The sequence below is a fragment of the Bufo gargarizans genome, chromosome 1 (genome assembly GCF_014858855.1).
Source record: "Bufo gargarizans isolate SCDJY-AF-19 chromosome 1, ASM1485885v1, whole genome shotgun sequence".
NCBI classification, from domain to species: domain Eukaryota; kingdom Metazoa; phylum Chordata; class Amphibia; order Anura; family Bufonidae; genus Bufo; species Bufo gargarizans.
Window position 1 is genome coordinate 33,773,518 of NC_058080.1, and position 72,089 is coordinate 33,845,606.

Here is a 72,089-nt window from a genome sequence, read left to right on the forward strand (position 1 = left end):
CACCCCAGAGATAGCTAAACAATTTCAAAGCTTTTATTATTCCCTATATAATATAAAAGAAGTTGAAAAAGAAACTAATACCCCCCCCCCCTTTTCCCCCACAGGAGAATCAGTAACATCTTTTCTTAACTCTCTCTCTTTACCAGCCTTATCTGACACTCAAGCTCAGAGCCTCCAAGCCCCTTTCACCATAGAAGAGCTCATGACTAGAGTTGAGCGGACACTTAGATGTTTCACAAAAAAGTTTGAGTTCGGGACCCGAACTTGACCCCGAACCCGAATCCTATTGAAGTCAATGGGGACCCGAACTTTTGGGGACTAAAATGGCTGTAAAAATGTCATGGAAAGGGCTAGAGGGCTGCAAATATCAGCAAAATGTGTTTACAAGCATGGCAAGTGCCCTGCAAACAAAAGTGGATAGGGAAATGACTTTAAATAACATAAAATACGTAAAAATAAAAAAATAATAATCTTGATCTAGGAAGACGAGGTCCGTATGGAGTAGGAGGTTGAGGAGGCGGTGGATGTGGCGGTGTAGGTGGAAGCGGCGGTGGAGGAGGTAGCCTACACTGGTTTTTGGTTTTATATTTATTTTCATTTTTTTTAATTTGTGTACACCCCATAACATTGGGAAATATAACCTGTGATAACCCTCTCCAGTCGTGCTAAACACACGTTCAGACAATACACCGGCTGCAGGGCAGGCCAGCACCTCCAAGGGTTAAAGGGCAAGCTCAGGCCATGTGCCCAATTTGGAGACCCAGAAGTTGAAGGGGGCAGACCCGTCATTCAGTACGTGTAGGCGTGTGCACACATACTGCTCCACCATGTCGCACGTCCCCGTGACGTCCACCATCCATTTGGATATCTTCTCTATCAACTTACAATGTTCTTTTCTGAGCCTACTATGTTGATAACGGTTATCGGCGAATCAGGGTTCCACGCCGGAGAGATAGCGTGAGAAAGAGAGACCAGATCCAAGGGAGTTTAATTGTTTCAAATTAAATATGATAGAGTGGAAATATGGGACAAAGTATTGAAGCGCAAATGTGGGACAACTTGTTAAAGTTTAAGCTTTGAATGAAAGGAGGTGACGCACATGAATTAACCTCTTCAGGACACATGACGTACCGGTACGTCATGATGTCCTGGTACTTAAGGACACATGACGTACCGGTGATCGAACCCGGTGCCTGCTCAAATCATTGAGCAGGTACCTAGGCTAATCGCAGACCTGCGGTTTTTGGCGTTTCCTGGTTATTCGGGTCACTGAGCACACAATAACCCGGAACAGGATGGTGATGGTGGTGTGATTTTACCCCACTAATCACCATCCTGCGATCCTGAGAGGTGATGGTGACATCACCTCTCAGGATCGCCTCTGATTGGTTGGTGGGCGGGCCGGCGGCAGATTTAAATGTTGCCAGCGCTCCTCTCCTCCTCCTTTTGTGTCCCGGAGCCGGAGAAGAGAGAAGCGCTGCCTGCACGTCATGGATTGTGCCAGCATCACCCCATCTGTGCCCCCCAGGATTCGATCTGTGCCTCAGCACCCCCCATCTGAACAGCAGGTACATAGGGAAAGTATAGGGAAAGTATAGGGAAAGGTTGGGCTAGGCAGGGAAAATAAAGGGAAAGTTAGTTTGAAAAACTTTGATTGCATCACCCTAAGTTAGGGTGTCTGGGGTCCACAGCACAGCTGTGTGACCCTAGACCCCCCCAGGGGTGCTGCCGCTTGCCCCCCCCTGGGGTGCAGGATTTTTATTTTTATTTTTTGTGTATGCGGACTGTGGCTGGCACTCTTAGCGTCCGGCCACTGTTAGCGCATCGCATACCCCACCGCTGATCAACTTCGGACGGTTGATCAGCGGTTTTGAATTTTCTTTTCACATTTTTTGCCTTTTTTTTTTGTTTGTTTTTTAGTTTTTTAGTTTTTTGTTTTAGGGTGAGTTCGCGAACACCCGTGCCCCCACACACACGCACACTAAATAAAGATTTACACACACGCACATACACACGCAGACACACACTCCACTATGGCCCGCCGGACGTTCTCAGCCGAGGAGGCATACGCCCAGCTTGCCTCCGACTCCAAGAGTCCCAGTGAGGACGAGGATGACCCCACTTTCCTGTTGTCATCTGCGTACTCATCATTTAGTGATGATGATGAGCCCCCAAGGCAGTGGAGACGCCGCCAGGCGGATCAAAGGGACCGCCATGTTAGGGACCCTGTGGCCCACCCTAGTACGAGCAGCTCTGGGGCTCGTACTAGTTTTCCGGCCCACCAGTTAAATCCACCGGAGCACCCTGCCGGTGAACTTGTCTGGTGTACCTCAGAGCGATATGAGCCTGTGATTCCTGATTTTGTAGGGCAATTAGGAATCCAGATTTCCACTGTGGGCTACACTGAATATGAATTTTTTTGTGATTTTTTTCAGTGACCCACTGGTAAATCTGATGGTGGAGCATACGAACCTGTACGCCCAACAGTTCGTTGCTCAACACCCGGGCTCCTTTTTGGCCAGGCCCGGTGGCTGGACGCCGGTCAGTGCAGCAGAGATGAGGACATTTTGGGGCCTCGTGCTGAATATGGGCCTGGTCAAGAAACCCAGTGTCAGGCTGTACTGGAGTGGGGACGTCCTCTACCAGACCCCACTTTACAGTACGGCCATGACACGCTCCCGGTTTGAGGCCATCCGGAAATGTCTGCATTATTCAGGTAATCCTCCTGATGAAGCATTAGCGAAACGTACGTCGAGGAGTACGCCAGATAGAGACAGCCCACATACACGCCACAGGATATCGGGTAAGAAAGAAACTCAGATCGGTCCGATATATTCACCACGGCATCATTATGATGTACTGAATTGCTTGCTAGAATATACGGATGCTATGTATACCCGATATATATCCATGCCAGATTTGTTTTATAGGTGAGGTAGCTGTGGTTTTATGTCTAGATATAGCTTTGATATTTATATGCTGATCTAGACCCCTTACTTACAACACCCACATTGGAATTGAGGTAATGTAGTGATTGAATATCTGTTGACAGAGGAATTATTGTGGACTGCCCCTTGAGGCAAGCTGTACGGTCTCTACATTTATGTATATGTTTGTATGTTTTTATGTCATAATAAAATTAAATTTTTTTGGGTAATATTTAGTACCGGTTCTCTTTTTGTTAATATTATTCAGATAATGCAGCATGTCCCCCCCCCGAGGTGATCCTGCCCATGACCGTCTGTATAAGATACGGCCGGTCATCGAACACTTCGGGGCCAAATTCATGGAGGCCTATGTACTTGGAAGGGAGGTCGCGGTTGATGAGTCTCTCATTGCGTTCAGGGGGAGACTCATTTTCCGCCAGTATGTTCCCTCCAAGCGGGCGAGGTATGGCGTGAACCTATACAAACTTTGGGAGAGTACCTCAGGGTACACTTACAAGTTTCGTATATATGAGGGGCGAGATTCTCGTATTCAACCCCCAGAATGTCCCCCCACTCTGGCTGTTACCGGGAAACTTGTGTGGGACCTTATGCACCCAGTGCTAGATAAGGGTTACCACCTTTACGTGGATAACTTTTATATTAGTATCCCCTTGTTCTAGTCCCTTGCCGCCAGATCCACGCCCGCTGTGGGACCGTGCGGAAAAATCATAGCGGCCTCCCTGCCCTCCCCCTCTGATCAAGTCCTCAAGCCATATAATGCCATGCGCAAAACACAGGCATGGTACAAAAAATTTGCATCAGGGGGGCTTCAAATGGGACATGGTGTAAATAATCCAGTCCAGCAAAATCTGCCTTCCAAAAACCATATGACGCACCTTTCCCTCTACGCCCAACTGTGTGGCCGTACAGTAGTGTACGATGACATATGGGGTGTTTCTGTAAACGGCAGAGTCAGGGCAATAAAGATACAGTCTTGTTTGGCTGTTAACCCTTGTTTTGTTAGTGGACAAAATGGGTTAAAATGGAACATTTGGCAAAAAAATGAAATTTTCAAACTTCATCCCCATTTGCCAATAACTCTTGTGCAACACCTAAAGGGTTAACGAAGTTTGTAAATTCAGTTTTGAATACCTTGAGGGGTGTAGTTTCTTAGATGGGGTCATTTTTGGGTGGTTTCTATTATGTAAGCCTCGCAAAGTGACTTCAGACCTGTACTGGTCTCTAAAAATTGGGTTTTAAAAATTCTGAAAAATTTCAAGATTTGCTTCTAAACTTCTAAGCCTTGTAACAACCCCAAAAAATAAAATATCATTCCCAAAATGATCCAAACATGAAGTAGACATATGGGGAATGTAAAGTCATCCCAATTTTGGGGGGTATTACTATGTATTACAGAAGTAGAGAAACTGAAACTTTGAAATTTGCTAATTTTTCCAAATTTATGGTAAATTTTGTATTTTTTATGCAATAAAATTTACTTTTTTGACCCAATTTTAGCAGTGTCATGAAGTACAATATCTGACGAAAAAACAATCTCAGAATGGCCTGGGTAAGTAAAAGCGTTTTAAAGTTATCAGCACTTAAAGTGACACTGGTCAGATTTGCCAAAAATGGCTTGGTCCTTAAGGTGAAATAAGGCTGTGTCCCTAAGGGGTTAAAGAAGAATTTCAGAAATGTTATTCCCTGTCACCTATGCAGAGCAGGGGTTTCTATCCGGCAAAATTTGAAAATGTCACCTGACAATGTTACAGACGATTTTTTATTTATTTATGTTACTGTCACCTATGCAGAGGTGCCCCCATGACGTCCACCATCCATCTTGATATCTTCTCTATCAACTTTCGATGTTCTTTTCTGAGACTACGATGTTGATCACGGTTATTGGCAAATCAGGGTTCCATGCCGGAGAGGGAGCGTGAGAAAGAGAGACCACATCCAAGAGAGGTCAATGGATGAAATTGTTTTTGGATCGAGCGGAAATATGGGAAAAGTTATTGAGGCGCAAATGTGGGACAAATTATTGAAGCACAAATGTGGTACAACTTGTTAAAGTTTAAGCATTGAATGAAAGGAGGTGGTGCGCATCAATTAAAGAGGAATTTCAGAAATGTTATTCCCTGTCACCTGTGCAGAGCAAAATTGTAAAATGTCAACCCAAGAATGTAACAGAAAAATTTGTGAAATGTATTAACCTGTCTACTTGGTAGAGCAGAGGACTATGACAGAAAACAATTGTTTAATGTCACCCGAAAATGTAAAAGAAAAATTAGTGAAATTTATTTAGCTGTCAACTATGTAGAGGAGGGGTATATTACACCCAAATATTGGTGAATTTCACCTGAAAATGTAACAGACACATTATTTTTTTTTTTTTTTTTTTTTTTTTTTTTTTTTACCTGTCTACTAGGTATAGCAGTGGTACATCACACCCAAAAATTGTTGAATTTGACCCGAAAATGTAACAGACATATTTGTGAATTTTTTTAACCTGTCTACTAGGTATAGCAGTGGTACATCACACCCAAAAATTGTTGAATTTGACCCGAAAATGTAACAGACATATTTGTGAATTTTTTTAACCTGTCTACTAGGTATAGCAGTGGTATATCACACCCAAAAATTGGTGAATCTTACCCGAAAATGTAACAGAGAAATTTATGAATTTATTTAACCTGTCTACTAGGTATAGCAGTGGTACATCACACCCAAAAATTGGTGAATCTTACCCGCAAATGTAACAGACAAAGTAGTGAAATTACATAAAATAAAATATGTACAAATCAAAAAAAAAAATGAATTTATGAGGTGGAGGTCCATATGGAGTAGGAGTTTGAGGAGGCGGTGGACGTAGCGGTGTAGGTGGAATAGGCGTTGGAGGAAGACGAGGTAGCCAACACTGGTTTTTGTTTTTAATAATAAAAAAAAAAATTAGGTTACACTCAAAAAGAGTTTGAAATATCCAAAATACAAGAATAAGCAATTGCGCTGTAGTATAACAATGGCTGGGTAAGGCTGGTATACAAGTCTATTCTGCACAAGGTACAGGCAAGTACTGAGGGATCCATGCCTGGCTCATTTTAATGAACGTGAGCTTTTCCACATTGGCTGTGGACAGGCGGCTGCGCTTGTCTGTGATGACGCCCCCTGTCATGCTAAACACACGTTCAGATAATACACTGGCTGCAGGGCAGGCCAGCACCTCCAAGGCGTAAAGGGCAAGCTCAGGCCATGTGCCCAATTTGGAGACCCAAATTGCAGGGGGGCAGTACGTGTATGCGTGTGCACACATACTGCTCCACCATGTTGGTGAAATGCTGCCTCCTGCTAAGACGTTCCATCAGCTGGTGGTGCTGGTTGTTGTGGCGTGCTGATAAAGCTTTTCCACATGTCGGCCATGCTAACCCTGCCTTCTGAGGTGCTGGCGGTGCTCAAGCTGCATTGGCGACCTCCTCCTCTGCTTTGTCCTTCCACTGTGCTCCCGCTGTCAGGTGGAAATGCCACCAGCAGCGCGTCTACCAGCGTGCACTTTAACTTACGCATCTTACGATCACGCTCCAGTGACGGAATTAAGGATGGTACGTTGTACGTCTTTGTAACGGGGATCCAACAGCGTGGCCACCCCTGAAACTCTACTATCGCCTGCTGCTGCTCGCACAGTCTGTCCAGTGGTGGAGTTACACCTTGTGGGTACTTCGCATATGAGGCGGTGAGTGGGAAGGCCGAAGTTAAGCTGCAGCGCAGACAGGCGAGCAGCAGCAGGGTGAGAACGCCAAAAGCGCGCACAGACGGCCAGCACTTTATGCAGCAGCTCTGACATATCTGGATAATTTTTAAGGAATCTCTGCACCACCAAATTCAGCACATGCGCCAGGCAAGGGATGTGCGTCAAACCGGCTAGTCCTGGAGCTGCTATGAGATTTCGCCCATTATCGCACACCACCAGGCCGGGCTTGAGGCTGACTGGCACCAACCACTCATCGGTCTGTTGTTCAAGGCCTGTCCACAGCTCCTGTGCGGTGTGGGGTTTGTCCCCCAAACAGATAAGTTTTAAAACTGCCTGCTGTCGTTTACCCCGGGCTGTGCTGAAGTTGGTGGTGAAGGTGTTACGCTGACCGGATGAGGAGCTGGTAGAGGATGAGGAAGCGTAGTAGGAGGAGAAAGCAACAGGAGGCAAACTGAAGTGCCCTGCAATCTTCGGTGGTGGAAGGACATGCGCCAAACTGCTATCCGCCTCAGGCCCAGCTGCCACTGCATTTACCCAGTGTGCTGTTATAGGGATATAACGTCACTGACCGTGCTTACTGGTCCACGTATCCGTAGTTAGGTGCACCTTGCCACAGATGGCGTTGCGCAGTGCACACCTGATTTTGTCTCCCACTTGGTTGTGCAGGGAAGGGATGGCTTGCCTGGAAAAGTAGTGGCAGCTGGGCACGACGTACTGTGGGACAGCCACCGCCATAAGGCCTTTAAAACTCTCCGTCTCCACCAGACGGAATGACAGCATTTCAAAGGCCAGTAAGTTAGAAATGCTGGCATTCAGGGCTAGGGATCGTGGGTGGGTAGGGTGGTACTTCCTCTTGCTCTCCAGTGTTTGGGAGATGGAGAGCTGAACGCTTCTGTGGGACATTGTGGGTTTTTGAGGTGTCTACTCCATTGCAGCTTGTGCTTTGCACTTAGATGCCTGGTCATGCAGGTTGTGCTCAGGTTGAGAATGTTTATGCCTCGCTTCAGGCTCTGATTGCACAGCGTGCAAACCACTCGTGTCTTGTCGTCAGCACATTGTCTGAAGAACTGCCATGCCAGGGAACTCCTTGGAGCTGGATTTGGTGTGCTTGGTCCCTTGCTGCGGTGGACAGTAGCAGACGTACTATCTAGGGGACGGCCGCTCCGCTTTTCCACCCTGCTCCCTCTTCTGCTGTGCTGGTGGCTCTGTGCGACCACCGCCTCTTCCTCCGAACTACATAGGTCACTCGCATGACCTTGATTCCATGTGGGGTCGAGGACCTCATCGTCCTCCACATCATCTTCCACCCAGTCTTCACCCCTGCCCTCCTTGTTGGTCTGCACACTTTCGAAAGCCCCAGCAGTTGTCATCTGTGTTTCGTCATCATCCGAGACGTGCTGTGATGGTCCTCCCATGTACTCATCTTGAAACATAAGTGGTTGGGCATCGGTGCACTCAATCTCTTCCACTTCTGGGGCAGGGATAGGTGGATGGCCCTGGGAGACCCTGCTAACAGAGTCATCAAAAAGCAGAAGAGACTGCTGCATGACTTGGGACTCAGACTGCTTGGCTGATTTGCAAGGGAGTGAGGTGAAAGACTGATGGACATCGGCTGCAGGTGCCAACTCTGATCTTTCAGCAGGAGACTGGGTGGGAGACAATGTGAAGGCACTGGGGGCACTGTCAGGAACCCAATCTACTATCGCTTGTACTTGTTCTGGCCTCACCATTCATAGAGCCGCATTAGGCCTGACCAAATAACACTGAAGGTTCTGTCGCCTACTCCACCTGAGGAAGGGGTTTCACTTGTGCGTGTAGCTGGCACAGATTGACCACGTCCTCTCCCTGCAATAGGAGCTTCACCAGTAGCACCACGACCTGGGCCACGTGCCTTATTTGACGCTCTCCTCATATTTCTCAAATTTAGGATTTTGCCCTACATGGGTGTTTAATTAACCACTTCAGCCCCGCTAGGTGAAACCCCCTTCATGACCAGAGCACTTTTTACACTTCGGCACTACACTCCTTTCACCGTTTATCGCTCGGTCATGCAACTTACCACCGAAATGAATTTTACCTCCTTTTCTTCTCACTAATGGAGCTTTCATTTGGTGGTATTTTATTGCTGCTGACATTTTTACTTTTTTTGTTATTAATCAAAATGTAACGATTTTTTTGCAAAAAAATGACATTTTTCACTTTCAGCTGTAAAATTTTGCAAAAAAAACGACATCCATATATAAATTTTTTGCCAAATTTATTGTTCTACATGTCTTTGATAAAAAAAAAAATGTTTGGGCAAAAAAAAAAATGGTTTGGGTAAAAGTTATAGCGTTTACAAACTATGGTACAAAAATGTGAATTTCCGCTTTTTGAAACAGCTCTGATTTTCTGAGCACCTGTCATGATTCCTGAGGTTCTACAATGCCCAGACAGTAGAAAACCCCCACAAATGACCCCATTTCGGAAAGTAGACACCCTAAGGTATTCGCTGATGGGCATAGTGAGTTCATAGAACTTTTTATTTTTTGTCACAAGTTAGCGGAAAATGATGATGATTTTATTTTTTTTATTTTTTCTTACAAAGTCTCATATTCCACTAACTTGCGACAAAAAATAAAAAATTCTAGGAACTCACCATGCCCCTCACAGAATACCTTGGGGTGTCTTCTTTCCAAAATGGGGTCACTTGTGGGGTAGTTATACTGCCCTGGCAATTTAGGGGCCCAAATGTGTGAGAAGAACTTTGCAATCAAAATGTGTAAAAAATGACCGGTGAAATCCAAAAGGTGCACTTTGGAATATGTGCCCCTTTGCCCACCTTGGCAGCAAAAAAGTGTCACACATACTTGCGACAAAAAATAAAAAAATTCTAGGAACTCGCCATGCCCCTCACGGAATACCTTGGGGTGTCTTCTTTCCAAAATGGGGTCACTTGTGGCGTAGTTATACTGCCCTGGCAATTTAGGGGCCCATATGTGTGAGAAGTACTTTGCAATCAAAATCTGTAAAAAAATGACCGGTGAAATCCGAAAGGTGCACTTTGGAATATGTGCCCCTTTGCCCACCTTGGCATCAAAAAAGTGTCACACATCTGGTATCGCCGTACTCAGGAGAAGTTGGGGAATGTGTTTTGGGGTGTCATTTTACATATACCCATGCTGGGTGAAAAAAATATCTTGGCAAAAGACAACTTTTCCAATTTTTTTATACAAAGTTGGCATTTGACCAAGATATTTTTCTCACCCAGCATGGGTATATGTAAAATGACACCCCAAAACACATTGCCCAACTTCTCCTGAGTACGGCGATACCAGATGTGTGACACTTTTTTGCAGCCAAGGTGGGCAAAGGGGCACATATTCCAAACTGCACCTTTCGGATTTCACATTTTGATTGCAAAGTTCTTCTCACACATTTGGGCCCCTAAATTGCCAGGGCAGTATAACTACGCCACAAGTGACCCCATTTTGGAAAGAAGACACCCTAAGGTATTCCGTGAGGGGCATGGCGAGTTCCTAGAATTTTTTATTTTTTGTCGCAAGTTAGTGGAATATGAGACTTTGTAAGGAAAAAAGAAAAAAAAAGAAAAATCATCATTTTCCGCTAACTTGTGACAAAAAATAAAAAATTCTATGAACTCGCCATGCCCCTCACGGAATACCTTGGGGTGTCTTCTTTCCAAAATGGGGTCACTTGTGGCGTAGTTATACTGCCCTGGCAATTTAGGGGCCCAAATGTGTAAGAAGTACCTTGCAATCAAAATGTGTAAAAAATGGCCTGCGAAATCCGAAAGGTGCACTTTGGAATGTGGGCCCCTTTGCCCACCTTGGCTGCAAAAAAGTGTCACACATGTGGTATCGCCGTACTCAGGAGAAGTTGGGCAATGTGTTTTGGGGGGTCATTTTACATATACCCATGCTGGGTGAGAGAAATATCTTGGCAAAAGACAACTTTTCCCATTTTTTTATACAAAGTTGGCATTTGACCAAGATATTTTTCTCACCCAGCATGGGTATATGTAAAATGACACCCCAAAACACATTCCCCAACTTCTCCTGAGTACAGCGATACCACATGTGTGACACTTTTTTGCAGCCTAGATGCGCAAAGGTGCCCAAATTCCTTTTAGGAGGGCATTTTTAGACATTTGGATCCCAGACTTCTTCTCACACTTTCGGGCCCCTAAAAAGCCAGGGCAGTATAAATACCCCACATGTGACCCCACTTTGGAAAGAAGACACCCCAAGGTATTCAATGAGGGGCCTGGCGAGTTCCTAGAAATTATTATTTTTTTGCATAAGTTAGCGGATATTGATTTTTTTTGTTTTTTTCTCACAAAGTCTCACTTTCCGCTAACTTAGGACAAAAATTTCAATCTTTCATGGACTCAATATGCCCCTCACGGAATACCTTGGGGTGTCTTCTTTCCGAAATGGGGTCACATGTGGGGTATTTATACTGCCCTGGCTTTTTAGGGGCCCTAAAGCGTGAGAAGAAGTCTGGAATATAAATGTCTAAAAATGTTTACGCATTTGGATTCCGTGAGGGGTTTGGTGAGTTCATGTGAGATTTTATTTTTTGACACAAGTTAGTAGAATATGAGACTTTGTAAGAAAAAACAAAAACAAACAAAAAATTTCCGCTAACTTGTGCCAAAAAAAATGTCTGAATGGAGCCTTACCAGGGGGGGGGGGGTGATCAATGACAGGGGGGTGATCAATGACAGGGGGGTGATCAATGACAGGGGGGTGATCACCCATATAGACTCCCTGATCACCCCCCTGTCACTGATCACCCCCCCTGTAAGGCTCCATTCAGACATCCGCATGATTTTTTACGGATCCATGGATACATGGATCGGATCCACAAAACGCATGTGGACGTCTGAATGGAGCCTTACAGGGGGGTTATCAATGACAGGGGGTGATCAGGGTGATCACCCCCCTGTCACTGATCACCCCCCCTGTAAGGCTCCATTCAGACATCCGCATGATTTTTTACGGATCCATGGATACATGGATCTGATCCACAAAACGCATGCGAACGTCTGAATGGAGCCTTACAGGGGGGTTATCAATGACAGGGGGGTGATCAGGGAGTGTATATGGGTGATCACCCCCCTGTCACTGATCACACCCCCTGTAAGGCTCCATTCAGACATCCGCATGATTTTTTACGGATCCATGGATACATGGATCGGATCCACAAAACGCATGTGGACGTCTGAATGGAGCCTTACAGGGGGGTTATCAATGACAGGGGGTGATCAGGGTAATCAGGGTGATCACCCCCCTGTCACTGATCACCCCCCTGTAAGGCTCCATTCAGACATCCGCATGATTTTTTACGGATCCATGGATACATGGATCGGATCCACAAAACGCATGCGAACGTCTGAATGGAGCCTTACAGGGGGGTTATCAATGACAGGGGGGTGATCAGGGAGTGTATATGGGTGATCACCCGCCTGTCATTGATCACCCCCTGTAAGGCTCCATTCAGACGTCCGCATGTGTTTTGCGGATCCGATCCATGTATCCATGGATCCGTAAAAATCATGCGGACGTCTGAATGGAGCCTTACAGGGGAGTGATCAATGACAGGGGGTGATCAGGGAGTGTATATGGGTGATCACCCGCCTGTCATTGATCACCCCCCTGTAAGGCTCCATTCAGACGTCCGTATGCTTTTTGCGGATCCGATCCATGTATCCGTGGATCCGTAAAAATCATACGGACGTCTGAACGGAGCCTGACAGGGGGGGTGATCAATGACAGGGCGGTGATCAATGACAGGGGGGTGATCAGGGAGTTTATATGGGGTGATCATGGGTGATCAGGGGTTTATAAGGGGTTAATAAGTGACGGGGGGGGTGTAGTGTAGTGTGGTGTTTGGTGCGACTGTACTGACCTACCTGAGTCCTCTGGTGGTCGATCCTAACAAAAGGGACCACCAGAGGACCAGGTAGGAGGTATATTAGACGCTGTTATGAAAACAGCGTCTAATATACCTGTTAGGGGTTAAAAAATTCGGATCTCCAGCCTGCCAGCGAGCGATCGCCGCTGGCAGGCTGGAGATCCACTCGCTTACCTTCCGTTCCTGTGAGCGCGCGCGCCTGTGTGCGCGCGTTCACAGGAAATCCCGGCCCTCGCGAGATGACGCGTATATGCGTGACTCTGCGCAGGGCTGCCACCTCCGGACCGCACATCTGCGTTAGGCGGTCCGGAGGTGGTTAATAGCAGAATAGAACAACAGTATGGAAAGGTTTTATCTCACATGTACAGATGCAGACTAGGCCGCAATTAATTTTTTTTGCCAAAAATGGGTGTTTGTTTAATAACTGAATAGAACCACAGTATGTAAAGGGTGTATCTCACACGCCCTGATCTAGACTAGGCCGCAATTAAAGTTTTTTGCCCAAAAAGGGTGTTTTATTAATAGAAGAATATAACCACAGTATCTAAAGGATGTATCTCACACGTCCTGATCCAGACTAGGCCGGAATTTAAGTTTTTTGCCCAAAATCGTTGTTTTGCAAATAACTGAGTTGAACCACAGTATCTAAAGGGTGTATATCAAAATGACATATGCAGCTAAGGCTGCAAAATTAAGTTTTTGGCCCAAAATGGGTGTTTGTTTAATAAAAGAATATGACAGTAGTATATAAACCTTTGAATTTCAGATGTTCGGATGCAGCAAGTGCTGTAAAATTGTGTATTTGGCCCAAAAAGGGTGTTTTATTAATAGAAGAATATAACCACAGTATCTAAAGGGTGTATCTCACACGTCCTGATCCAGACTAGGCCGCAATTTAAGTTTTTTGCCCAAAATGGCTGTTTTTCAAATAACTGAATAGAACCACAGTATCTAAAGCAGGGGTGCACAACGTTTCCTGGTTGGGGGCCACATTGCCAGACTAAACCAATGATGAGGGCCGAAATTAAAATTTAAAGGTGTATTAACAACTGAAATATTGTACTTATGGCATATTGAACACACATTATATACCATTAATGTCTAGTTACACTTCTAGGACTCCCATCTAATGGGAGAAATACATGAAAAATACATGTGAGCAGCCACAAGACATAGGCATACATGTCTGTTACCAGATGGTTGGGGGCCGCACAGAATAATATCAAGGGCCACATGTGGCCCCCGGGCCGCAGGTTGTGCACCCCTGATCTAAAGAGTGTATCTCACAATGACATATGCAGCAAAGGCTGCAAAATTAAGTTTTTGGCCCAAAATGGCTGTTTTTCAAATGACTGAAAATAACCACAGTATCTAAAGTGTGTATCTCACAATTACATATGCAGCAAAAACTGCAAAATTAACTTTTTTGCCCAAAACGGGTGTTTGTTTAATAACTGAATATGACAGCAGTATATAACCCTTGAATTTCACATGTGCTGATGCTGAAAGGGCTGTAAAATTTAGTATTTTGCCAAAAAAGGTTGTTTTTAAAAACCCAGAAAATTATTGCTGTATTTCTGTCACCGCCAGATCCCTGAGAAGTTCTGACAGACGTTCTTCAGTACCTCCTGCATGATGTTCTTTTGTTTTGCTTTCGCTTTGACATCTCTCCTCCCTCTCCCAGCTGTCATCTATTAGCAGTGATTGCCTCCCTATATATCTCCTCCCATACTGCCTCACTTTGCGGTTTATACTACTTCCTGGTGTGTGTTCTCTGCTTGGAGTTGCTACAGCCGGTTCCCCAGATAAGTCTATTTCTGTATTTGTTGTTTTCCTGTTGGCGTGATTATAGGTGACCCTGACTCCCTCCGTATTAAGTGCAGGGAGCCGGTGGTCGTGTCCCCTCACTATTATAGGGTTTGCAGGTGTCAATCAGTCTAGGTACGTGGACATGCAACCTTCTATCACTGAGATCTTTGCATGGGCTGAGAACACAGGGCGGAGGGTGGGGATCAAGCTTCAGGGCTTTAATAGGGCTTACCCTTTTGTTCCTTAGTTTTGGATCAAGCCAGTCGGATCCTTATTTGTAACTTCTTGTTTTCTGATACACCATCCGCGACATTATAAACCGCCAATACCATCTTAAGCATGAATCCGGTTTCAGCCTTGATTGACCACAAGCAGGGTCTTTCACTGGAGGTAGCAGATCTCCGTAAAACTGTCTCTCAGTTTCAGGTTTCTGCTTGCGTTCATAGAATTTGTTCTGAGCCTAAAATCTTGCTTCCGGATACGTTCTCCGGGGGTAGTGAGAATTTTGTTCGTTTTAGAGAGGCTTGCAAACTCCATTTTCGCCTACTTCCCCATTCCTCTGGTGATGAAGAGCGGAGGGTGGGGATCATTATCTCACTGCTCAGGGATAACGCTCAGTCCTGGGCCTTTTCGCTGCCGGTGGGGGCACGGCCCCTCCGTTCAGTGGATTAATTTTTTGTAGCCCTGGCTCAGATATATGATGATCCGGATCGTATTGCTCTGGCTGAATCTAAACTGCGTCTTTTATGCCAGGGTAAACAGTCCGCAGAGATATACTGTTCTGAATTTCAGAGATGGGCAGCTGATACTGGTTGGAATGATGCTGCACTCCGAAGTCAATTTTGTCATGGTCTTTCAGAGGGAATGAAAGATGCATTTGCCTTTCATGAGAGACCTACCTCCTTGGAGTCGGCCATGTCTTGGGCTGTTCGTATTGACAGGCGTCTTAGAGAGAGAGGAGAGATCACTCCTTCCTGTCATACTCAGTCCAAGGACAGTGGGGTGGTCTCATTCAGTGCGCAGAAGCCTCAGTCTCTCTCAATCCTCTCTGAGCAGGAGCCCATGCAGCTGGGTTTGCTTGCCTCTGACAACAGAGGATTCAGCTCTCAGAGGAGGGTTTGTTTTTGTTGTGGAGGTATAAATCATTTGGCAAATGTTTGTCCCTCTAGAAAATTCAGGCAGTTTTTTGAGAGTAATAAAGAAACAAAAAGAAAAAAGTCCTCTAAAAACGTTCCATCTGTTACTATTGGCAAGGTTGATGCGGAAATTGAAGGTTTTCCGTTTGCTTGTAGTTCCCGTTTTGTCCTACCTGCCAGGGTGGCGCTAGAGAGCAAGAACATTCTTTGTGAGATTTTTGTAGATAGTGGAGCAGCTGTCAATCTCATTGATAATCAATTTGCTATAACACATGGTTTCCAGGTGGGCACTTTGGGAAAGGACATACCTGTTTTTGCTATTGATTCCGCTCCACTTTCTCAAAAATCATTAAAAGGCATAGTTCACAATATCCGTTTGATTGTGAGTGATGCTCATGTTGAGGATGTGTCATGTTTTGTCCTAAGCGGGTTACCTACTCCTCTAGTATTGGGGCTATCCTGGCTCACTAAACATAACCCCACCATTGATTGGCAAGCGAGGCAAATAAATGGTTGGAGTGACTTTTGCAGAGAGAATTACCTCTCGACATCTGTTTCAGAGGTTTCTACTAAGACTGTACCATCTTTTCTCTCTGAATTTTCGGATGTGTTTTCTGAGAGTGGTGTTCAGGAGCTACCCCTCCACAGGGACTACGATTGCCCTATTAATCTCATCCCAGGCGCCAAGCTGCCTAAATCTCGTTTATACAATCTCTCCCAACCTGAAAGGCTTACTATGCGTACTTATATCTCTGAGAGCCAGAGAAAGGGACACATACAACCCTCAAAGTCACCTGTTGCTGCTGTTTTTTTTTTTTTTTGTTAAGAAAAAAGATGGTTCTTTAAGACCATGTCTGGATTTCAGGGAGCTGAACAGTATTACAATTCGTGACCCTTATCCGCTTCCTCTGATCCCGGACCTGTTTAACCAGATTGTTGGGGCTAAGGTTTTTTCCAAGTTGGATTTAAGAGGGGCATACAACCTGGTCAGAGAAGGAGACGAATGGAAGACGGCCTTCAATACCCCTGAGGGCCATTTTGAGAATTTGGTTTTGCCTTTTGGTTTGATTTTTTCTGGGGTTTCTTCTCTCCGCTTCTGGTTTTCGCAAGGACCCCGAGAAGGTCCGCGCTCTGCTTGAGTGAAAGCTTCCTGAGAATCAGAAGGCGCTGATGCGCTTTATGGGTTTTGCCAATTATTACAGGAAGTTCATTTTGAATTATTCCTCTTTAATTAAACCACTCACTGATATGACTAGAAAGGGGGTAGATTTTTCCTCCTGGTCGGTACAGGCACGTAAGGCCTTTTCTAGTAACAAGGAGAGTTTTGCTTCCGCTCCCATCTTGGTACAACCTGATATCTCTCTGCCCTTCATAGTTGAGGTGGACGCTTCTGAGGTGGGTGTGGGTGCGGTCTTGTCTCAGGGTCCCTCTCCTGCCAAATGGCGACCGTGTGCCTTTTTCTCGAAGAAACTCTCCTCCGCAGAGAGAAATTACGATGTGGGAGATAAGGAGTTGTTGGCCATCAAGTTAGCTTTTGAGGAATGGCGCCATTGGCTAGAGGGAGCCAGACACTCTATTACCGTGTTTATCGACCATAAGAATCTGGCCTACTTGGAGTCAGCCAAGCATCTGAACCCGAGACAGGCCAGATGGTCTTTGTTATTTTCAAGGTTTAATTTTGTTGTCACGTTCCGCCCTGGGGTTAAGAATGTAAAGGCGAATGCCCTGTCACGTTGTTTTCCGGGAGGGTGGAACTTTGAAGACCCGGGTCCCATTTTGGCTGAAGGGCTGGTTGTGTCTGCTCTTTATCCTGAATTGGAGGCAGAGTTTCAGGCAGCCCAGGCAGAGGCTCCTGATCTTTGTCCTCCTGGGAGGTTGTTTGTGCCTCTCGTTTTACGACACAAGGTTTTTAAGGAGCACCACTATACTGTCCTTGCTGGGCACCCGGGGGGTAAAGCCACAGTGGATCTCATTGCTCGGAGATTCTGGTGGCCGGCTCTTCGTAAGTCGGTTGAGGGTTTTTTGGCAGCCTGCGAGACCTGCGCTCATGCCAAAGTCCCTCATTCACGGCCATCGGGTCCTCTCCTTCCGTTACCCATTTCTTCCCGTCCTTGGACACATCTGTCCATGGATTTCATTATGGACCTGCCTCGTTCCTCGTGGAAGACTGTGATTCTGGTGGTGGTGGACCGTTTTAGCAAAATGGCGCATTTTGTTCCTTTTCCTGGGTTGCCCAATGCTAAAACGCTGGCGCAGGCATTTATTGATCACATTGTCAAACTGCACGGTATTCCTTCAGACATAGTCTCTGATAGGGGCACGCAGTTTGTTTCCAGATTCTGGAAGGCCTTCTTCTGTTCTCTCTTGGGGGTTCAGTTGTCATTCTCTTCTGCTTTCCACCCGCAGTCGAATGGCCAGACAGAGCGCGTCAATCAGAATCTGGAGACATATCTGCGCTGTTATGTGGCGGAGAATCAGGAGGATTTTGCTTTAAAGGGATTCTGTCATGAGAAATTGGTCCTATAAGCTAAACATATGGCGATGTCCCTTGTAAAACACTGAATCCTAAAGTGAGTTTATCAAATGCCCCTGTGGCTCTATATTCATAAAAAAGAGGTTTATATCACCTGTCAATCATTTCTAAATGTGTCCAAGGGGACGTCTTATGGTGAAAGGTGCCCGGCTGCATCCAACTCGTTTAGGTGCCCAGCGCCGCCTTCAATGCTGAAATCGCCACCCTCCCTTTCTTTCGATCCGCCTACCTGACGTCATCACTGCCTCTTTAACCAACGCTCGCTTCATCCAGATCCCGCACGTGCGCACTGGACTACTGGCAGCGGCCTTGTTTAGCGAAGTGCGCATGTGCCGGCCGGCGCACTTCGCTCGAACCTCCACTGACTGCCCTATTACAGGGGCATTTGATAAACTCACTTTAGGATTGTAAAGGGGGAATATTAATCACCAATATTATGCGGATATCGGTAATTAATATTCATAAATAGGAGGATCCGTCTAGTGAAGACTCCGCCTATTTATACCTTTATATAACAACAATATTTTTCGCTATACTTTACACTACTCACTATACTAGCTGCATGCGCCTTACTTACTACAGCTAACAAATACACACTACACAAAGGGTACAAATGTTACGGTATTTATTACAACAATACACTACGCACACAATACTGACTACACAACACTAAATATACAGTACTCAACTACACTACACGTTCCCAATTCCACCCATAAACTAGCTAGACAATTCACACATCCAAGTAACATTAACAACCCACCCACCTGACTAATATTCTATCCCTAGGGGGCACAACGAGGGTTAACGGTGGTCGTGCTGGGGTAAAGCAGACCACAAACCAATGCAGGGGTGATAACCAAGGGAATGGGGGTATGGCGGGGGTTAATCAGGGGAATCAGATATAATGAGGGTATGGCAGGGGTTAATCAGGGGAACCAAGGGAATGAGGGTATGGCAGGGGTTACCAGGGGATGAGGGTATGGCAGGGGTTAATCAGGGGAACCAAGGGAATGAGGGTATGGCAGGGGTTACTACCAGGGGAATGAGGGTATGGCAGGAGTTAATCGTTGGTGGGTGGTAGTGGGGGGGCTTAATAGGGGATAGTGGGGGGTTAATGGGGTTTCGTTGGTGGGATAGTGGGGGGTTGATAGCGATACTTAGGGTCTGCTCGTTGTCCAGGGGGGCTCGTCAGTCCAGGGGATGATGTCCTGCCCGGTGGTCTCCTCAACTGCTGAGCGGAGCTCCGCCCGCCTATTTAAACTTGGCGGCGCCCGCTCGCAGTTCCCCTTTTGCCGCCGTGCACATGCGCACGGCCGGCCTGAACACGTGGGCCGGCGCGGTGATGTGACGTCACCGCGCCGGCCCGAGGATCTCGGAACGCGCTTCCAGGGGGGGGGGATCCTTTGATCCTCCCGCCTGTGAAGCGGACGCCTACCTCCGGCGCTGTAATTACAGCGCCGGAGGTCAGCCACTCACAGGGGCATGGGAACTCTTTGTTCCCATGTCTCTGTTAGGTGTACCATCTCCGGCGCGATCGGAGATGGTGACAAAGGGCAGAGGATCTCATTGATCCTCTGTCCTTTGTAGAGGCCGACGCTGGACATGATTGTCCAACTGTCGGTCTCCTCCACCCCTCCAGCAGGCAGCATGATTCCGGCATATATGCCTATAGATGCTTGGGGCACATCTATAAGCATATATGAACGGACAGTACATATGGGGGCATATATTTATCAAAGGGGGCAATATCAAGGGGGAACATATACTGTATATTTTCAGGGGGCACATCAAGGGGGCACATATTTATCAAAGGGGGCAATATCAAGGGGGTACATATCAAGGGGGCATATATATATCAAGGGGGCACATATATATCAATCCCCACAGGGGCATGAATGAGCCCCTGGGGAATATTAGAGGCAGATGGGCGCAGGTGCTGGGCACATCTGCGCACATCGCCCCCTGAGGGGATTATGCACCGCAAATACATATATACAGGTCCTTCTAAAAAAATTAGCATATTGTGATAAAGTTCATTATTTTCTGTAATGTACTGATAAACATTAGACTTTCATATATTTTAGATTCATTACACACAACTGAAGTAGTTCAAGCCTTTTATTGTTTTAATATTGATGATTTTGGCATACAGCTCATGAAAACCCAAATTTCCTATCTCAAAAAATTAGCATATTTCATCCGACCAATAAAAGGAAAGTGTTTTTAATACAAAAAAAGTCAACCTTCAAATAATTATGTTCAGTTCTGCACTCAATACTTGGTCGGGAATCCTTTTGCAGAAATGACTGCTTCAATGCGGCGTGGCATGGAGGCCATCAGCCTGTGGCACTGCTGAGGTGTTATGGAGGCCCAGGAGGCTTCAATGCGGCGTGGCATGGAGGCAATCAGCCTGTGGCACTGCTGAGGTGTTATGGAGGCCCAGGAGGCTTCACTGCGGCGTGGCATGGAGGCAATCAGCCTGTGGCACTGCTGAGGTGTTATGGAGGCCCAGGATGCTTCGATAGCGGCCTTAAGCTCATCCAGAGTGTTGGGTCTTGCGTCTCAACTTTCTCTTCCCAATATCCCACAGATTCTCTATGGGGTTCAGGTCAGGACAGTTGGCAGGCCAATTGAGCCCAGTACTACCATGGTCAGTAAACCATTTACCAGTGGTTTTGGCACTGTGAGCAGGTGCCAGGTCGTGCTGAAAAATGAAATCTTCATCTCCATAAAGCTTTTCAGCAGATGGAAGCATGAAGTGCTCCAAAATCTCCTGATAGCTAGCTGCATTGACCCTGCCCTTGATAAAACACAGTGGACCAACACCAGCAGCTGACATGGCACCCCAGACCATCACTGACTGTGGGTACTTGACACTGGACTTCAGGCATTTTGGCATTTCCCTCTCCCCAGTCTTCCTCCAGACTCTGGCACCTTGATTTCCGAATGACATGCAACAGTCCAGTGCTGCTTCTCTGTAGCCCAGGTCAGGCGCTTCTGCCGCTGTTTCTGGTTCAAAAGTGGCTTGACCTGGGGAATGCGGCACCTGTAGCCCATTTCCTGCACACGCCTGTACACGGTGGCTCTGGATGTTTCTACTCCAGACTCAGTCCACTGCTTCCGCAGGTCCCCCAAGGTCTGGAATCGGTCCTTCTCCACAATCTTCCTCAGGGTCCGGTCACCTCTTCTCGTTGTGCAGCGTTTTCTGCCACACTTTTTCCTTCCCACAGACTTCCCACTGAGGTGCCTTGATACAGCACTCTGGGAACAGCCTATTCGTTCAGAAATTTCTTTCTGTGTCTTACCCTTTTGCTTGAGGGGGTCAATGATGGCCTTCTGGACAGCAGTCAGGTCGGCAGTCTTACCCATGATTGCGGTTTTGAGTAATGAACCAGGCTGGGAGTTTTTAAAAGCCTCAGGAATCTTTTGCAGGTGTTTAGAGTTAATTAGTTGATTCAGATGATTAGGTTAATAGCTCGTTTAGAGAACCTTTTCATGATATGCAAATTTTTTTAGATAGGAATTTGGGGTTTTCATGAGCTGTATGCCAAAATCATCAATATTAAAACAATAAAAGGCTTGAACTACTTCAGTTGGTGTGTAATGAATCTAAAATATATGAAAGTCTAATGTTTATCAGTACATTACAGAAAATAATGAACTTTATCACAATATGCTAATTTTTTGAGAAGGACCTGTATATGTATGCCCCAGTAGGCATGCATATCTACCACCCTTCCTCAACAATCCCCCTGTTGTCGGAAATACGACAATATCTTGGGGGGGGGGGAAGGGTGGAGGCATCTTTGTCCCCTTCAACCCCAACCTCGGTGATGGTCCAGGAAAACCGGAGTGCACCCTGTCTCTTAGGTACCTAGACATCATCTAACCCAACAACTTCCTTTGACCTGCCCTTCACTGTAACCGACTCCTCCATCCACAGGATACACCGTCGTCTTCTTTTCCCAGGAACTCTTCTTCCTTGATTGTTACGGTGTCAGCCCCTCCTACTGTCATCTCTTTCTGGACTTCCGGAGTGGCTTGTACCTCGCAGTCTTTGACTGGTCTTTCTCTCATTCTTCCGGTGTTGGTCACTCCTGAAGTTTAGAATGACCACACCCTCGCTGTCTCTCGGCAATTGCTGCCGATCTTCAGGTGTCGTCCACGCCCAAGGAATCTGGAGTGGGTCCACCCTTACAGTCTCAGTCTCCATTTTGCGTCATGTCTTGTTCCATCTTGATCGAAGGATGGGTGCGGTTCTCCCATGGACAGCTGAATCGGTCTTTACGAGGCAGGTCAGATCTTTCTTCAATAGAGGTGATGTCACGGTACCTAAATTCTAACAACGGGAATACCTCCGTTACACTACACATCCAGGTTTTCCCTCATGATCCTCACCGTTCAGGGGTCAAAGTGGCAAATGGCAACCAGAGGGGGCCTGTCCCTATCGTGCCCTATTCTATCCCCATTCACACCACCTATTTACACAATAACCCCCAACCCCCCCCAAACCCAAGAGTTCAGTCCAATTGTCCTGTCCTTTGGGTGATTAGGCCTCAGGACTTCTTGTGACGTCAAGCCCTGGGCCTTCGGCGGTTAACTTCATGAAGTGCCGTCTGGTTCTGGTTTAGTTGGTCTCTTGACTCTCCGATACATCCACCATAGTCCAAGGTACATGAGTCCAACCAGAACCAGAAGCACTATCACCGGGTGTATCAATAAATTGAAAAATGACGTTGCCTTAGGACTGTATCCGAAAAGACTCTCCTACCACGAAACCTTTGAGTCCTTGTCCAATGCTGTGGCAACCGCGATAATCTTTGTTCTGTCATGGGTGAGTTGAATGGTGGCTTGCTTCTCCGTCTCCCGAAGACGTTGTATGATCTCTTCCTCTTGGCTGAAATCCATCAGGAGATGTCTAAGTTCTTTGCCGAACCCAAGAGGAATCTTCTGAAGTCTTACAGGAACATCGGGGCGGATGTCAAGTCTTTTCTCTGGGGTAATCGGGGTTCTTCCCTGCTGCTCTGCGACGTTCAAACCTAAAACGGGACTAAGGGTGCAGTACTCTCCGGGGTGGAGTGTTCCTCGTTCGGTGCAGTTAAGCCCAAAAATTGCATATGATGGATCACTCCCTTGGTACCAACACCAATACCCCTGCCCCAAATATTTCAAAGAGGATGAGGGCATTGGGTTGGCCTTCATCTCACAGGACCCCTCGGTGTGCCAACACTGGTGTCTGAGCATCCGCTCCCGACTACCCTGACAGAGGATGGCATTCTCCCTTATCCGACATCCCTCTGTATCAAACAAAGAGGGATGGCCCTCCTCATAGGTTAGAACACCCGAGGGGAGCTGGGGATGAAGCACCGTCTGGTTGTTAATCATCGTTCCTAGATTGATGACACTGTATCCTTGTCTGATGCGACCGGATACAGGTGCCAGGGACGAAGCAGTGCAGGTTAAATTTTTACATCCATGCCACTGAACCACCCACCAGTTGGTGTGATTAATGGCAAAAGGAGAAATCAGTGGACTTATTCGCTGACGGAGGTTGAATGGGAAGTGGCCGTTGTGAAGTGCCGTGACAATATGTTTAAGGTTGTCCGAAAGTTCACTTTGGACCTGCGTACACGCCAGAGCAAGCTGAGCCCGATCCTGCTCCTCCAAAAGACCCACAACTATCCTCCTAAACTTCTCACGTATAGCAGAAGATAGAGAGGTAGTGGCATCAATGTGCGAGTGTTGTAAACCCTCTAAGACGTGGTCTACATCAATCTGGGTCTTGAATCCTTCCCCGGCGTGTTGCGCAACCTCCCCAAGCTTACTTCTCAGGACTTCCATATCCATAGTGTTCAGGGCACCCACTCCCAAAGCACCTCCGCCAAGTCCCATAGCCACCAGGTCTCTCCTCCCCCTGTTCTTCCTGAGTCGAGAGTCATCTTTCCTGACCTCTTGCCCCGCCTCTATCCAACCTCTTACCATGTCAATTTGGTTCCTAACGAACTCCTCACACCTGTGATCCCAGTGATCAACTCGGAAGTCATCTACGGAAATTCTCCAGGTAAACAGGATGAATTTTGCCTCCGTGATGATCTTCCAGGGGGATGACAGTTAAGGAGCTACAGGGTCTGCCAATTGATGGATAGGGGTGGTGCAAGAGTCTGAATGTGATCTTACGGGTTGGAGACCTTCTGTTTCGTAGGGGACCCTTACTACCGTAACACAGACCCGTCCCCGTCCTTTGAATGGATACCATTGTTCGTCTTCTCCAGCCCTTTTCCCTACGGGTTTGGTTTGAGACAGATAGACCCATTGAGTAAAGGTCCAGCACCCTTCGTCGGCTGCCTCGCAAAAAGGCCACTTGAATGAACCATCTATATTGATGTCAAAGTTAATGTCCCTGCCCCTGGGGTCTGTCCAATCGGAAGACACATACCTACCCCGGTATTCCTCAGTCATAGGGGTACCATCCATCCATACATCCACTGTAGGGGTGTCCACCCCATTGCATACTAAATCCCACCTCCAGGGATTAGTGTCCAACATCACCATCTGGGTATCCTGTTCCCAGTGGGCATAGGTGACGAAATAGTATCCCGTCACCTCAGGAACGCAGTTGTCTCTCATGATCGTAATCATGAAAGACCGTATGGATGGAGACCCCTTTAACTGTGCATACCTTGGGTCCTTGGCATCAGTCCGTACCTTTAAAACTGTGGCTCGATACAAACCCTCCAGTTTTACCGGACCACTCTGATCATTCCAGATGGCCTGATCAGAGTCACTGCAGTTTAACTTTAGCATCATTATGCTGGTTCGCAAGTAATCTGTGGATACATGTCCCTGTACATAACTGGATTCCCTGGTGATAATCATCTGGGAATCCCTCAACATACAATAAGCCTTCAGGGTGCCTTTTACCGGAATGGGCCTATCGAAATATGTCCTAACCCTCAACCCGTTTCTGCTATCCTTCCCTAGGAAGGTAGCTTTCAGGATATACCAACCGCTGTACTCTGCCCCAGTGACATCTTCAGGACTCAGTAAACCCTCCTTTGTACACAACACTGTGGTAGTGTTGGCTCTCACTTGCTGGTAAGGGTGCAAGTGTGGATTCCTAGATACCCATCTTAAGGATTTGATAGGTACAGGGTCCAAGTCCTGAAAATGCCTGTATTCCTTGAGACAGAGAGCGTGCAAGTCATGTTGTATGGCAGACACATTCTCCACCGGGGTATAATGCTGAATTACACCGTTGGCAAAACCCTTTCTCTGGAAACCATACAGATACCATTGACCTGGTGTAAAGGTAACGTTCTCGTATGGTTCCAGGATTCTGCCACCCAAACATTCCACCATTAAAAGGCCGGGTCCATCAAGTGGTATGCTGGCCATACCAATATTAGTCCCCAGGTCCTCCCCTGAAGAGGCTGAGCCCGCCATCAACATGCTTACCACTAGTGTCACAAGCTGGATACGTATCCCATTCAGAGAATGCCTAGCTCTTCCCTGGCAGTGTGGTCCCATGGAGTGTCTCTCTCTTGTGTTCTGCAATGAGATGGAATGTGTTAAGTGTATTGGATTCACATTTGACCCACCAAGCCCTTCCCTCCCCCCCCCCTCACCCAACTCGGAACGGTCTTCGTTATTGAGTTGGGGAGGCTCGGGTGGCTTTGGCCTGGTCGATGTGAATCCAAAAAACTTCCTGGCGTCTACGGGATTTCTTCTTGCTCGTGATAGGCCTTTGTACCTTCAGCATGGTGTCCCCCATCACTTCAAGGACCTTGTATGGTCCTTCCCAGTTTGCGTCCCATGGGCCGGCCCGACGAAAGACTTTCACCATTACCATTTCTCCTACAGAGGGCATAGGTGTTTCCCCCTGTAGATATGTTTTGTGTAACCGTATAGCTGCATGAGGCAGTAACTCCTTCAGGTTCTGCTGAACCTGTTGAAGAAACAAGTCCCTGGCGATGGCGTTCTTCGTGGGCTCCGACACTTGGGGTTCGTTTGGTAGACATAGGGGCATCTTACGTCCGGTCATGAGTTCAAATGGGGAGATACCGGTACTAGAGGCCTCTGTGGCTCGGATACCCATTAGCACAGCTGGAAGGGAGGTTACCCAAGAGGAACCTTTCTCCAGCAGTGCTTTGGAAAGCCGGGTTTTGATGGTCCGGTTCATCCGCTCCACGATGCCCGCTGACTGAGAGTGATAAGGGACATGAAACCTTTGCTTTATGTCTAGGAGACCACAAAGCGCTTTCATGACCTTACCCGTGAAATGGGTCCCTCTGTCGGATTCTATCAATCTGGGTAACCCCCATCGTGACAGAACTTGTTCCCAGAGAACACGGGCAGTGGTGGAGGCCGAATCATTGACCGTAGGGATGGCTTCTACCCACTTCGAGAAGACATCCACTACCACCAGGGCGTAACGACAGTTACGACTCCCAGTTGGCAAAGGTCCGATGAAATAAATTTGGATAGCGGACCATGGACCATCAGCAGGAGGAACCCGCTGTAACACTGGCTTCAAGGCAGATGCCCTTGGGTTAACCTGAGCACACACCAGGCACTGTTGCGTAACCTCCTCTACTGTGTTGGACATTCCGGGCCAGTACAATTTGTCTCTCAGGAGAGGCAAGAGCTTATTCCGGCCAAGATGTCCAAACATTTGGTGGTTCAACCGTGTCAGCTCTGCTTGCAGATGCTGTGGAACCACCGGGAGAGGAAGCGACCGTGTACCGGTGTCGTAACACAGGATCCCCTGATGTAAGGACCAGGGATGCTGTGGTACTTGGATGTGTGTCATTAGAAGAGGATCCTTAGCTTGTTCCTCCTCGAATGACACCGGGCTGTCACTCAGATGGGTATGTGCTGCAATCCGGAATGCGGGCAGTGGCTCAGTGCCTGGTTCCCTAAAGGTCCCAGATACTGCTGCTAGTTTTGCCAGTTCGTCTACCTGGTTGTTCCCTATTGTCAAAGGTTCATCCCCTTTTTGATGCGCCGGGATTTTTATGATGGCTGCTTCCGCCACGTGTGCCATACCCCACTCCCACAGCTCCTTCAGGACTGACACATGAGCCAGAGGTTTGTTTTGGCTGTCCACAAATCCTCTTCTCTTCCAAACGTCCAGGTGCAATGTGAGGGAGCGAACTACATATGAGCTGTCGCTATATATAGTTCGTTTCCCTGGAGGGTGAAGAAGCAGAGCCTCTTTAACAGCCTCCAGCTCTGCCCGCTGTGCTGACATGTGACCCGGTAACCGGACAAGACTCTGGGTACCAGTGGTCTCATCCAGCACAGCAAAACCTGTGACATATTCCCCATCCAGATAGAACCGAGAGCCATCAACAAAGATGACTCTGTCATCTGGATGCTTGTCAGTCCTGAACATCTGTGGAGAGTCGTCCATTACCGGTTGGCCACAGTCATGTTCAGTTCCAGTCAGGTTAAGCAACTGGGACAGAACATACTTGGCCTTGTGGTCCACCTGCAGATTCCGGCCGCTGAGATCCATGATCCATCTCCCGAATCTCTGTTGGGAGACTCCAGGGAGAGTATCACGGAGCAAAAGGGTCAACGGTGAATGTGGAGTCTGCAAAGTGAGGGGCCGGAAGCCAACAATATGCTCAGTGGTCTTAACAGCATAGTGTATGGCTGCCAATTGCTTGGCGCATTCATCGAACCCTCGTTCGACGGGCGAAAGCAGCCTGGAGAAGTATCCAGCGGTCTGGTCTCGTAGCCTACTTTCTGTACCAGGACCGCTGCGATAGACTCGATCCCTGCATGCGCCTGTATGGCCAGTTCCCCATCTGAATGTGGAGTGGCCAACACAGGCGCCGAGGAGAGGTCCCTTTTCAGGGTTGAAAAGGCCTCTTCCTGCGCATCGGACCATCCTTTGATTGAGGGTTCCTCTCCCCGAAGGAGTTCGTAGAGAGGTTTCGCTTTGGCCGCGAAATCCTCTATGAACTCCCTCATGAAGTTGGCGACCCCCAGGAATTTTCTCAAATCCTGAAGGGTGCCAGGCCTGGGTAACTTTACCATGGCTTCCACACGGGCCGTCATGATACCTTTGGTTCCACAGGAAATTTGGACCCCAAGGAAAGTTACCTCTGCTTTAGCCTGATTTGCCTTATGGGGACTCAGTTTGAGTCCTGACTTTGCCAGGAGTCCTAGCAGCTCTTTCAACAGAACCAAGTGTTCCTCCATGGTTTCTGTATGCAAAAGCAAGTCGTCCACGTATTGTAAAAGGCATTCCGGTCGTGAGAATACACTCAGCACAGCCGCCAATGCCTGATGGAAATACGTGGGGCTGCTATGGAACCCCTGGGGCAGTACCGCAAACATGTACTGTTTGTCCCCCACCGTGAAGGCAAATTTGTACCGACACGACTCCGTGAGTTCGATGGAGAAGAACCCGTTGGCAACATCGATGGTCGAGAATACGCGGCTTTCGCCACTTATTCTGGCCATGATGTCGGGAGTTTGGGCCACCACCGGGGCTGACATTGGGGTGTATTTGTTAAGGACACGGAGGTCTATGGTCAGCCTCCATGCATTCGTGTCCTTTTTCTTAACTGGCCAGAGGGCATTGTTGCACTTTGAGTTGCCCTCAATGACCACACCCCTAGTCTTCAATTCAAGGATTGTGTCCATAATTGAATGGGTGGCCTCTGGTGGAAATCGATATTGGCGTTGAGGTGGAGGGTCAGGACCCTCTATGTCTACCAAAACGCCAATCAGTCTGCCACAGTCATTCTTACTTTGGGCCCACAGATCAGGGTGTTTGTACACAATAGGCTCAAGGTCTGGATTGTGTGAGACCTCAGGCCACTTGTGTTCCAGCACATCAGTAGAGTTATCTACTGCTGGCAAAGGTGGTCCCAGATACTGGCGTTGAATGACAAACACCTTGGCTCGTCTGGGACCTCTCCACACAATGCAATTTGCCAGATCCAGGATCCACCCATTTTGTGTCATTACATCGGTTCCGATAATGTTATCAGAACCGGGGTAATACCACATGGGTATCCTGAGGGTAGTGCACCTGGTAATCTGAATGATTACCTCATCAATTATGTGGGCCTTCACCCCCCCTTGTTGGTGATCAAATCCGATCACCACACACTGAGGGCTGTTGGGGAGTAGATCATGCTTGATATTGGTAATGGAAATTTCCGCCCCAGTATCAAGCATGATTTCCGTTTCTTTATCTTTTATCGTGGCTTTTATATGGGGTCTCCCTGAAGGATCCAGTATGATTGGACATACTGGTGCCAACTCTTTAGGGACCCCTAATCCTCATTCGATATCCACCAGACTCCCAGTAGGTACTTGTGTGGTACATACTGCCACTCTTGCGCTCTGTTCCTGATCCTTAGGTGTGGAATCTCTTGATTCCACGCCCCCTGGGACATTCATGACCGCCAAGCATTTTGGTGCTTGCCCTGATGAATGTCCCAGATTCATATCACCCTGTCCCCCCACAGGCCTGGCAAAATTGGGTTTCATCCTGAAACCGTTATTATTGCCATTTTTATCCGAATTTGTCCGGTTAATGTTTAACCACTGTGGACAATTTCTTTTTATATGCCCCTCTTGTAAGCACAGGAAACAACGAAAGTTTCCTGCCCTTTCCAACGGTGGGGCCGTGGGGCGAACGGTGGATGTATACCTCGTGTGTTGTACCCGGTCGTCTTGTGACCTACCGTATACAGGCACACGCTCCCTCACTTTCACAGACCTCTTACTGAGCAGTATGTCTTGTCTACACTGCTCAATAATCATGGCTGCGTCCGTGAGGGATGGCTCCCTAGCTGCACTCAGCCGGATTGCAGTATCAAGATATGGGAATTTTTCCACAAACATGCGCACCATGCCTTGTGGAATCCCAATACCCTGATCTTTGGTAACCCTCCTGTACATTGCTTCAAACCGACTACACAATGACAAGGGTTCATCATGTATAGTAGGCTTGAATTTTGACAGGACCTCTGGAGTGACATCCCAGTGACCCGTGGCCAGTCTCGTGAGTATGGAGAGACGTTCTTCCTTATCATGAAACTGGCCATTCGTGGGTTGCATCCTCCCCGTTACCTCATACCTTTGGTTAAGGTGTGTTGGTAACCATAATCTGAACAGCTCCATGCGATATTCCGGAGCCACTGAATATTTGTTACAGTGACCTTCGAAAATATCGCATGAAGCGAACGGATCTACATGGGGATCATATTTCGGGATCTCCTTGCAGATCCGTAACAGGAAGTTTATCCTTTCCATACTGGAATGGTTAGGATACACCTCTTCCTGTTTCTCCGGACGTGTTGGCGGATTGGAAGCGGAATATACTCCTCCACTCTCCTCTCCCCAACCGTTGTCCTGTTCCTGGTAACGGTTGCTACTCCTATTCTCCCCGGGTGTCGGGGTGAATCGTAGTGACCGCTCCACATGTCCCCTAGTGTCTACCACTGCGGATGTATTATCCGTCGAAGACCTTGGCGCTGTCGCCGCTGTCTCCTCCTGTGCCGTTCCCGAAACACAAACTTGTTTCGTGGGCACCATACCGTTGGTACTAGGCCTGGACAAATTGGAGATTGCCCGCTGCAAGTCTGCAATGGTTTGCGTCTTTGCAGCCAGGTCCTCCCTTATCTGAACAATCAGGGCATCCGTAGATACCGTATTGTTCCTATACTGATTAATCTCAGTGTACAGCCAGAGTAGCTCTCTGTCCATGTCAGAGAAGAGACTGTCCTTATCCGAGAGTCTCGACTCTAACACACAGATTTCTCTTCCCCTCTCGACTGTACACTGGGCTTCCTCTTGTAATTGAACCTCTAGTGTGTGAATTCTTTTACAGTTATCAACACAACAATTGCAGTGGAAGTTTGCCTTGTCCGCAACCTCCTCTGCCTTTCTTGTGCTGGTAAGTGTCTCTATGTGTTCCGCCTTCCAAATGGTATCCTCATAGGAAAGAACCAATTTGGCTAGCATTTGGAGGCGTTTGGTGGTCTTATTGAAGACACTCCTACTAATACAAACCCGGTCATGAGCGTAAGCCTGGTCCAGTAAAGCGGACCACAGCAGCTCAGCGGATTTGTATGTAGTAGGAACAATGGGATTAAAAGTGCTATTTTTGGCTAAGTGTTGGAGTGTGGAGAAGTTCATACTCACATTTTTCTGAGCCTCCATCTTCTTGTTGGTGCTGTACTTTCCCGTCCCTTGCAGCTGCTTGAAAGAAGTCCTTTTCTTCCGGAACGCTTCTTCCCGACCAGCCGGACTTCTATGTACCTCCAACGAAGATGGATCTCTTTCCGTGACGTATCCTTCTTCACACCCCAGCGACGGTGACGTGTAAAGCAAATACAAAAATATTAGTACACAGATAGATTATAGATTCTCTGCAAAAGATTTTGTTTTATTTCTGGTACTGTAAGGGGAGTATCGCTTCTCCTGTCCAATTATCGGGTCCTAGACGCTCAGACAGTCCGCTGACCGCGTCTCTCCTGCCCGATAATTCACATTACCAGCAACCCTCAGCCTTAAGACCAAAAACAAACGCAAAATCCACGCAGTGGGCCTGGCTCGCCAATGTAAAGGGGGAATATTAATCACCAATATTATGCGGATATCGGTAATTAATATTCATAAATAGGAGGATCCGTCTAGTGAAGACTCCGCCTATTTATACTTTTATATAACAACAATATTTTTCGCTATACTTTACACTACTCACTATACTAGCTGCATGCGCCTTACTTACTACAGCTAACAAATACACACTACACAAAGGGTACAAATGTTACGGTATTTATTACAACAATACACTACGCACACAATACTGACTACACAACACTAAATATACAGTACTCAACTACACTACACGTTCCCAATTCCACCCATAAACTAACTATACAATACACACATACAAGTAATATTATCCCACCCGTCTATCTCTATACTGTTCCTACGGGGTTACAAGACAATACACACATCAATGGCTCTGCAGGGGTTAATACTTGCAGGCCATGTAATATTGTTTGCAGAGCACCTGCATGCTCAACAGTCTTAGGTTTGTTTGCAGAGCAGAGGCATGCTCTACAGAGGCAGGCAGGACAGGGGAACAGGGCACGGACATCAGGGGGTTGACCAGGGGGGGGGGGGTTAAATGGTAGGGGGTCAGGGAGGTCAAGGGTTAACCAGGGGCAAGGGTTAACCAGGAGTCTTGAAGGGCAGAGTAGGGGAAGGGGTTAGGGTAACCCAGGGGTTAATCAGGGCCACCAGGGTATAAAGGGTTAACAGGGGAGCAGGGATGTTAACCAGGGGGATGCAGGGGGGGTTAATCAGGGATCAGGGAACCAGAGTGGGGGGTTAATGGAGTTGGTGGGATAGGGGGGGGTGATACTTATGGATTGCCAGGGGTCCGCTCGTTCGTCCAGGGGGGCTCGTCAGTCCAGGGGATGATGTCCTGCCCGGTGGTCTCCTCAACTGCTGAGCGGAGCGCCGCCCGCCTATTTAAACTTGGCGGCGCCCGCTCGCAGTTCCCCTTTTGCCGCCGTGCGCATGCGCACGGCCGGCCTGAACACGTGGGCCGGCGCGGTGATGTGACGTCACCGCGCCGGCCCGAGGATCTCGGAACGCGCTTCCAGGGGGGGGGGATCCTTTGATCCTCCCGCCTGTGAAGCAGACGCCTACCTCCGGCGCTGTAATTACAGCGCCGGAGGTCAGCCACTCACAGGGGCATGGGAACTCTTTGTTCCCATGTCTCTGTTAGGTGTACCATCTCCAGCGCGATCGGAGATGGTGACAAAGGGCAGAGGATCTCATTGATCCTCTGTCCTTTGTAGAGGCCGACGCTGGACATGATTGTCCAACTGTCGGTCTCCTCCACCCCTCCAGCAGGCAGCATGATTCCGGCATATATGCCTATAGATGCTTGGGGCACATCTATAAGCATATATGAACGGACAGTACATATGGGGGCATATATTTATCAAAGGGGGCAATATCAAGGGGGAACATATACTGTATATTTTCAGGGGGCACATCAAGGGGGCACATATTTATCAAAGGGGGCAATATCAAGGGGGTACATATCAAGGGGGCATATATATATCAAGGGGGCACATATATATCAATCCCCACAGGGGCATGAATGAGTCCCTGGGGAATATCAGAGGCAGATGGGCGCAGGTGCTGGGCACATCTGCGCACATCGCCCCCTGAGGGGATTATGCACCGCAAATACATATATATATGTATGCCCCAGTAGGCATGCATATCTACCACCCTTCCTCAACAAGGATACAGTGTTTTACAAGGGACATTGCCATATGTTTAGCTTATAGGACCAATTTCTCATGACAGAATCCCTTTAAATAACCGTCGTCAGGAGTCCTCTGATAAGTCACCATTTTTTGGTGCATATGGGTTTCATCCGCAGTTTGGGACATTCTCTGGAGAGGGGGCTTCTGGTTTACCTGATTAGGACAGATTCTCCTCGTCTTTGTCATCTATTTGGCAAAAGATTCAGGATAATCTAAAGAGCATGAGTGAGAGATATAAGCGTGTGGCAGATAAGAGACGTGTGCCTGGTCCGGACCTGAATGTTGGTGATCTGGTGTGGTTGTCTAGTAAGAATATCAAATTGAAGGTTCCCTCCTGGAAGTTGGGTCCTAAGTTTATTGGGCCTTACAAAATCTTGTCCATCATCAATCCCGTTGCCTACCGTCTTGATCTTCCTCAGACTTGGAAGATCCATAATGTTTTTCACAAGTATCTATTAAAACCTTATGTCCAACCCACTGTACCCTCCTCTTTGCCTCCTCCTCCGATTGTGGTTGATGGTAATCTTGAATTTCAGGTCTCTAGGATTGTGGACTCTCGTATTGTCCACGGTTCTCTTCAGTACCTCGTTCATTGGGAGGGTTATGGTCCTGAGGAGAGGATGTGGGTTCCAGTGGCGGACATTAAGGCCACTTCTCTTCTCAGGGCATTCCATAGGTCCCATCCTGAGAAGGTGGGCTCTGAGTGTCCGGAGTCCATCGTATAGGGAGGGGTACTGTCACCGCCAGATCCCTAAGAAGTTCTGACCACAGACCTTCTTCAGTACCTCCTGCATGATTTTTTTTTGTTTTGCTTTCGTTTTGACATCTCTCCTCCCTCTCCTAGCTGTCATCTATTAGCAGTGATTGCCTCTCTATATATCTCCTCCCATACTGCCTCACTTTGCGGTTTATACTACTTCCTGGTGTGTGTTCTCTGCTTGGAGTTGCTACAGCTGGTTCCTCAGTAAGTCTATTTCTGTATTTGTTGTTTTCCAGTTGGCTTGATTCTAGGTGACCCTGACTTCCTCCGTATTAAGTGCAGAGAGCCGGTGGTCATGTCCCCTCACTATTATAGGGTTTGCAGGTGTCACTCAGTCTAGGTACCTGGACATGCAACCTTCTATCATTGAGATCTTTGCATGGGCTGAGAACACAGGGAGAGCTTCAAGGCTTTAATAGGGCTGGGGCGAAGCTAGCCGCGTCAGGAAATGGCCGCTTGACCAGAGAGCTCCTCACAGCAGCACTCTGAACACAGCTATTAAACGGGTTCCCACCTTGCTTTATTATTGGGAAACTCAACATAGACAAGCCCAAAGAGACCCAGATGACGCCTAAACATGCTAGAGGCCAATCCGACCTGGATAAGTACTTAAAAAAGAAGTTGTCTTCGCCGGCTGCAAGGTCCAAGATGGCTCATGAAGCTGCCGCCGCAACGACTTGCACTGAAGACTCCGATGATGAGGGTTCTTGCGCTATGTCTGAGACACACAGTGATCGAGGCTCGATACCCATCACTAGAGCCTTCCTCAAGGAGTCCCTAGCCCTCGCTTTTGAACCAGTTCTAAAAGAACTATCCGCTATTAAAACGGAGATTAAACAGACGGGGCATAGAGTGGCAGCCTTAGAAGATTCCCAGATCGCCCTAACTAAGCACAGTCGTGCGCTACAATCTAAAGTGGAGGAGATCCGTGAACAAATGAACATAGCTTACCTGCACCTGGAAGATCAGGAGAACAGGAGCCGAAGAAAGAATGTTCGCATCAGAGGCGTACCTGAAAGTGTGCAGAGAGACGACATCTTAGCTACGGTCAGTCAAATCTTCTCCTCCTTACTTGGCCAAGAAAGGGCAGAGACAGTAGTCATAGAGAGAACCCACAGGGCCCAAAACCATCGTCAGATGCACTGCCACTCGATATTATTTGTGGCTTACTTAGCTTTGTCGATACGGCCGCCATTTTAACTGCCGCCAGACATAAAGGTGAAATACTGCTAGAGGGTAGAGATGAGCGAACCCGAACTATATAGTTCGGGTTCATACCGAATTTTGGGGTGTCCGTGACACGGACCCGAACCCGAACATTTTCGTAAAAATCCGGGTTCGGGTTCGGTGTTCGTCGCTTTCTTGCCGCTTTTTGAAAGGCTGCAAAGCAGCCAATCAACAAGCGTCATACTACTTGCCCCAAGAGGCCATCACAGCCATACCTACTATTGGCATGGTTGTGATTGGCCAGTGCAGCATGTGACCCAGCCTCTATTTAAGCTGGAGTCACGTAGCGCCGCCCGTCACTCTGCTCTGATGAGTGTAGGGAGAGGTTGCCGCTGCGACGTTAGGGCGAGATTAGGCAGTGATTAACTCATTCAAAAGACTTCATTCAGTGATCGATCTGCAGCTGTGGATCATTGAACTGCTGCTGTTCAACTGCTCACTGTTTTTAGGCTGCCCAGAGCGTTTTTCATTCACTTTTTTCTGGGGTGATCGGCGGCCATTTTGTGTCTTGTGGTGCGCCAGCACAAGCTGCCACCAAGTGCATTTAACCCTCAATAGTGTGGTTGTTTTTGGCTAAATCCTACATCAGGTTCAAGCTGTCACACCAAGTGCATTTAACCATCAATAGTGTGGTTATTTTTTGGCTATATACTACATCAGGGGCAAGCTGTCACCAAGTGCATTTAACCCTCAATAGTGTGGTTATTTTTTGGCCATATACTACATCAGGGGCAAGCTGAGCCTGTCACCAAGTGCATTTAACCCTCAATAGTGTGGTTAGTCAAGCTGTCACACCAAGTGCATTTAACCATCAATAGTGTGGTTATTTTTTGGCCATATCCCAGTCTAATTCTGTCTGTAAACCTATACCTGTCACCCAGCACCTAAATAATAGGCCTCAAATTTATAGTCAGCTAAAGCTGTGGTTATTGCTGTGGCTGGGCAAGTTATTTAGTGTCCTTCAAAGCAGTTTTTGTTCTGGGTTGAAATACAATTCCCAATTTAGCAATTTCCTAATTTAGTGGTTTCTGCTGTATCAGGCCTACTTTAAATCTATTCATTAAAAGGGTATATAAGATTCAAGGTGCAGATAGGGTCATTCTGAATAACTTCACACACACCCGCTACTGTGCATTTCCAAGTCTAATTCTGTAAGTAAACGTACACCTTTCACCCAGCGCCTAAATAATAGGCCTCAAATTTATATTCAGCTAAATCTGTGGTTACTACTGTGCCTGTATTAGTGTAATACGGTAACTAAATAGATAGCCAGATAGTGTTAGGTGTCTGTAAAAAAAAGGCCTGAATTTGAATTCAATACATTGGGCCAAATAATATTTTTCTTATTGTGGTGAACGGTAACAATGAGGAAAACATCTAGTAAGGGACGCGGACGTGGACATGGTCGTGGTGGTGTTAGTGGACCCTCTGGTGCTGGGAGAGGACGTAGCCGTTCTGCCACAGCCACACGTCCTAGTGTACCAACTACCTCAGGTCCCAGTAGCCGCCATAATTTACAGCGATATTTGGTGGGGCCCAATGCCGTTCTAAGGATGGTAAGGCCTGAGCAGGTACAGGCATTAGTCAATTGGGTGGCCGACAGTGGATCCAGCACGTTCACATTATCTCCCAGCCAGTCTTCTGCAGAAAGCGCACAGATGGCGCCTGAAAACCAAGCCCAACAGTCTGTCACATCACCCCCATGCATACCAGGGAAACTGTCTGAGCCTCAAGTTATGCAGCAGTCTCTTATGCTGTTTGAAGACTCCACTGGCAGGGTTTCCCAAGGGCATCCACCTAGCCCTTCCCCAGCGGTGGAAGACATAGAATGCACTGAAGCACAACCACTTATGTTTCCTGATGATGAGGACATGGGAATACCACCTCAGCACGTCTCTGATGATGACGAAACACAGGTGCCAACTGCTGCGTCTTTCTGCAGTGTGCAGACTGAACAGGAGGTCAGGGATCAAGACTGGGTGGAAGACGATGCAGGGGACGATGAGGTCCTAGACCCCGCATGGAATGAAGGTCGTGCCACTGACTTTCACAGTTCGGAGGAAGAGGCAGTGGTGAGACCGAACTAACAGCGTAGCAAAAGAGGGAGCGGTGGGCAAAAGCAGAACACCCGCCGCCAAGAGACTCCGCCTGCTACTGACCGCCGCCATCTGGGACCGAGCACCCCAAAGGCAGCTTCAAGGAGTTCCCTGGCATGGCACTTCTTCAAACAATGTGCTGACGACAAGTGGTTTGCAAGCTGTGCCATCAGAGCCTGAAGCGAGGCATTAACGTTCTGAACCTTAGCACAACCTGCATGACCAGGCACCTGCATGCAAAGCATGAACTGCAGTGGAGTAAACACCTTAAAAACAAGGAAGTCACTCAGGCTCCCCCTGCTACCTCTTCTGCTGCTGCCGCCTCGGCCTCTTCTGCTGCTGCCGCCTCGGCCTCTTCCTCCGCCTCTGGAGAAACGTTGGCACCTGCCGCCCAGCAAACAGAGGATGTACCACCAACACCATCACCTGCGTCACCAAGCATCTCAACCATGTCACACGCCAGCGTTCAGCTCTCCATCTCACAAACATTTGAGAGAAAGCGTAAATTCCCACCTAGCCACCCTCGATCCCTGGCCCTGAATGCCAGCATTTCTAAACTACTGGCCTATGAAATGCTGTCATTTAGGCTGGTGGACACAGACAGCTTCAAACAGCTCATGTCGCTTGCTGTCCCACAGTATGTTGTTCCCAGCCGGCACTACTTCTCCAAGAGAGCCGTGCCTTCCCTGCACAACCAAGTATCCGATAAAATCAAGTGTGCACTGCGCAACGCCATCTGTGACAAGGTCCACCTAACCACAGATACATGGACCAGTAAGCACGGCCAGGGACGCTATATCTCCCTAACTGCACACTGGGTAAATGTAGTGGCGGCTGGGCCCCAGGTGGAGAGCTGTTTGGCGCACGTCCTTCCGCCGCCAAGGATCGCAAGGCAACAGTCTTTGCCTTCTGTTGCCACCTCCTCCTACTCAGCTTCCTCCTCCTCTTCTTCCACCTGCTCATCCAGTCAGCCACACACCTTCACCACCAACATCAGCACAGCCCGGGGTAAACGTCAGCAGGCCATTCTGAAACTCATATGTTTGGGGGACAGGCCGCACACCGCACAGGAGTTGTGGCGGGGTATAGAACAACAGACCGACGAGTGGTTGCTGCCGGTGAGCTTGAAGCCCGGCCTGGTGGTGTGCGATAATGGGCGAAATCTTGTTGCAGCTCTGGGACTAGCCGGTTTGACGCACATCCCTTGCCTGGCGCATGTGCTGAATTTGGTGGTGCAGAAGTTCATTCACAACTACCCCGACATGTCAGAGCTGCTGCATAAAGTGCGGGCCGTCTGTTCGTGCTTCCGGCGTTCACATCCTGCCGCTGCTCGCCTGTCTGCGCTACAGCATAACTTCGGCCTTCCCGCTCACCGCCTCATATGCGACGTGCCCACCAGGTGGAACTCCACCTTGCACATGCTGGACAGACTGTGCGAGCAGCAGCAGGCCATAGTGGAGTTTCAGCTGCAGCACGCACGGGTCAGTCACACTGCGGAACAGCACCACTTCACCACCAATGACTGGGCCTCCATGCGAGACCTGTGTGCCCTGTTGCCCTGTTTCGAGTACTCCACCAACATGGCCAGTGGCGATGACGCCGTTATCAGCGTTACAATACCACTTCTATGTCTCCTTGAGAAAACACTTAGGGCGATGATGGAAGAGCAGGTGGCCCAGGAGGAGGAGGAGGAGGAGGAGGAAGAGGGGTCATTTTTAGCACTTTCAGGCCAGTCTCTTAGAAGTGACTCAGAGGGAGTTTTTTTGCAACAGCAGAGGCCAGGTACAAATGTGGCCAGCCAGGGCCCACTACTGGAGGACGAGGAGGACGAGGATGAGGAGGAGGTGGAGGAGGATGAGGATGAAGCATGGTCACAGCGGGGTGGCACCCAACGCAGCTTGGGCCCATCACTGGTGCGTGGCTGGGGGGAAACGCAGGACAATGACGATACGGCTCCCACAGAGGACAGCTTGTCCTTACCTCTGGGCAGCCTGGCACACATGAGCGACTACATGCTTCAGTGCCTGCGCAACGACAGCAGAATTGCCCACATTTTAACGTGTGTGGACTACTGGGTTGCCACCCTGCTGGATCCACGCTACAAAGACAATGTGCCCACCTTACTTCCTGCACTGGAGCGTGATAGGAAGATGCGCGAGTACAAGCGCACGTTGGTAGACGCGCTACTGAGAGCATTCCCAAATGTCACAGGGGAACAAGTGGAAGCCCAAGGCCAAGGCAGAGGAGGAGCAAGAGGTCGCCAAGGCAGCTGTGTCACGGCCAGCTCCTCTGAGGGCAGGGTTAGCATGGCAGAGATGTGGAAAACTTTTGTCAACACGCCACAGCTAACTGCACCACCACCTGATACGCAACGTGTTAGCAGGAGGCAACATTTCACTAACATGGTGGAACAGTACGTGTGCACACCCCTCCACGTACTGACTGATGGTTCGGCCCCATTCAACTTCTGGGTCTCTAAATTGTCCACGTGGCCAGAGCTAGCCTTTTATGCCTTGGAGGTGCTGGCCTGCCCGGCGGCCAGCGTTTTGTCTGAACGTGTATTCAGCACGGCAGGGGGCGTCATTACAGACAAACGCAGCCGCCTGTCTACAGCCAATGTGGACAAGCTGACGTTCATAAAAATGAACCAGGCATGAATCCCACAGGACCTGTCCATCCCTTGTGCAGATTAGACATTAACTACCTCCCCTTAACCATACAGTCATGTGAAAAAATTAGGACACCCTTTGAAAGCATGTGGTTTTTTGTAACATTTTTAATAAAAGGTTATTTCATCTCCGTTTCAACAATACAGAGAGATTAAAGTAATCCGACTAAACAAAGAAAACTGAAGAAAAGTCTTTTCAAGATCTTCTGTAAATGTCATTCTACAAAAATGCCTATTCTAACTGAGGAAAAAGATAGGACACCCTCACATGTATTCCCTCTTAAATTGGCTCAGATCTCACACAGGTATATCACACCAGGTGCACATAATTAGTAGATCGTTACTCTGCATGTTGAATGAGGCTTGCCCTATTTAAACCTCAGACATTTAGTTTGGTGTGCTCCTGACTGTTGAAGTGAGAGTGAGCACCATGGTGAGAGCAAAAGAGCTGTCAGAGGACTTCAGAAAAAAGATTGTAGCAGCCTATGAGTCTGGGAAGGGATTTAAAAAGATCTCAAAAGATTTTGAAATCAGCCATTCCACTGTCCGGAAGATAGTCTACAAGTGGAGGGCTTTCAAAACAACTGCCAACATGCCCAGGACTGGTCGCCCCAGCAAGTTCACCCCAAGAGCAGACCGCAAGATGCTAAAAGAGGTCTCCAAAAACCCTAAAGTGTCATCTCGAGAACTACAGCAGGCTCTGGCTACTGTTGATGTAGAAGTACATGCCTCTACAATCAGAAAGAGACTGTACAAGTTTAACTTGCATGGGAGGTGTGCAAGGAGGAAACCTTTGCTTTCCAAGAGAAACATCGAGGCCAGACTGACATTTGCCAGAGATAAAGTTGACAAAGACCAGGACTTCTGGAATAATGTTCTTTGGACAGATGAGTCCAAAATTGAATTATTTGGACACAACAGCAGAGGACATGTTTGGCGTAAACCAAACACAGCATTCCAAGAAAAGAACCTCATACCAACTGTGAAGCATGGAGGTGGAAGTGTCATGGTTTGGGGCTGCTTTGCTGCAGCAGGACCTGGTCAGCTCACCATCATAGAATCCACGATGAATTCTACTGTGTATCAGAAGGTGCTTGAAGAACATGTGAGACCATCAGTTAGAAAATTAAAGCTGAAGCGGAACTGGACCATGCAACATGACAATGACCCAAAACATACTAGTAAATCAACCAAAGATTGGCTGAAAAAGAAGAAATGGAGAGTCCTGGAATGGCCAAGTCAAAGTCCAGATTTGAATCCCATTGAGATGCTGTGGGGTGACTTGAAAAGGGCTGTACGTGCAAGAAACCCCTCAAACATCTCACAGCTGAAAAAGTTCTGCATTGAGGAGTGGGGTAAAATTTCCTCAGACCGATGTCGAAGACTGGTAGATGGCTACAAGAACCGTCTCACTGCAGTTATTTCAGCCAAAGGAGGTAACACTCGCTATTAGGGGCAAGGGTGTCCTATCTTTTTCCTCAGTTAGAATAGGCATTTTTGTAGAATGACATTTACAGAAGATCTTGAAAAGACTTTTCTTCAGTTTTCTTTGTTTAGTTGGATTACTTTAATCTCTCTGTATTGTTGAAACGGAGATGAAATAACCTTTTATTAAAAATGTTACAAAAAACCACATGCTTTCAAAGGGTGTCCTAATTTTTTCACATGACTGTATATTATTGTACTCCAGGGCACTTCCTCATTCAATTCTATTTTTATTTTCATTTTACCATTATATTGCGAGGCTACCCAAAGTTGAATGAACCTCTCCTCTGTCTGGGTACCGGGGCCTAAAAATATCTGACAATGGACTGTTCCAATGTTGGGTGACGTGAAGCCTGATTCTCTTCTATGACATGCAGACTGATTCTCTGCTTACATGAAGCCAGATTCTCTGTTACGGGACCTCTCTCCTCTGCCTGGGTGCCACTGCCTGGGCCTAAATATCTGACAATGGATTGTTCCAGTGTTGGGTGACGTGAAGCCTGATTCTCTGCTATGACATGCAGACTGATTCTCTGCTGACATGAAGCCAGATTCTCTGTTACGGGACCTCTCTCCTCTGCCTGGGTGCCTGGGCCTAAATATCTGACAATGGACTGTTCCAGTGTTGGGTGACGTGAAGCATGATTCTCTGCTATGGTATGAAGACTGATTCTCTGCTGACATGAAGCCAGATTCTCTGTTACGGGACCTCTCTCCTCTGCCTGGGTGCCACTGCCTGGGCCTAAATATCTGACAATGGACTGTTCCAGTGGTGGGTGACGTGAAGCCAGATTCTCTGCTATGGGACCTCTCTCCAATTGATATTGGTTAATTTTTATTTATTTTATTTTTATTTTTATTCATTTCCCTATCCACATTTGTTTGCAGGGGATTTACCTACATGTTGCTGCCTTTTGCAGCCCTCTAGCTCTTTCCTGGGCTGTTTTACAGCCTTTTTAATGCCGAAAAGTTCGGGTCCCCATTGACTTCAATGGGGTTCGGGTTCGGGACGAAGTTCGGGTCGGGTTCGGATCCCGAACCCGAACATTTCTGGGAAGTTCGGCCGAACTTCTCGAACCCGAACATCCAGGTGTTCGCTCAACTCTACTGGAGGGCGCTAAAATACAACTTTATCAAGACCTAGCAGCAAGCACCCTGGCGAAGTGGAGGCAATTCAAGCCACTGACAGACCTCCTTAGGGAGAGAAGGCACCCCCTGCGCTGGCTCTTTCCATTCGGCCTTTGCGATACTATCAATGGGAAACAGATTACCGTCCGGCACCCAGAAGACCTCACCATGATGTGGGACGCTCTGCAGATAGAACCCTTAGATATTCCCTCCTGGTTACCTCTGGCAGGCGATTTGAGGATGCCATCGCTACCTGCAATTGATGACTGGAGAGTCGCCAAGAAATTCAAGTCGCCGCAAGCGAAGAAACGACAAGCGGAACTCCAGGACACTTGAATATGCTTTAGCATCTTATTTTTCTTCTTACCCTCCTTTAGGAGGCACATCACCGGTACCCCGGTACATGCCTAGGTCCCAGTTACTGTTTAATGGTCTTTAGCATATTGATTATATTTAATGCTGATATACCATTGTCTCTATCACCACCATTGCCTTCTTACCCATTACCTGTCTCTTGTTGAATTGCAACATCTCACTTGTGTTAAAATTAGAGATTGGTTTATCTCCTCCATCTGTTCACTTAGTACTCAGGGCCAGGTGATGCCAGTATTCTTAGATCCCGGAACACGTATGCATTCTAAGGCTCACCTTACTATAAGTAAAGAGGCAATGGTGGGGTGCAGTTTTTTTTTGTTCTTCCCAGGGCCCTTACATGCCTTCATGTACTAGTGCTATACTGGTTTGATAAATGTCTATTTGTGTTTACACCCCATTGCATGGTACTACCTGGGAGATCCATGTCCAAGATGGGTCGTCCCAGTTATCATTTATGTGGGAATCCACAGTTTTGATAATATGCTAGTGCTGTGAGAGCCCACACAGGCTTTGTGTATCTCACAGTCTCTCCTCCCTCTCTCCCATACTTACTTCTATTCTTACCTCTCCCTCACTATACATCGTATACTTTTCCCTTGTCGCTTTCCCTTGCACTATTCTATTCCCCTCCCTATCCTTTCACCTTTTAGATATACCCATCTTTTGAGGAGGTTCTCACTTTGTTGTTACTAACTGAGTATTAACATGCTCAAATTTGTTCTTCTGTACTTTGTATATAGTTCTTTAAGATGGGTACTGTTTCCATAAACATTTGACTCTCTGGGATGCAACTTCTTATACTGCCATACAACCATCCACACCTTATGGATTCCTTGAAGGTAACTTCTCTAAACGTAAACGGACTTAATGTTCCCCAGAAGAGAAGTCAGGTCTTCCAAATGCTAAGGAGAGAGAGGGCAGACCTACTGTTTCTACGGGAGACGCACTTCAGACATAATCGTATCCCAGCCCTTTTCTCTAAACATTACTCAAAATGGTTTCATAGCTCCCACTCTTCAGCCTCTAGGGGGGTGTCTATTGGAATTAGTGCCAATATTCCCATTCAAATCCAGGCGCAATACATAGACCCTGAGAGCAGATATTTATTCCTGAAAGGTACGCTCTTTGGTAATAAATTGACCTTAGCCAACATATATGCTCCTAACTCCAAACAAATACCCTGGTTGATTAGGGTATTAAACTCACTCAAGGATTTCAGAGAGGGAATATTGATCTTAGGTGGAGATCTGAACCTAGTACTAGATCACCCCATGGACTCTACCTCTGGTGCCCCTAAATATTCTGCTGCACAACTTTGTAAATTACGGAAAGCACTTTCAGCTCACCAAATTACAGACGCCTGGAGACTGGCTCACCCTAGCGACAGAGACTATACATTTTTCTCAGCTGTCCATAGGTCCTTCCAGCGCCTAGACTACCTTTTTCTCTCCAATCATGTACTGGAGAGGATTAAGTCCTCTACTATTGGTCAGATCACTGTTTCTGACCATGCCCCTGTCTCTCTGGTGATCCGGTTGAAAGGCCTTCCTCCTAAAGCTTGGTCGTGGAGACTTAATGAGACCCTTCTAGAAAATGAGGGAGATAGACTCAAGCTGGAGGGAAAACTTGAAGCTTTCTTTGAATTGAACTGCACTCCTCTTATGGATAAAGCCATGATATGGGAAGCTCATAAGGCGTTCATAAGGGGTGAGCTCATATCCTTAGGCACCTGGGTACGTAAGCAAATAGATTCTATTTTAGCCCAAGTCTCTGTCTTAGAAAACATTTCTAAAAGGGATCCCTCAGATGCTCACTATAAGGAAATTCTTAAACATAGAAGCCAGTTAAAGGATTTATTAAACATTAAATCAGCCAAAGCTCTTAGGTCTGCTAAATACAAGCTTTATATATACGGGGATAGATGCTCCAAGCTCCTTTCACAGTTGATCAAAGGTCAAAGAGAGAAAACTTTTATATCCAGCATTAAGTCAGAAAAGGGACATCAGCTTACTAATACCCCTGCGATAGCAGAAGAATTTGCAAAATTTTATTCCTCCCTTTACAATTTAGAATCCAACAGCCCAAACCATACACTAGCCAAAATAAATACCTTTCTGGAAACGGTTAAAGTCCCGACTTTGGATACTGTTGAAAAAGATATGTTACTATCCCCGGTGACAGTAGAGGAGGTATTAGAGGTCCTAGCGAGTATTCCCTCAGGGAAATGCCCAGGCCCAGATGGGCTACCTATAGTATACTATAAAAAGTTTAAGAAAATCCTTGCCCCACAACTAGTAGACTTATGTAATTCCCTGTTAAAAGGGACATCCCTCCCACCACAATCACTAATCGCTCACATAACAGTTATCCCCAAAGAGGGAAAAGACCCCGCCAAATGCAGCAGTTACAGACCAATTTCCCTACTCAATGTTGATGTTAAATTATGGGCCAAACTTTTAAGCCATAGAATAGCAAAATTATTACCTAAGCTGATTGGCGAGGAACAAGTGGGCTTTGTGAAGGGACGCGAAGGTAAACATAATGTCAGCAGAGTCTTACATGCCATTTACTACGCGAAACAACACAAGATCCCATTAACTCTGTTAGGAACTGATGCTGAAAAAGCATTTGACAGGGTTAATTGGATTTTCATAGATAGTGCTTTGCGCCACTTTGGCTTCCCGCCTCTGTTTATCTCGGCCATTTTCTCGCTCTACTCACAACCCTCTGCTAAAGTCCTCATCAACGGTGCCCTATCTCCACCCTTCCGCATATCCAACGGGACAAGACAGGGCTGCCCTCTCTCTCCAGCTCTATTCATTCTGATCCTTGAGTTACTCCTATGCAAATTAAGAACCTCTGAGGTTATTAAAAGCCTGCAAGTGAACGGGAAAACTCACTCCTTGGCAGCCTTTGCGGACGACCTGCTTCTCTTCATAACAAATCCAGTAGTTGCAATCCCAGAGGGGATCAAGATCTTTTTGGACTTTGGAGAAATCTCCAATTTTAAGGTCAACTATGACCAATCTGAAATACTCAATATTTTAACCCCAGTCACATGCTGGAAGTCAAAAAGTGTACTTCCTTCCAATGGCCGAAAGAAGCCATTAAACATTTGGGAATCATGATTCCAGCGAACCCGTTACATTTGTTTAGACTTAACTATGTCCCTTTATTTAGTAAAATCAAGGTCTTCTTGGCCTCTATCAAACTCCCCTTCCTTTCATGGTTGGGTAGGAAAAATCTACTATCTACCTACGTCCTACCACAGATCCTTTACACTTTGAGATGCTTACCTATTCCATTGGCAAACAGGTATTTCTCTGATTTCCGCGTTCTCTTCAGCAATTTTCTTTGGTCCAACAAAAAAACACGCCTAGCATACCCTTTACTCATTAGAAAAAATAATAGAGGTGGGTTATCCCTTCCTGATCTTAAAACCTACCTCCATGCTATACAGTTGGAAAGGGGGATTGAGTTAACTAGACCCTATAACAGTTCATTACATGTTGAATTGTTAAAAGCCCTCATAGTAGAAAACGCTCTTCACAATTTATGGGTCCTCTCCCCCCACCAAAAAGAAAAAAAACCCTCTTAGTGCCTTAACGCGCTGTATGCTCCAATTTTGTAGTGGATCCGAGGCCCTGTCAATGTCTACTAATAAATTATCCCCTATTGCCCCGTTGTCTGTTCTCCCATACTACCTCAATAAAGGAGGAAGCGATTTCCATAAAGCCTGATCTCAAAATTTCTGACCTGGTCAAAGCCATAAATCTTCCGGAATTCCTAAAAAGAGCTCATACTTACATACCTAGGTCTTTACGTTCCAGGCTAGTTGAGTTAGACCTAGAACTTAGTTGCAAAAAATACAGGAAATTTTGTGTGAAGCCTCATAATGACCCCACTTGGCTCGAAAATTACACCCTGCTACCGAATCCCCCCCTAAAACTCTTTCCAAACTATATTCTCAACTTGTACTAGACTCCTCGAGTGGGAAACCCACTTACTTAAGAGCATGGGAACGAGAACTGCAGATCTCTCTCTCAGATGAAGATGTTAAAGCAATTCTAAAACACTCTCATGGATTCTCGAGATGTATACGCATTCAGGAAAATTCCTTTAAAATTTTATCTAGATGGTATAAAACCCCAGACTTCCTATACAGGGCCCATCTCTCTCCCTCAGATAGGTGTTGGCGTTGTCAAGAAGAGCGAGGATCCATCTCACACATTTGGTGGTCCTGTAAGAATATTTCTAACCTCTGGACAGAAGTGGAACATATCATTAACAGAGTCTGCAGTTCTTGTATCTCTCTGACGCCAGCTCTTATACTATTGTGGCTGCCACAAAGTGGTTTCAAGCCTTCCTTTAATAACCTGATCACACATATGATCACTGCAGCTAAATATATTGTCCCCACCAAATGGAAAAACCCCAAACCACCTACCATTAAAGAGTGGCTGGAGAAGATACACCAGATCTGCCTCATGGAAGAAATGATGGGATGGGAAAAAGGAAATAGGAAAGCCTTTCTGAGAACGTGGCAACCATGGTTAGATTTTTACAGGTCTTACAGGTAGATCCAACCCTTCCCCTCCTTTAAAAGAGCATATCAACATGCCTTCACTTGTTTATTTTTAGTCTAGACCTACAAGGCTTAATATATAATGGAACGTTTATTTACCATTTCAGGTGCGATACGTTTAGTGTCCTATTAAAGCCACACACGCTCCAATAATTGCACCCTTATGAGTATATGGTTATATGCCTCTGTCACCTGCCTTTTCTCTACAGTATAAGATTGCTTCCAAGCTACAAGCCCCAGACCTGGAACTACCCATCTGTTATGTTTTCCATCTGTTCTATGTTACTTATGGTTTGACAGTACAGCTATTCTTTGTAAGACGGGTCACTTGATGCGTCCACTATACACCAGTCTAAGGGAATGTACTTCAACTCAAATTTTGCTTCTCACAGACAAGTCTCTGAGAAAAATGTCCATCTATCTTGCCTGTACTACTTACATTTATATGTACCTCCTGAAATGTATACAGGATAGCCTGATCAGTGAATGCCCGTTTAAGTACTCTTATGGCATGCTATGTGACTTACTTGCCTTATTTTACTGTACTTGTCTATCTTTTCTTTGTACTGTTATTGAAAATTCTTCATAAATAAAGAATTTACAAAAAAAAAGGCTTTAATAGGGGTCACCCTTTTGTTCCTTAGTTTTGGATCAAGCCAGTCGGATCCTTATTTGTAACTTCTTGTTTTCTGATACACCATCCGTGACAATTTCTAGTTTAAATTGCACACTGACTAATCCTGCAAAGGCACCAGATGTTGGATATTGCCAAAAATTTGTGTTTTTTCAAAGCCAGAAAATTATTAAAAAATTTTAAAACTTGTTTTTAACAATCACAGATGCAGCAAGGGCTGCAATATTAAGTATTTTACAAAAAAAGTTGTTGTTTTTTACTAACAGAATAGACAGCAGTATATAACGATTGAATTTCACACGTGCAGATGCAGCAAGGGCTGTAAAATAGTGTATTTTGCACAAAAAGGGTGTTTTTAAAAACCCAGAAAATTATGGCTGTATTTCTAGCTTAAATTGCACACTGACTAATGCAGCAAAGGCACCAGATGTTGTATATTGCCCAAAAAGTTTTTTTTTTTTAAAAACCTGATTATTATTGCAGTATTTCAAGCTTGGATTTCAATGTCACAAAAGCACATATGCTGTGCTGGTGCACTGAGCTTGCATAAAATGGCCGCCGCCGCCGCCCACCTAACTAACAGACGGATAAAAGTTCTTTTTCTCTGTCACTGGGCTCAGGGCAGGGTAAAAAGATTGTGCCCTGCACCCACACAACTAAATCTATGTAGATCGCTGAGTTCAATTGGAGTTCTGATCACAGATTCTGTCCTATTCTCTCCCTCACAGCATCCGCATCCTCTCCCTACACTAGTAACAGCAGAGTGACGTGCAGCGCTACGTGACTCCAGCTTATATAGAGTTTGGGTCACATGCTGCTCTGGCCAATCACAGCCATGCCATTAGTAGGCATGGCTGTGATGGCTTCTAAGGTCAGACAGTTAAACGCTTGTTGATTGGCTGCTCTGCAGTCTTTCAAAAAGCGCTAAGAAATCACCGAACACCGAACCCAAACTTTTACTGAAAGGTTCGAGTCCGCGGTCCAAAAATCCTAAAGTTTGGCACGAACCCGAACTTTACAGTTCGGGTTCACTCAACCCTACTCATGACAGCAATTAAACAACTTCCCAGCAGGAAAAGCCCAGGTCCAGATGGCTACCCAGCTTTATATTACCGCACCTTTTGCAACCCTTTAGAACCACACTTACTTTCAATATGCAATAGCTACCTGTCTGATGTGCCATTATCCACAGATATGACTAGAGCACATATCACATTGATTCCCAAAGAAGGGAAAGATGGATCTCAATGTGCTAATTATAGCCAAAAATCTCCCTACTAAATCTGGACTTAAAACTATTAGCTAAAATGCTAGCCACCCACCTTTCCAACTTTCTCCCATGCCTGATCAAAGGAGACCAGGTAGGCTTTGTCAGTGGTATGGAGGGCAGAGATAATACTGCCAAAGTCTTAAATGCTATCTACTTCGCAAAAAATACTAAACACCCTCTTGTCCTCCTCAGCACGTACGCTGAAAAGGCCTTTGATAGGGTCAGCTGGGAATATATGAGAGAAGTACTTTTGGCTTTTAATTTTCCTGACCAATATATCAAAGCTATCTTCTCTCTGTATACTCATGCCTCAGCTTCTATTATCATAAATGATACTTTATCCCCGTCCTTCATTATCCGTAATGGCACCAGACAGGGATGCCCGCTATCTCCTTATTCGTTCTAGTTATGGAAACCCTGCTTCAAACGCTCAGGAGAGAGAAAGAGATTGAAGGCCTTAAAATGGGTCAATGTGAACATAAAGTGGCTGCATTCGCAGACGACCTGCTTATATTGAATACTAACCCAGTTAAAGCTCTCCCACTTATATACAAGATACTAGTACAGTTTAGCCTACATTCCAAATTCTAAATTAACATGAGCAAGTCCCATATCCTCAGTATAGACCTCCCGACTCAAATTAGAAACATAATGAAAACCAACTCCCCCTTTAACTGGGAAACCCCTCATATCACCTACATTGGAGTAAAGATACGATCAGACCCATCATCACTTTTTCGCTTGACCTATACCCCTCTCCTTCAATCAATAACAGACCAACTCACCATTCTAAAAAAAAAAACTATGCTATCATGGTTTGGAAGAAAAAACATTGTCACCTCCCTCGTTCTACCCAGACTGACGTACCTCCAACAGTAACATAGTAACATAGTACATAAGGCCGAAAAAAGACATTTGTCCATCCAGTTCAGCCTGTTATCCTGCAAGTTGATCCAGAGGAAGGCAAAAAAAAACCTGTGAGGTAGAAGCCAATTTACCCCACTTTAGGGGAATAAAAAATTCCTTCCCGACTCCAATCAGGCAAACAGAATAACTCCCTGGGTCAACGACCCCTCTCTAGTAGCTATAGCCTGTAATATTATTACACTCCAGAAATACATCCAGGCTCCTTCTGAATTCCTTTATTGTACTCCCCATCACCACCTCCTCAGGCAGAGAGCTCCATAGTCTCACTGCTCTTACAGTATAGAGTCCACAGTCTCACTGCTCTTACAGTACAGAGTCCATAGTCTCACTGCTCTTACAGTACAGAGTCCATAGTCTCACTGCTCTTACCGTAAAGAGTCCATAGTCTCACTGCTCTTACCGTAAAGAGTCCACAGTCTCACTGCTCTTACAGTATAGAGTCCATAGTCTCACTGCTCTTACAGTATAGAGTCCATAGTCTCACTGCTCTTACAGTATAGAGTCCATAGTCTCACTGCTCTTACAGTATAGAGTCCACAGTCTCACTGCTCTTACAGTATAGAGTCCATAGTCTCACCGCTCTTACAGTAAAGAGTCCATAGTCTCACTGCTCTTACAGTACAGAGTCCATAGTCTCACTGCTCTTACAGTATAGAGTCCATAGTCTCACTGCTCTTACAGTATAGAGTCCATAGTCTCACTGCTCTTACAGTATAGAGTCCACAGTCTCACTGCTCTTACAGTACAGAGTCCATAGTCTCACTGCTCTTACAGTACAGAGTCCATAGTCTCACTGCTCTTACCGTAAAGAGTCCATAGTCTCACTGCTCTTACCGTAAAGAGTCCACAGTCTCACTGCTCTTACAGTATAGAGTCCATAGTCTCACTGCTCTTACAGTATAGAGTCCATAGTCTCACTGCTCTTACAGTATAGAGTCCATAGTCTCACTGCTCTTACAGTATAGAGTCCACAGTCTCACTGCTCTTACAGTATAGAGTCCATAGTCTCACCGCTCTTACAGTAAAGAGTCCATAGTCTCACTGCTCTTACAGTACAGAGTCCATAGTCTCACTGCTCTTACAGTATAGAGTCCATAGTCTCACTGCTCTTACAGTATAGAGTCCATAGTCTCACTGCTCTTACAGTATAGAGTCCATAGTCTCACTGCTCTTACAGTATAGAGTCCATAGTCTCACTGCTCTTACAGTATAGAGTCTATAGTCTCACTGCTCTTACAGTACAGAGTCCATAGTCTCACTGCTCTTACAGTAAAGAGTCCATAGTCTCACTGCTCTTACAGTATAGAGTCCATAGTCTCACTGCTCTTACAGTAAAGAGTCCATAGTCTCACTGCTCTTACAGTAAAGAGTCCATAGTCTCACTGCTCTTACAGTATAGAGTCCATAGTCTCACTGCTCTTACAGTAAAGAATCCTCTTCTATGTCTATGTACAAACCTTCTTTCCTCCAGACGCAGAGGATGTCCCCTCGTCACAGTCACAGTCCTAGGGATAAATAGCTGATGGGAGTGATCTCTGTACTGACCCCTGATATATTTATACATAGTTATTAGATCTCCCCTCAGTCATCTTTTTTCTAAAGTGAATAACCCTAATTTTAATATTCTTTCAGGGTACTGTAGTTGCCCCATTCCAGTTATTACTTTAGTTGCCCTCCTCTGGACCCTCTCCAGCTCTGCTATGTCTGCCTTGTTTACAGGAGCCCAGAACTGTACACAGTCCTCCATGTGTGGTCTGACTAGTGATGTGTAAAGTGGTAGGACTATGTTCTCATCACGGGCATCTATGCCCCTTTTGATGCAACCCATTATCTTATTGGCCTTGGCAGCAGCTGCCTGACACTGTTTTTTGCAGCTTAGTTTGCTGTTTATTAAAATTCCTAGATCCTTTTCCATGTCAGTGTTACCGAGTGTTTTACCATTTAGTATGTACGGGTGACTTGCATTATTCCTTCCCATGTGCATAACTTTACATTTGTCAGTGTTAAACCTCATCTACCACTTATCTGCCCAAGCCTCCAATCTATCCAGATCCCTCTGTAGTAGTGTACTGTCCTCTGTAGTATATATACAGTATACTGTCCGCATCAGTGTTAATTACTTTACACAGTTTAGTGTCATCTGTGAAAATTGATACTTTACTATGCAAGCCTTCTACAAGATCATTAATAAATATATTGAAGAGAATAGGGCCCAATACTGACCCCTGAGGTACTCCACTAGTGACAGTGACCCAATCTGAGTGTGTACCGTTAATAACCACCCTCTGTTTTCTATCCCTCAGCCAGTTACTTACCCACATACAGATGTTTTCTCCCAGTCCGAGCATTCTCATTTTATATACTAACCTTTTATGTGGTACTGTGTCAAATGCTTTGGAGAAGTCCAGATACACGACATCCATTGATTCGCCGCTGTCAAGTCTAGAACTTACCTCCTCATAGAAACTGATTACATTAGTCTGACATGACCGATCCCTCACGAAGCCATGCTGATATGGCGTTATTTGCTTATTTCCGTTAAGATGCTCTAACATAACATCTCTCAGAAAACCTTCAGACAGTTTACCCACAACAGATGTTAAACTTACCGGCCTATAGTTTCCAGGCTCTGTTTTTGGACCCTTTTTGAATATTGGCACCACATATGCCATGCGCCAATCCTGTGGGACATTCCCTTTCAGTATAGAATCTGCAAATATCAGAAATAAGGGTCTGGCTATGACATTACTTAATTCCCTTAGGATACGGGGGTGTATGCCATCTGGTCCTGGCGATTTGTCTATTTTAATCTTTTTAAGTCGCTGATGTACTTCTTCCGGGGTCAGACAGGACACTTCTAATGGGGAATTTATTTTTACATTCTGCATGTCATCTGACAGTTTATTTAACTCAGTGAATACATTGGAGAAAAAAATATTTAACAGCTTTGCTTTCTCCTCGTCGCTCTCTGCGACTCCCCCCTCATTACTCTTTAAAGGGCCGACACCTTCAGATTTATACCGTACTTTTTAACATTTATATAATTGAAGAATATTTTAGGGTTAGTTTTACTCTCTTTGGGAATTAATCTCTCGGTCTCTATTTTGGCCGCTTTTATTTGTTTTTTACATGTTCTATTTTTTTCCTTATAGTTTTTCAGTGCTTCCGTGCTACCTTCCTGTTTTAGTGTTGTATATGCTTTCTTTTTGTCATTTATTGCTTTCTTTACAGTTCTGTTTATCCACATTGGTTTCTTTTTGTTCCATAACCTTTTATTCCCATACGGTATGTACCTCTCACAATGAGATTTTAGGATGCTTTTAAAGATATCCCATTTTGTGGCTGTATTTTTATTTGTGAGGACTTTATCCCATTTAGTTAGGCCTATGGCCTCTCTTAGTTGGCAAAATTTAGCTTTTTTGAAGTTTGGTATTTTTGCTCCTCCCTGTACCTATTCCAGTTCCCAAAACATACTACACTAAAATAAAATGTCAAATCAGCTCATTTATTTGGGCTGGGAAGAGAGCTCGACTGGCTCGCTCTCTTCTTCGTAGACCTAAGCTTTGTGGGGGGATAGGTTTACCTGACCCTGAGCTGTATGGGAGAGCTGTCCTACTGTCAAGAGTGGTCGACTGGCTTGCAGGTCCATTACGGAAGCCCTGGTCTCCATGAAACAGAGTGATCTTGGTTCATATCCTTTAGGCCTCTTGGTAGGGACAGGAAATTTCCCAGCCCAAGACAGATCTCTTAACCCGATCGTAAAGTCGACATTTTTGGCATAGAAGTGGCTCCAAACATCGCGACACGCCATACCACTTCAGTCACCGCTGATCCAAATAAGAGATATCTTAGCCCACACATCGTCTACCTTAAGGGACTGTCTTCCACATTCCATTCGGAACTCTACACTCCCGATACTCTCCTTATATGGAGAAGAGGAAGTAGTCCTAAACAATGAAAATATTTTACAAATTTTCCCAGACTGCAGACCCTTTCCCCCCCGCTATCATTTTTACGTTCTTTTATTTCCATAAAAGTCTCTATGGGGGCCCTACTACGCCCACTGACCTGGTTCGAAGGTTTATTAGTAGAGTTGAGCGGACACCTGGATGTTCGGGTTCAACGGGTTCGGCCGAACTTAGGAAAAAAGTTCGCGTTCGGGACCCGAACTTGACCCGAGCTTGACCCCGAACCCGAAAACCATTGAAGTCAATGGGGACCCAAACTTTTGAGCACTAAAATGGCTGTAAAAATGTCATGGAAAGGGCTAGAGGGCTGCAAATGGCATCAAAATGTGGTTAAGAGCATGGCAAGTGCTCTGCAAACAAATGTGGATAGGGAAATGACTTAAAATAACATAAAATACGTAAAAATAAAAAATAATAATCTTGATCTAGGAGGACCAGGTCCATATGGAGTAGGAGGTTGAGGCGGTGGATGTGGCGGTGTAGGTGGAAGTGGCGGTGGAGGAGGAGGAGGTAGCCTACACTGCTTTTTGTTTTAAAATTTATTTATATTTTTTTTAATTAGGGTGCACCCCAAAACATTGGGAAATATAACCCTCCAGTCGTGCTAAACTCACGTTCAATCAATACGCCGGCTGTAGGGCAGGCCAGCACCTCCAAGGCATAAAGGGTAAGTTCAGGCCATGTGTCCAATTTGGAGACCCAGAAGTTGAAGAGGGCAGACCCATTATTCAGTACGTGTAGGCATGTGCATACTTACTGCCCCACCATGTCGCACGTCCCTGTGATGTTCACGATCCAATTTGATATCTGCTCTATCAACTTTCAATGTTCTTTTATGCGCCTACCATGGTGATTACGGGTGGCGAGGAATCAGGGTTCCAGGCCGGAGAGGAGAAAAAGAGACTAGGGATGAGCGAACTCGAACTGTATAGTTCGGGTTCGTACCGAATTTTGGGGTGTCCGTGACACGGACCCGAACCCGGACATTTTCGTAAAAGTCCGGGTTCGGGTTCGGTGTTCGTCGCTTTCTTCGCGCTTTTGTGACGCTTTCTTGGCGCTTTTTGAAAGGCTGCAAAGCAGCCAATCAACAAGCGTCATACTACTTGCCCCAAGAGGCCATCACAGCCATGCCTACTATTGGCATGGCTGTGATTGGCCAGAGCACCATGTGACCCAGCCTCTATTTAAGCTGGAGTCACATAGCGCCGCCCGTCACTCTGCTCTGATTAGCGTAGGGAGAGGTTGCGGCTGCGACAGTAGGGCGAGATTAGGCAGATTAACTCCTCCAAAGGACTTGATTAACTGATCGATCTGCAGCTGTGGATCATTGAGCTGCTGATCCTCAATTGCTCACTGTTTTTAGGCTGCCCAGACCGTTTGTCAGTCACATTTTTCTGGGGTGATCGGCGGCCATTTTGTGTCTTGTGGTGCGCCAGCACAAGCTGCGACCAAGTGCATTTAACCCTCAATGGTGTGGTTGTTTTTTGGCTAAAGCCTACATCAGGGTGAAGCTGTCACACCAAGTGCATTTAACCAGCAATAGTCTGTTCATTTTTTGGCCATATACTAAATCAGGGGCAAGCTGCGCCCGTCACCAAGTGCATTTAACCCTCAATGGTGTTGTTGTTTTTTGGCTAAAGCCTACATCAGGGTGAAGCTGTCACACCAAGTGCATTTAACCAGCAATAGTCTGTTTATTTTTTGGCCATATCCCAGTCTAATTCTGTCACTAAATCCATACCGGTCACCCAGCGCCTAAATACTAGGCCTCAAATTTATATCCCGCTAAATCTGTCCTTAGTGCTGTAGCTGGGCGAGTTATTTAGTGTCCGTTCAAGCACATTTCTTGTTCTGGGTTGAAATACAATTCCCAATTTAGCAATTTCATAATTTAGTGGTTTCTGCTATATCAGAGCTATTTGAAATCTATCCCTAAAAGGGTATATAATATTCAAGGTGCACATAGGGTCATTCAGAATAACTTCACACACACGCTTCTGTGCATTTCCAAGTCTAATTCTGTCACTAAATCCATACCGGTCACCCAGCGCCTAAATACTAGGCCTCAAATTTATATCCAGCTAAATCTGTCCCTAGTGCTGTAGCTGGGCGAGTTATTTAGTGTCCGTTCAAGCACATTTCTTGTTCTGGGTTGAAATACAATTCCCAATTTAGCAATTTCATAATTTAGTGGTTTCTGCTATATCAGAGCTATTTGAAATCTATCCCTAAAAGGGTATATAATATTCAAGGTGCACATTGGGTCATTCAGAATAACTTCACACACACCCGCTACTGTGTATTTCCAAGTCTAATTCTGTCACTAAACCCATACCTGTCACGCAGCGCCTAAATACTAGGCCTCAAATTTATATCCAGCTAAATCTGTCCCTAGTGCTGTAGCTGGGCGAGTTATTTAGTGTCCGTTCAAGCACATTTCTTGTTCTGGGTTGAAATACAATTCCCAATTTAGCAATTTCATAATTTAGTGGTTCCTGCTATATCAGAGCTATTTGAAATCTATCCCTAAAAGGGTATATAATATTCAAGGTGCACATTGGGTCATTCAGAATAACTTCACACACACCCGCTACTGTGTATTTCCAAGTCTAATTCTGTCACTAAACCCATACCTGTCACGCAGCGCCTAAATACTAGGCCTCAAATTTATATCCAGCTAAATCTGTCCCTAGTGCTGTAGCTGGGCGAGTTATTTAGTGTCCGTTCAAGCACATTTCTTGTTCTGGGTTGAAATACAATTCCCAATTTAGCAATTTCATAATTTAGTGGTTTCTGCTATATCAGAGCTATTTGAAATCTATCCCTAAAAGGGTATATAATATTCAAGGTGCACATTGGGTCATTCAGAATAACTTCACACACACCCGCTACTGTGTATTTCCAAGTCTAATTCTGGCACTAAACCCATACCTGTCACCCAGCGCCTAAATACTAGGCCTCAAATTTATATCCCGCTAAATCTGTCCCTAGTGCTGTAGCTGGGCGAGTTATTTAGTGTCCGTTCAAGCACATTTCTTGTTCTGGGTTGAAATACAATTCCCAATTTAGCAATTTCATAATTTAGTGGTTTCTGCTATATCAGAGCTATTTGAAATCTATCCCTAAAAGGGTATATAATATTCAAGGTGCACATTGGGTCATTCAGAATAACTTCACACACACCCGCTACTGTGTATTTCCAAGTCTAATTCTGGCACTAAACCCATACCTGTCACCCAGCGCCTAAATACTAGGCCTCAAATTTATATCCCGCTAAATCTGTCCTTAGTGCTGTAGCTGGGCGAGTTATTTAGTGTCCGTTCAAGCACATTTCTTGTTCTGGGTTGAAATACAATTCCCAATTTAGCAATTTCATAATTTAGTGGTTTCTGCTATATCAGAGCTATTTGAAATCTATCCCTAAAAGGGTATATAATATTCAAGGTGCACATAGGGTCATTCAGAATAACTTCACACACCCGCTTCTGTGCATTTCCAAGTCTAATTCTGTCACTAAATCCATACCTGTCACCCAGCGCCTAAATACTAGGCCTCAAATTTATATCCCGCTGAATTTGAATACAATACATTGGGCCAAATAATATATTTGTTGTTGTGGTGAACCATAACAATGAGAAAAACATCTAGTAAGGGACGCGGACGTGGACATGGTCGTGGTGGTGTTAGTGGACCCTCTGGTGCTGGGAGAGGACGTGGCCGTTCTGCCACATCCACACGTCCTAGTGTACCAACTACCTCAGGTCCCAGTAGCCGCCAGAATTTACAGCGATATATGGTGGGGCCCAATGCCGTTCTAAGGATGGTAAGGCCTGAGCAGGTACAGGCATTAGTCAATTGGGTGGCCGACAGTGGATCCAGCACGTTCACATTATCTCCCACCCAGTCTTCTGCAGAAAGCGCACAGATGGCGCCTGAAAACCAACCCCATCAGTCTGTCACATCACCCCCATGCATACCAGGGAAACTGTCTCAGCCTCAAGTTATGCAGCAGTCTCTTATGCTGTTTGAAGACTCCGCTGGCAGGGTTTCCCAAGGGCATCCACCTAGCCCTTCCCCAGCGGTGAAAGACATAGAATGCACTGACGCACAACCACTTATGTTTCCTGATGATGAGGACATGGGAATACCACCTCAGCATGTCTCTGATGATGACGAAACACAGGTGCCAACTGCTGCGTCTTTCTGCAGTGTGCAGACTGAACAGGAGGTCAGGGATCAAGACTGGGTGGAAGACGATGCAGGGGACGATGAGGTCCTAGACCCCACATGGAATGAAGGTCGTGCCACTGACTTTCACAGTTCGGAGGAAGAGGCAGTGGTGAGACCGAGCCAACAGCGTAGCAAAAGAGGGAGCAGTGGGCAAAAGCAGAACACCCGCCGCCAAGAGACTCTGCCTGCTACTGACCGCCGCCATCTGGGACCGAGCACCCCAAAGGCAGCTTCAAGGAGTTCCCTGGCATGGCACTTCTTCAAACAATGTGCTGACGACAAGACCCGAGTGGTTTGCACGCTGTGCCATCAGAGCCTGAAGCGAGGCATTAACGTTCTGAACCTGAGCACAACCTGCATGACCAGGCACCTGCATGCAAAGCATGAACTGCAGTGGAGTAAACACCTTAAAACCAAGGAAGTCACTCAGGCTCCCCCTGCTACCTCTTCTGCTGCTGCCGCCTCGGCCTATTCTGCTGCTGCCGCCTCGGCCTCTTCCTCCGCCTCTGGAGGAACGTTGGCACCTGCCGCCCAGCAAACAGGGGATGTACCACCAACACCACCACCACCACCTCCGTCACCAAGCATCTCCACCATGTCACACGCCAGCGTTCAGCTCTCCATCTCACAAACATTTGATAGAAAGCGTAAATTCCCACCTAGCCACCCTCGATCCCTGGCCCTGAATGCCAGCATTTCTAAACTACTGGCCTATGAAATGCTGTCATTTAGGCTGGTGGACACAGACAGCTTCAAACAGCTCATGTCGCTTGCTGTCCCACAGTATGTTGTTCCCAGCCGGCACTACTTCTCCAAGAGAGCCGTGCCTTCCCTGCACAACCAAGTATCCGATAAAATCAAGTGTGCACTGCGCAACGCCATCTGTGGCAAGGTCCACCTAACCACAGATACGTGGACCAGTAAGCACGGCCAGAGACGCTATATCTCCCTAACTGCACACTGGGTAAATGTAGTGGCAGCTGGGCCCCAGGCGGAGAGCTGTTTGGCGCACGTCCTTCCGCCGCCAAGGATCGCAGGGCAACATTCTTTGCCTCCTGTTGCCACCTCCTCCTTCTCGGCTTCCTCCTCCTCTTCTTCCACCTGCTCATCCAGTCAGCCACACACCTTCACCACCAACTTCAGCACAGCCCGGGGTAAACGTCAGCAGGCCATTCTGAAACTCATATGTTTGGGGGACAGGCCCCACACCGCACAGGAGTTGTGGCGGGGTATAGAACAACAGACCGACGAGTGGTTGCTGCCGGTGAGCCTCAAGCCCGGCCTGGTGGTGTGTGATAATGGGCGAAATCTCGTTGCAGCTCTGGGACTAGCCAATTTGACGCACATCCCTTGCTTGGCGCATGTGCTGAATTTGGTGGTGCAGAAGTTCATTCACAACTACCCCGACATGTCAGAGCTGCTGCATAAAGTGCGGGCCGTCTGTTCGCGCTTCCGGCGTTCACATCCTGCTGCTGCTCGCCTGTCTGCGCTACAGCGTAACTTCGGCCTTCCCGCTCACCGCCTCATATGCGACGTGCCCACCAGGTGGAACTCCACCTTGCACATGCTGGACAGACTGTGCGAGCAGCAGCAGGCCATAGTGGAGTTTCAGCTGCAGCACGCACGGGTCAGTCGCACTACAGAACAGCACCACTTCTCCACCAATGACTGGGCCTCCATGCGAGACCTGTGTGCCCTGTTGCGCTGTTTCGAGTACTCCACCAACATGGCCAGTGGCGATGACACCGTTATCAGCGTTACAATACCACTTCTATGTCTCCTTGAGAAAACACTTAGGGCGATGATGGAAGAGGAGGTGGCCCAGGAGGAGGAGGAGGAAGAGGGGTCATTTTTAGCACTTTCAGGCCAGTCTCTTCGAAGTGACTCAGAGGGAGGTTTTTGGCAACAGCAGAGGCCAGGTACAAATGTGGCCAGCCAGGGCCCACTACTGGAGGACGAGGAGGACGAGGATGAGGAGGAGGTGGAGGAGGATGAGGATGAAGCATGGTCACAGCGGGGTGGCACCCAACGCAGCTCGGGTCCATCACTGGTGCGTGGCTGGGGGGAAAGGCAGGACGATGACGATACGCCTCCCACAGAGGACAGCTTGTCCTTACCCCTGGGCAGCCTGGCACACATGAGCGACTACATGCTGCAGTGCCTGCGCAACGACAGCAGAGTTGCCCACATTTTAACCTGTGCGGACTACTGGGTTGCCACCCTGCTGGATCCACGCTACAAAGACAATGTGCCCACCTTACTTCCTGCACTGGAGCGTGATAGGAAGATGCGCGAGTACAAGCGCACGTTGGTAGACGCGCTACTGAGAGCATTCCCAAATGTCACAGGGGAACAAGTGGAAGCCCAAGGCCAAGGCAGAGGAGGAGCAAGAGGTCGCCAAGGCAGCTGTGTCACGGCCAGCTCCTCTGAGGGCAGGGTTAGCATGGCAGAGATGTGGAAAACTTTTGTCAACATGCCACAGCTAACTGCACCACCACCTGATACGCAACGTGTTAGCAGGAGGCAACATTTCACTAACATGGTGGAACAGTACGTGTGCACACCCCTCCACGTACTGACTGATGGTTCGGCCCCATTCAACTTCTGGGTCTCTAAATTGTCCACGTGGCCAGAGCTAGCCTTTTATGCCTTGGAGGTGCTGGCCTGCCCGGCAGCCAGCGTTTTGTCTGAACGTGTATTCAGCACGGCAGGGGGCGTCATTACAGACAAACGCAGCCGCCTGTCTACAGCCAATGTGGACAAGCTGACGTTCATAAAAATGAACCAGGCATGGATCCCACAGGACCTGTCCGTCCCTTGTCCAGATTAGACATTAACTACCTCCCCATAACCATATATTATTGGACTCCAGGGCACTTCCTCATTCAATCCTATTTTTATTTTCATTTTACCATTATATTGCGAGGCTACCCAAAGTTGAATGAACCTCTCCTCTGCCTGTGTGCTAGGCCTAAATATATGCCAATGGACTGTTGCAGTGGTGGCTGACGTGAAGCCTCATTCTCTGCTATGACATGCAGACTAATTCTCTGCTGACATGAAGACAGATTCTCTGTTACGGGACCTCTCTCCTCTGCCTGTGTGTGTGCTGGGCCTAAATATATGCCAATGGACTGTTGCAGTGGTGGCTGACGTGAAGCCTCATTCTCTGCTATGACATGCAGACTAATTCTCTGCTGACATGAAGCCAGATTGTCTGTTACGGGACCTCTCTCCTCTGCCTGTGTGTGTGCCGGGGCCTAAATATCTGACAATGGACTGTTGCAGTGGTGGCTGACGTGAAGCCTCATTCTCTGCTATGACATGCAGACTAATTCTCTGCTGACATGAAGACAGATTCTCTGTTACGGGACCTCCCTCCTCTGCCTGGGTGCTGGGCCTAAATATATGCCAATGGACTGTTGCAGTGGTGGCTGACGTGAAGCCTCATTCTCTGCTATGACATGCAGACTAATTCTCTGCTGACATGAAGACAGATTCTCTGTTACGGGACCTCCCTCCTCTGCCTGGGTGCTGGGCCTAAATATATGCCAATGGACTGTTGCAGTGGTGGGTGACGTGAAGCCTCATTCTCTGCTATGACATGCAGACTGATTCTCTGCTGACATGAAGCCAGATTGTCTGTTACGGGACCTCTCTCCTCTGCCTGTGTGCTAGGCCTAAATATATGCCAATGGACTGTTGCAGTGGTGGCTGACGTGAAGCCTCATTCTCTGCTATGACATGCAGACTGATTCTCTGCTGACATGAAGCCAGATCGTCTGTTACGGGACCTCTCTGCTCTGCCTGTGTGCTAGGCCTAAATATATGCCAATGGACTGTTGCAGTGGTGGGTGACGTGAAGCCTCATTCTCTGCTATGACATGCAGACTGATTCTCTGCTGTCATGAAGCCAGATTGTCTGTTACGGGACCTCTCTGCTCTGCCTGTGTGCTAGGCCTAAATATATGCCAATGGACTATTGCAGTGGTGGGTGACGTGAAGCCTCATTCTCTGCTATGACATGCAGACTGATTCTCTGCTGACATGAAGCCAGATTGTCTGTTACGGGACCTCTCTCCTCTGCCTGGGTGCTGGGCCTAAATTTATGACAATGGACTGTTGCAGTGGTGGCTGACGTGAAGCCTGATTCTCTGCTATGACATGCAGACTGATTCTCTGCTGACATGAAGCCAGATCCTCTGTTACGGGACCTCTCTCCTCTGCCTGTGTGTGTGCTGGGCCTAAATATATGCCAATGGACTGTTGCAGTGGTGGCTGACGTGAAGCCTCATTCTCTGCTATGACATGCAGACTGATTCTCTGCTGACATGAAGCCAGATTCTCTGTTACGGGACCTCTCTCCTCTGCCTGTGTGTGTGCTGGGCCTAAATATATGCCAATGGACTGTTGCAGTGGTGGCTGACGTGAAGCCTCATTCTCTGCTATGACATGCAGACTGATTCTCTGCTGACATGAAGCCAGATTCTCTGTTACGGGACCTCTCTCCTCTGCCTGTGTGTGTGCTGGGCCTAAATATATGCCAATGGACTGTTGCAGTGGTGGCTGACGTGAAGCCTCATTCTCTGCTATGACATGCAGACTAATTCTCTGCTGACATGAAGACAGATTCTCTGTTACGGGACCTCCCTCCTCTGCCTGGGTGCTGGGCCTAAATATATGCCAATGGACTGTTGCAGTGGTGGCTGACGTGAAGCCTCATTCTCTGCTATGACATGCAGACTAATTCTCTGCTGACATGAAGACAGATTCTCTGTTACGGGACCTCTCTCCTCTGCCTGGGTGCCGGGGCCTAAATATCTGAGAATGGACTGTTCCAGTGGTGGGTGACGGGAAGCCAGATTCTCTGCTATGGAACCTCTCTCCAATTGATTTTGGTTAATTTTTATTTATTTAATTTTTATTTTAATTCATTTCCCTATCCACATTTGTTTGCAGGGGATTTACCTACATGTTGCTGCCTTTTGCAGCCCTCTAGCTCTTTCCTGGGCTGTTTTACAGCCTTTTTAGTGCCGAAAAGTTCGGGTCCCCATTGACTTCAATGGGGTTCGGGTTCGGGACGAAGTTCGGATCGGGTTCGGATCCCGAACCCGAACATTTCCGGGATGTTCGGCCGAACTTCTCGAACCCGAACATCCAGGTGTTCGCTCAACTCTAAAAGAGACCAAATTTAAGGGAGATAAATTTATTTTAAAAAAATTGGGATCGAGCAGAAATGTGGGAAAAGCTATTGAGGCGCAAATGTTGGACAAATTACAGAAGCCCAAATGTGGGTCAAAAGAGTCAAGCGGAATTGTGCGAAAAGCTATTGAGGTGCAAATGTTGTCCAAAAGAGTCAAGCGGAAATGTTGGACAAAGTATTGAAGCTTAAATGTGGTACAACTTGTTTAAGTTTAAGCATTGAATGAAAGGAGGTGGTGCACATCAATTAAAGAAGCATTTCAGAAATGTTATTCCCTGTCACCTGTGCAGAGCCGGGGTTTATTCACGTCTGAAATTGTATAATGTCAACCCAAGAATGTAACAGAAAAATTACAGAAATGTATTAACCTGTCTACTTGGTAGAGCAGGGGTCTATGACAGAAAACAATTGTTTATTGTCACCCGAAAATGTTAAATAAGAATTATTATAATTTATTAAGCTGTCAACTAGGTAGAGGAGGTGTATATTACACCCAAAAACTGGCGAATTTGACAATAAAATGTAACTGACAAATGATTTTATTTTTTATTTTTTACTAGTCTAATAGGTATAGCAGTGGTACATCACACCAAAAAATTGCTGATTTCTCCATAAAATATAACTGACAATTTTTTTATTTTTTGTTAACCGGCCTACTAGGTATAGCAGTGGTACAAGTCCTGATCAAAAGTTTAAGACCACTTGAAAAATGGCAAAAAATCATATTTAGCATGTCTGGATCTTAACAAGGCTCCAAGTAGAGCTTCAACATGCAACAAGAAGAAATGAGAGTGAGACAAAACATTTTTTGAGCATTAATGAAAACAACGAATAAACTGAAACAGGCTGTTTTTCAGCTGATCAAAAGTTTAGGACCACACCTCCCAAAAAAAAACTAAACCCCCCCCCCAAAACAGAAATCCAACTTTTTTTTTTTTTTTTTTTTTTTTTTTTTTTTTTTAAGTATTTTATTATACTCTCAAGAAAGCATACAGTGTTACATAACACCAACAGTGGTGTAAATCGGTACCAGACACATAATAAAGTAAACATCTTACAGCACAGGGAGGGAAAGGAGTATCAGAAATTGCAGTCCTATAATATTAATAAAGGGAGCCATCAATTGAGAGATCGCACATCAGATTGGGACCATAATAAACATGCTAGGACCATTATAAACTAGACAGGAACAGTGTAGCCGCTAACAGAGGAGAATGTCCAGTAATACTCAACAGGTTCTCATGACCCAAACCCTGGCCTCCAATCCATTGGGGTGTTCATAGGAGTAGAGGAAGAGAAAAGACACAATCTCATCAAAATTTAGCTTGCAGGCTTAACTAGACATATTGTGGATTGAGAGAGTGAAATAAAGCTATCAGTGCTGGGTGAATCTATATTTAGACCATGGCGCCCATTTTCTCAAGAATGCTAGGTGGGTCCGAGATTCCCAGGAAGCCATTTCTTCGAAGCGGTGGATCTGGTCCACCTTCAGTCTCCATTGCTCCACCGATGGTAAACTGGTTTGTAGCCAGTATTGGGGAACCAAGAGGCGGGCAGCTAACAAGAGTTGCCTAAAAAGATAAGTGGGGAGCAGAGACGACTTATCATCAAAAAAGGAGAGCAAGGCACCATACGGTGATGCCGCAATGTTGGAGGAGCAAATCTGATTGCTTATCTGAAAAATCTCTGCCCACCATTTGCTTATAGTGAGGCACGTCCACCAAATATGGAGAAATGTGCCTAACTAATTTTGGCATCTCCAGCACTCGGCAGAAGTGGGTCTGCTGAAGCGAGCGGTCTTAATTGGGGTAATGTACCACTGCGAGAGAATTTTGTAACCATTCTCTTGAGCCCTAACACACCTAGAGGATTTATGAGGGATGTCAAAGATCGTGGGTAAAGTGTGGATAGGGATATCCACACCTGTTTCCACCTCCCATGAGCGTATGAAAGCTGGTTTGACAATCAAGGGTGGGGATCGTAGCTTATTATAGACCAAGGAGATAGGTCTTCTAGGGGCGGTAGGGTTGGCTATCATTGCTTCGAACCATGTGAGAGGCCGGAGGAGTTAGCCATTCATGTTGTTTTTGTGGATAAAGGATTTGACTAGCGGGATGATAGAAAAATCCCGTGGTTGTGGGCTCAAAAGAGTTTTAACAGTTTCATTGGAAGGTATCAAGCCCTGAGGGTCAAGGAGGAGGGAAATTGACAGGGCTGAGGATCTAATTAGTTTTGAAGAGGAGTCTCTGAGCCCGCTGGCTTGGGAGCTAAGGACATCGCTGACCGTGATGAGAGGGGAAGGGAATGGAGTAGAGCAGTGAGAGAGATTCCACCATTTCCAGGTCTCGACCGTTGCTCTGATGAGTGGAAAGGATTGTGAATAGGTTTGGGGGGGGAGTATGGCAACCCAGACAGAAGGCTCGGGTCGGCATTCCAATAATGTCTTGCTCCATGGCTACCCAGGATTTGCTCTCTGTGTTCCTCAACCAGTCTATTACTCTTGACATAAGTATAGCCTTTCCATATAATTCAGGGTCAGGTAACCCGATCCCACCTGATGAACGGGAGCGAGACAGGAATGAGTAGGAAAGTCTCGCCTTCCTGCCATTCCATATAAATGTTCTGAATCTCTGTTTCAAAGAAGTGTAGTAAGATTTTGGCACTGGGATTGGGAGGACTTGTTGGAGATATGTAATACGTGGAATAATTAGAGCTGAGAGAATATTTTTCCTACCAAACCAAGATAAGGTGGGGGCCGATTTAGTGAGATTGTCAAGAGCTGAAAAAAGGGCCGATTTTAAAGGGACGTAATTAAGCTTGAACAGGTCTGGTATGGAGGGGCTAAGTTTCACTCCTAAGTAGGTAATAGTTGGGGAGGACCAGTTAAAAGGGGAATTTTTCATTAAAGAGCGTTTAAGTGATATTGATAACCCCGTACTAATTATGGTGGACTTATTCTCATTTATCTTGAAATTGGAGACTGCACTATAGGCCTTTAAATGTTCCTGGATTATGGGAAGTGAAAATTTAGGATTAGATGTCATTATCATGACATCATCAGCGAATGCCGCAATTTTATGACTTCTACCCCCCAGAGTTAACCCCTCAATCTTTGTATCTGCTCTAAGTTTAGATAGCAAGGGTTCCATAGCCAAAACAAAGAGTAGGGGGGATAAGGGACAGCCTTGATGGGTTCCGTTTTGAATACGAAAGGGAGAGGATAAATCACCATTGACCATAACTCGAGCTGTGGCCCGATCGTACATTGCAAATACAGCCCTGATATATGGACCAGGTAGGCCAAAGAACTTAAGGACATGGCTCAGGTAGTTCCAATTTATGCGATCGAACGCTTTTTCAGCGTCGGTGCTGAGGAGAACAAGAGGAGTAGATTTATGCCTGGCGTAGGAGAGAGCGTTTATAACTCTAGAGGTGTTATCCCTAACCTCTCTATTACGTACAAAGCCTACCTGATCCATATGCACCAGAAAAGGGAGAAGGACTGCCAGGCGATTAGCCAAAAGCTTCGCTAATAATTTCAGGTCAATATTCAAGAGCGAAATGGGCCTGTAATTCGCACACTGCTTAGAGTCCTTCCCCTCTTTAGGAATCAAGGCTATATGAGCCGAAGTCATGTCCCTGGACAAAGGGGTGCCTTGAAGAGATTGGTTACACACTGCCAACAGATGAGGCATCAGTAACTTTTTGAAGGGCTTTTCCCCTGGGGCATCTGGTCTATAGCCTTAGAGATCTCCTCTAGAGTAAATGGAGCTTTGAGGGCACTCTGTTGATCCACTGATAAAGTTGGGCAGGAGGTAGAATTTAAAAAGGCCTCCACTAGGGAGGAGTGGGCAGATGGGGTCGTGGAGGAAGGCAAATTGTATAGTGCATCGTAGAAATCCCTGAACTGTTTTGCAATCTTTGAGGAAGCAAATATCTTGTCACCGCATGGGGTAGACAACTGGTGAATGTAATTATCAGCTCTTCTGGATTTAATTCTATTCATGAGGAATTTGGAAGCTTTGTCCCCATGTGCAAAGAACTTATATTGGGAGTTGAGATAAAACTTGGCCGAGTTGTTATGTAATAGCGTTTTTAACTCTGCTCTTGCTTTAGACAATTCTTGGAGTTGAATGTCAGAGAGGGACCTTTTATGGGCGGATTCTAGTTGGTTTATTTTAGATAGGAGGGAGTTGATGTTGGTTTCTCTAACCTTTTTAAAATGTGAGCCAATACTAATGAATTCGCCCCTTATATAAGGTTTGTGCGCATCCCAAATGGTCTGCGATGACAGCTCAGGTAGGGAGTTTATGGTAAAGTACTCTTCCAGTTTAGATTCAATTTTCTTCACAGAGTCGGGGTAACCAAGGATAGACTCGTTTAGCCTCCAATGAAAGCTTCTAGCTTTTTGTGTGGGAGAGGAGACCTTAAGAAATATCGGGGCGTGGTCGGAGATATGTATAGACCCAATCTTGGCCATTTGGCACAATTGGAGATGCTCTTTAGCGATAAAGAGGTAATCTATTCGGTGGTAACTATTGTGTACGTGGGAATAAAATGTGTAGTCCAGAGCATCAGGGTAGTGTGTACGCCAGACGTCTACCAGGTGGAGATCCCAAAGGATACTTCTAATAAACTGCAGGGAACGTTTTGAGTGGGAGGTTGTACGAGCCGATGAATCTATTTGAGGATCAACAGCCACATTTAAATCACCCCCTAGTACAACTATACCCTCCTTAAAGGAGGTAATCAAGGGAGCTACAGAGGAAAGCCAATTAGCTTGTTTAGAGTTAGGGGCGTATAGATTTACAAATGTGTATATTTGAACACCAATGTTCCCCTTGACCATAATGAATCTGCCCTCTGGATCTTGCTTGTGGGCAATATATTTAAAGGGAACCTTCCTCTTGAAACCTATACTCACCCCTCCGGACGAGGCGGAACCTCCCCCACAATGAAACCAGAGAGGGTAATGGGAGAACTCCATGTTGGGGTAGTGATTAAACCTAAAGTGAGTCTCCTGGAGGAGCAGCACGTCAGATCCCTCCTTGCGTAAAACTGAAAATATTTGGCTTCTTTTAGAGGGTGAGTTAAAGCCCTTTACATTATATGAGGCTATGAGAATATCAGCCATAATCAAGTGTCATTGTGTAAGAAAGAATGAGATGTGTGCTGGTCCCCCAGGAGAGGGCACTCACGGTTTCAGGAATATCCACCTCGTCCAGGAGGGAAGCGCGGGCTCTTAGATCCTGTGCATCCTTTGACAGTATAGGGAAGTTGTGTGGCAGGTACCTTGAACTAAACAGAGGGAGAGGGAAAACGATGAGAACATATAACAATAAAACAAAAAAATAACTAAGAGAGTGGGTCGGCCCACTAGTGTAAAGCATGGGGGAAATTGGTCAAAGACCTATGAGCATTCCGTTCAGCACATAAGATTGCAATTGGTAAATAAACTAAGCTTAGTCTAAACAATCTAAAGCTTTTTAGGTAGAAGAGAAGGCGATCAGATCATTCTCAGGTAAACTTAGTGGGAACAGGTAGAAAACGGTAGGGAAGGAGCAACTTAATAGGAAGGAAGACAGGAGCATGGTGCAGAAAATTATAGAAGGGAGATGAGAAGCAAAAAAGAGATAAAAGAGATAAAAGAAAAAAGAAAGTCATGATCGTCATAGTGCAGAGGCAATAGCATACTAGTTCAGACTTTAGCCTGGGTCTACTAGCAGGAAGATCAGCTAATAAGGCATATAATAGCCAAAGTCACTTTGTAAAGAGGAAGCAAATTATCTGGATAGACCCAAGGAAGTCCAGGAGAACGGAGATTGCTATCTCTGCATGTGAGAATTTAACCAGTTAAGATCCAGGTAGATTAATCTTGAGATAGTCTCTTGGGAGTTAACTGGCGGTTCCTCTTCCCCACTTTGTGGGCCTTAGGGGTATGTTGCACCGTAAAGGCTTCAACCACTGGAACATCTGGTAAAGCTCCTATGTCCAGGAAAGAGTCCCAATTCTCAATCGGCATAGGCGGGATTTGCAGGTGATCATAAACAGCCTCTAAGTCAGCGTATGTAGAGATGCTTATACGGCGGCCTCCATGGGAAAAAGAGATGCCAAAGGGAAAGTTCCATTTGTAGAGGATTCTGTTCGCCCGTAGCCACTCAGTCAGAGGTTTGAGAAATTTACGCTTCCTTAGGGTTGATGGGGCTAGATCCTGATAAATTGAGATTAGAGCCCCTTCAAACAAGATGTCTTGTCTATTCCTTGCAGCGTCCTGGACAGCAGCCTTGACCTGGAAGTTGAGGAATCTGCATACTATGTCTCTTGGGGGCTCTTCTGGTTTAGGTTTAGGCTTCAGCGCTCTGTGGGCCCTTTCCAGGACGATCTCCTGCGCAAATTCTGGACCCAGAAGTGAGGAACAGAGGGAGACGATCGCAGCCGGGATGTCGCCAGGGAGCACGGACTCAGGAATCCCCCTTATGCGCAGGTTATTCCTGCGACCCCTGTTTTCTTGGTCCTCCAGGGCGTTCTGGAGCTGATTCAGGTATGTACCGCATTTCAGGAGGGAATCAGACGTGGCCCTCTGATGATCCAGCATCTGGACCTGCTGGTTTTCAAGCGATTCCACCCTTTCCCCTATGTGACGCATGTCTTGTCGCATAGCAGCAAACTCACTCAGAAGGGGTTCAAGGGCCTTGCTCAGGGAGTTCTTCAGGTAGTTCCTGGTGATCGGGAGGGCCCCCCTACCTTGCGGTTCCTCATATTCGCTTTCGTCTTCAGATCTGGCCTTCTGCGGCTGAACCGGCGCCATTTTAGATTCGCGGGCTACATATGAGGCGGCCGCTTTCTTCAGGAATTTATCCATTTCGCCTCCCGCTGCTTGACTTTTGCCGGTACCGGAGCTGTTAACCATTTCCTGGCAGATTGCTATTGATAGCTAGTGCTATGAACGGAGTGTAGTACGGAGCTCAGAAACAAGCGGCCATCACAGACCGGCGCTGGCTCCGCCCCCCCAGAAATCCAACTTCTAAACATGAACTCAGTAATGAGTAGCTCTGCCGTTATTGTTGATCACATCAAAAATTTGTTTCAGCATGCTTGATGCAAGCGTTTCCATGAGGTGAGTTGGAACATTTCTCCAAGTGGTGAAGACGGCCGCACGAAGGCCATCTACTGTCTGGAACTGTTGTCCATTTTTGTAAACTTCCCTTGCCATCCATCCCCAAAGGTTCTCAATTGGATTTAGATCAGGGGAACATGCAGGATGGGCCAAAAGAGTGATGTTATTCTCCCGGAAGAAGTCCCTTGTCCTGTGGGCATTGTGTACTATAGCAATGTCCTGTTGAAAAACCCAGTCGTTACCACACAGACGAGGGCCCTCAGTCATGAGGAATGCTCTCTGCAACATCTCGAACATAGCCAGCGGCCGTTTGACGCCCCTGCACTTCCTGAAGCTCCATTGTTACACTGAAGGAAAAAGCACCCCAGACCATTATGGCGCCCCCTCCACCATGGCGCATAGAAAACATCTCAGGTGGGATCTGCTTGTCATGCCAGTAACGTTGGAAACCATCAGGACCATCAAGGTAAAACTTGCTTCCACCTTTGAGTGTCCCATGTTTGGTGCTCTCTTGCAAAGTCCAAACGAGCAGTTCTGTGGCGTTCAAGGAGACGAGGTCTTTGAAGACGTTTTTTGTTTTTGAAGCCCTTCAGTCTCTGATGCCGTCTGATGGTTATGGGACTGCAGTCAGCACCAGTAAGGGCCTTAATTTGGGTCGAGGATCGTCCAGTGTTTTGACGGACAGCCAATTGGATCCTCCGGCTCAGTGCTGGTGAAACTTATTTGGGTCTTCCACTAGACTTTTTTGTTCCATAACCCTCAGGATCATTTAAGAAATTCCAAATGACTGTCTTACTGCGTCCCACCTCAGCACCGATGGCGCGCTGTGAGAGACCCTTCTTATGCAGTTAACAACCCGACCACGTTCAAAAAGGGAGAGTTTTTTTGCCTTTGCCATCACAACATGTGACTACCTGACAGAAAATTGCAATGAATCCACATCTTTGCACAGATTTGGCCTTTTAAAGGCATGTGATCCTAAAATTTGGATCAGCTGAAAAACAGCCTGTTTCAGTTTAAT